At 38.1% G+C, this 72,089-nt stretch overlaps 1 pseudogene; it reads left to right on the top strand.

Moving 5' to 3' along the window:
- Positions 1 to 3,961: 3,961 nt before the first annotated feature.
- LOC132797994 (galactosylgalactosylxylosylprotein 3-beta-glucuronosyltransferase S-like) lies at positions 3,962 to 19,787 on the top strand (annotated as a pseudogene).
- Positions 19,788 to 72,089: the final 52,302 nt, after the last annotated feature.

Below are 72,089 nucleotides of genomic sequence, written 5' to 3' on the forward strand. Positions count from 1 at the left end.
TTAATATATTGGGTCTTCGTGTTTTGTTTGAATTGAGTGCTTATTCGTACTAGTGAAAGTCAAATTTTCACCTTCCCGGTACTGAATATCGCGAAATTTGTATAAAACCTTTTTAATTCTTCTACCTCTTCAGTGTTAAGATGTTCTAATCTGAACTCATTACACTTCTTTAATTCATCTTCAATTGTGAAATTAAAGGGCCTATCTTTGGTCAAAGGTGGATTTGCATAGTTTTCTGGGTTAGTTTCTTCGAATTTTCTTCTTCTTCATTTTGAAATTTAAATTTATATTCTCCTAATGTAACTGTGTCATTTGCATAATCAATTTGGGATTTACTAACTTTTAAGTATTCTCTTCTTAATAGCATATCATAATTTTCAGAGAAATTATGAATGTAAAATTTTGTTTTATAGGGCAAAGTCTACTGGGACCAAAGAGTATACTTTCTGATAATTCGGTAGGGCCATTAATTGTTTGAACATTGATTGAATTTTTATAAGTCGGAAAACTGAAAATATTTTGTTTTAAAAGGTTTATTAAAGAACCTGTATCAATGATACATTTTAGGTTTACTTCATTCATTTTAATTTTATGTATGGTGTGTTTGCTCTGCATTTTGTTCCGAGGCACTGTAACAACTGTCCCACCGTTGTTGGGCCAAATTCCAATTTCTTGTAATATCAGCCCCTTGTTGGGTGCCAGAATTACTTGTAGCATGCCGCGCCGCCACACTGCTTTTTTCCTACTTGCGTGTGCGGCTCCTTGATTATCATCACCAGCCGAGCGGGACCCTTTGAACCCTTAGCTCTTCCGGGATGTGGGGGTTGTTGCTGTCACTGATGATCGCTAGGCTTGCGGTGAATTATTATAGAGTCCCTCATCAAATATGCATGGAACGATCCTCATGCGAATACAATAAAAGGCATACATGCCTAAAGCAAAACCAAGGAAACTATGGCCAATTAAACAAACTAATTTGAAACTGAAAAGAAAACTCACAAGAAAAGTAGTGTACCTAAATGGAGAGGACGAAGGTGTTGATGTCCCTCTCCTTGTTCGCTACCCACCCAGCCATAGTCTTCTAATGTATTTTTAAGCGAAGACCCCAAACGCAGCTTTTATTTACCCCTTCTTATGCTCCCATGTCATCAGAAAAGAAAACTTAGTATTTCATCATCATTATAAAATTTAATTATTCAAGCAGAAATAAACGGAAATGTAGTATATTCATAATAATGAATAGTTATTTTAACAAAATGTATCCATTTGCCAAATAAACTAGGTTATAACTTAATATTATGCGAGAATGTGTACAAGTATATCGTATAAGTATGAGTGGCCGTAAATATGGATAAGAAAATCATTCAAGAATTTTTAATTTTTAATGTGTTTGGGCTACTGCATGCGAAATAGTATCTAAAATTTTATACATTTTATACTATTTTATTTTAGTTGTAATTAATTGTTCATTTCATTTTCATATTTCATGTTTCATGTTTTAGGTTTTTGCTCTCAGCAACGAGGTTTTAGCACAATTGAATTTGGTGAGAGCAGTAGGTTTTAGAACAACTTCATTTGGTAGCGCAAGTAAGTATGTATGAGAGCAAGTAGGTTTTAGAACAACTTCATTTGGTAGCGCAAGTAAGTCTGTATGAGAGCAAGTAGGTTTTAGAACAACTTCATTCGTACAGTTTTGTATTATTTTATTTCACTGAGCAGTTTAATATTATTGTGTGGTTTTATTTTTTAATGTTCACTGACTGTTATATATTTTGTATTTGTTTTGTTGTCATTTAAATACTATTGCAAAATACACTTGACAAAAACATTTATTCTTATTTCTTTTCTCCGCGCCTGAAAAAGAAATCGCAATAGCGATACATGGCAATAAAATACGAATATTAATGAAAAGGCAATCAGTTAACTCATTTCTGCTTTTTCTTTATTTTCGTCTTTATTATTCTGGACTAGGCAGATGAGTTACCTGATGCACTTGTCATTGCAAATCAAGGCAAATACATAACAAGAGATAGAATAATAAATGAAAAGAAAAGTGCGCAAGCCGCCGGCAATCACAGCGTGGCTACACTGGCCAACACAAAAGTGTTACCGATGTGGTAGCTAACGCCTTGCGACTTTCCTTCTCACTCACCCAATTTTCCTCGATGAAGGCCTTCTCGACGATGTTGGTGTTGTTGGTTTTGTTTAAATTTTTTTTATTTTAAATTATTTTACCAATTCACGATTTGCACTTGATTGTTTTACGACACTTTGGTTTTTTTTACATTATTAGGCACAGAAAAAAAAACAACAAAAAATGTTCTGTCGAGTGTAGTTTTTTTTTAATTTTTTCTTTTAATATTTTTACACACACACAATGTCTATTTCACTGCTTCAGTGCTTTTTATTCTCATCTTTTGCTCACGTTGCTCACTAACTTATTTATGCTTTTAATTACTCTTTTTTTCACTATGCTCATATGATTTTGGGCTTTCAGTATTTAAATGATTTTAACTGATATTCAGCCGCAATGTTGTTCGATTTTTTGTAAGCGATTTGCACTCGCTATGCACACACTTGCACTTCTTGTTTTTTTTTTTTAATTTGTTATTTAATGATTTATTTATTTAATTTGATATTTAATTTTTCCCCCGTGTCGTTGTGCTCTCTGCTGCTGCTGTCGGTCGTCGCCTTAGCCAGTTGGCTGGTAGCAAAGATTATTATTTTCTTTTGTATATATAAGTGGACACCTTGCCTAAACGGCACTTTGAAGTATTCTGCTAATGCCAGCTTTTGGGGCAAAAGCGGCAAGGATGGACAAAATTATTTAAGATTAAATAATTTTTTTCCTTCTTGGCCACGAGGCCTTTTTTCTTTTGATGTTCTGGGTGGATATACAGAATTTCTAGTGCGTCTGCTTCCTTTGCGATCTTGATTGAAAAAGATCTAACCTTGATAGTGCAGATCTTAACCAGCCCAAGTGAGAGCGAAATTCACCAAATGGTGAATTTACATCTGTCACTTACAACGCTGTAACTCTCCACTGTCACCCACATATCTACGTACGCCTATGCGCGCCTAACTATTTAAATTCAAATCCTAACGTATTATTTATTTTTGGGGTTATTTTAAGTTTTAAATTTTATTGTTGTTTTTTATGTATGTATGTACTGTATGGGTCCATTACAAAACCAGATAATCTAACGAGTCTACGAGGCACGATTAGATGGAATTAGCTGCGTAAATCCTTGGCGTGATATGTGCCGATTTCTTTGCCTTGCAATGTTTCCAAGATATAGTATGCAGTACCTACTTTCTTCTTTATTCGACACTTGGTAAACTGCGAACCTAACTTTTGTTGAAATTGTTCGAGAAATTGCTCAAATAAAAGTTTCTTTTAAACACCTCTTGGCCTTCTTTAAAAGCAACTGGCTTTGCTCGCAAATTGTATTGCGTAGCGTTACTTTCATAAGCAGCACGACTATTTTGTTTAATATCCTCTCGCAACAATTGTATCTGATCCCTTGGATTCAGCAGGGGTGACTCTTCTAATACAGATAATTTTTTCAGTAACTTGTAATCACCAGCATGGTTGATCATATTAAATCCGAATAAAGCTTTATACGGCGAACAGCCAATCGCTTGATGTAAAGAGGATCGTAGAGCTGAAGAAATATGGGTCAAGTTTGTATCCCACTCTGTCTGATCAGTTCGAAGATACGAACGAACAGCTGCTAGCAAAGAGCGATTAACCCTCTCGGCAGCATTGCTTTGAGGCGAATATAAAGCAGTGCAAGTATGAATTATTCCAAACTTTGTTAAAAATGATTTAAATTCATTCGATTTGAATTGAGATCCATTGTCACTTACAATGATCTCAGGAACACCAAACTCTGCAAAGATTCGTTTTCCAAGAAATTCGTTAACAGCTGCTGTTGTGAATTTTTAGCGGACATAGCCAATGATATCGGCTGAAATGATCAAGGACGATGAGCAGCCCAATATGACCCTTCTTGCTTCGTGGATAAGGACCAAGTATGTCAATATATAACTTTTGAAAAGGCCTACACGATATACTTTGCTGACCCATTGGAGGTCGTAACGTCATATTTGGCGCTTTCGTTTCTTTGCAAACATTACATTCACGCACATATTCCCGTACTTGTTTAGATAGCCCTGGCCAATACAAGTGTCTTCGCAATCGTTCAATAGTTTTCTGCATTCCACCGCAATCATGTGCTTGCCGAATAGCTGCAACTCGTAGTGACTCCGGCACCCATAACTTCCAAACATCCATATCTTGAACTGCGTTTCCCGATGGGTGTTCGGTGCGAATGTAGACATATTTATCTACAGCCTTCAAATCAGGGAATTTCTCAGTATTCGCGTCCACTAAGTCTTTGAGTTCTACGTACTCAGCCTCAAGAAATGCTGGAGAATCTAAATCAATTTCTGGACCTATCCATTCGACGCTATCAATCTCTGCTTCACTAATTCTTGACAATGCATCTGGAACAACGTGATCCTTGCCTTTCGATGCGAAATGGTAAACTTAAACGCTTGTAAACGAAGTATCCATCTAGCCAATCTGCCAGATACATTCTGCTGTCGCATTAGCCATAAGAGACTCGAATGATCCGTCACTACTTCGAATGGTTGTAGTTCGAGATAGCATCTAAATTTTTCAACGGTTAAAATTACTGCAAGACACTCTCTTTCTGTAACGCTGTAATTTCTTTGAGCTTTCGACAATTTTTGACATAAATGCCAGTGGCCGTTCCTCTCCTGTATCTGACAGTTGCACTAATACAGCACCAATACCATGATCGCTGGCATCGCAGTGTAGGAAAAATTTTCGAGAAAAATCTGCATTTTGCAGCACTGGAGCGGTAGTTAACAATGTCTTTAACTTATTCATTGCTTCCTGGGCTTCTAACGACCATTTAAAGCATTTTTGTTTTCAACACTTCGGTAATGGGACACGAAATTTCAGCAAAATCTTTAATGAATCTTCGGTACCAACCACAAACTCGAGGAAACCTCGAACTTGCTTCAAGTTCTTGGGAGTAGGCCAGTTTAGTACACAAGAACAGTGAAAGCAGTCAACGGTTTCGCTTCTTCGGTAAGCTCTATCTGCCAATATGCATCTTTGAGATCTAGCTTAGAAATCAAATTAGCCTTTGGAAGTCGAGCGAAGATACCTTCAATGCTTTGCAACGGATAAGCATCCTTTCGGGTGGCCTCATTTAGCTTTCGAGCATCCAAGCATAATCGAACCTTGTTCCGCTTTACAACCATGCGCATTGAGAGCTCCAAGCACTTTGCGATGGTTCAATTACCCCAAGCTGAAGCATGCGATCAATTTCTACGAACATCAACTTTTCAACTGCAGGACTCACTGGATAGTGACGCTGCTTCACTGGCTTACTATCACCAATTTCAATGTTATGTTTAATCAACGCCGTTCGACCCAATCCCTGTCTTTCAAAATTTGGAAATAACTCCTTTACTGCCTCCAATTGCTGTCGTTCTTGCATGGATAATGGATATGTATCATCAGCTTGATCCTGTTCTATCTCTTCCGACAAAATTGAGCTAATTACTCCTGGTGCGAGCTCAAATTCTCGCCAGAAATCTATTCCTAGTATTAATTTCTGAGCTATCGATGGAATAATGTAAAGATCTATCTGTCTTTCCTTGTCTTTTATATTTCATTTGTACTTTCAAATTCCATACACCTGGTGCACTTTAGCATCAGCTGTTCGAACTTGCGACTTTATTGGCTTAAAATTGGGATGATTTGAAAAATCCAACGCAGCCAAAGAATCACCAAGACAACTGATGTTTGCTCCAGTATCAAGCAAGCCAAGTTCGGAAAACTCTAAGAAAGAAACACTTGCATAACTACGACGGTCAATATTATTCTGAAAAATGGTTGACACCATCATAGCTTTCTTGCTTTTAAGAACCTTAAAATATTTTCGTTGACGAATAGTGTTTCGACGACTCTTCCTCCCCTGTCCAGCAAAAATTCTCTCTAGCTATATAATAATCTCTTAATCTCTCATTATAAGGCTTAAAACTATTTTGTATTTCAGAACGAGTTAATGGATCTGTTTTTCGCTCTAAAATTCTAACCGTATTACTTTCTATATTCAACTTATCTCCTATTTCTGGGACATCCTTCCTGCATTGGATGCCCCCCTTTGCCGGTTTTCCTGCTTTTGTTTGCAGTTCTGGCAATTTGGCTTATATACTTGCGGAGCCCCGCATCCATAACAAAAAACTCTTCTTTCAGCCAAACAATTCTCCCAAATGTGGCCAGCAATATCGCAATTCCAGCATACTACTGGTATTTTATGTTGTATGGCTGCTATCTGAACCTGTTTGTCACTCTCAGGATCTTCTTCGGGTTGCTCGTCATCCAGGGCGTATACTCGATATGCACTAGCTTTGACTTGCGGCTGACGTGCTCTACCTATATCCTGCAGAAAATGTTCACGTTTATGTACCAAACGACGAAGCTCGGAAATCGAAGAGATATCTTCAAACAGAAGTCTTTCTTCATGTCAATCTGTAAGTTTCCCTGAATCATCTCTACCAGTTCGTCTTCTGCAAAACTAACAGATAATCTGTCCATCAGTTTGCAAACACTTTCATAAAACGCGTCGAAGGATTCACCTGGCTTTTGTTTACGTGATCGAATCTGTTCCCGTAATTCAGTTACTGATCTGCTCTCGCGATATTGATTTCTGAACGCTATGCAAAATTCTCGCCAGTTGAAAGTTTGGACACTCTTATGGTATCTCCAAAACCAACTATTTGCCTTTCCTATCAACAGCTGATGGATATTTCGACTTATTATTTCCAAGTCACCCTCAAAATGCTCGCGCGTTAGGATTTGTACTCTGTATAACAATTCCTCAACAGATAATCCTTCTGCGGTACCATCAAATCGGACACCCCATTTCTGTAGAATGTCTGAGATTCTATGTGGCCCTAAATTCTGGATAAGATTAGTGGATCGGCTACTTCGTGGAGTAATCGGCGTTTCACGATGAGCTACGTGGCCATTTGGAGCACCTAGACTTCCCGAACCTGACATAGAGGACAAAACGCGAGTAACCGTTTCTCGGACAATGGACTCTACATCTATCTGAAAATTGGGTGGCGCTTGAGAATGAGTTGATCTTCGTTGTCTTGTTGGACGACCTCTTCTAGCGGGTGCATTCGGATTCCGATTTGCCTGTAATCTCACATTCGCTGGAGTACTACCAGGCGGAGGACAAATATCGTGAGATGGAGCGTCAATAGGGATCAGCGCTTCGGCTCCTTTTGGTGCCTGTGAATTCAAAGATTCCAACTGATGTGCTAACGATCGAGTAACCGGGCGATATCCAGTTGCAACAACTCGTTGCGTTGGATTTGCATCGTCACTTTTGGAGTTTGGAGTTTGCCAACAACTACTCTCCATTCTTTTGGTTGAACTGCTACTAAGCAGCTGGGACACTCTCTATGGACTTGCACTCGCGTTTCCAAATAACTTTTATGGAATACGTGGTGACAATTTGTAACAACACAAGTTGTGTATTCAACATGATTTCCCGCAAATAATACAGATATTTGCAGCCGTACTATCATGTTGCTGATTCCGGTTGGCATGTTTTTATTTTAAATAGTTATTTCTGATGACTTTCTTTTGGGAGACATAAGTAAGGGTAAATATATTGGCTTTCACTACTTATTCTTGTAACATATCTATCTTGTTAATGGGCTATTTCAACTACCAAAGGCTTCCTTTTCAAATGAACAACAACATCAAACTCGGCCAAAAGGACTTTTACGGACAATGAGACACACTTGCATCTAAAAACATTGTATTCCAGTAAAATACCTTTACAGCGAATCTTACGTAATTGTTCACAGAGAAAACCCTTGCTCATGAAAAGGCTATATAATTCGTATTGCTACACAAACTGAATAAATAAATTCAACCATTCTCTTGGTCGATGTATTCAAATGCTCAAATACTGAGTTCCAAAGAGTAAGCAAAATTTAAATTCACCTTGAATGCAATTATAAAGCACAAATTCAATCGAAGACAAAGAGCTTATTAATTAATTTCAATTGTACGTGACCAATAAAATTCGATAAGTTAATGAAGAATTGAAACAAAAACTGAAACAATTTTTTTCCAATTCTCCACAACCTATGAAATCTTATTATAGTTCTTTGGTCAAGCTATCATCTGTATCACAAAAAAAAATTTTATGAAACGGAAAGAGGAAAAAGAATTTGCTACGGTCGAGTTCAATCAGCATGTGCTAATACAGAATCGAATTCCAGTAGATTTCCAAATCCTTCAAGCTTCGTACAACTGCTATTAATCTGGGACCAGTGCTAATACTAGCAAATTAATGCCATAATAGCACCTGCCCCACGTGTTGGGCGACAAAATTCCTGTAACAACTGTCCCACCGTTGTTGGGCCAAATTCCAATTTCTTGTAATATCAGCCCCTTGTTGGGTGCCAGAATTACTTGCAGTACGCCGCGCCGCCACACTGCTTTTTCCTACTTGCGTGTGCGGCTCCTTGATCATCATCACCAGCCGAGCGGGACCCTTTGAACCCTTAGCTCTTCCGGGATGTGGGGGGGTTGTTGCTGTCACTGATGATCGCTATGCTTGCGGTGAATTATTATAGAGTCCCTCATCAAATATGCATGGAACGATCCTCATGCGAATACAATAAAAGGCATACATGCCTAAAACAAAACCAAGGAAACTATGGCCAATTAAACAAACTAATTTGAAACTGAAAAGAAAACTCACAAGAAAAGTAGTGTACCTAAATGGAGAGGACGAAGGTGTTGATGTCCCTCTCCTTGTTCGCTACCCACCCAGCCATAGTCTTCTAATGTATTTTTAAGTGAAGACCCCAAACGCAGCTTTTATTTACCCCTTCTTATGCTCCCATGTCATCAGAAAAGAAAACTTAGTATTTCATCATCATTATAAAATTTAATTATTCAAGCAGAAATAAACGGAAATGTAGTATATTCATAATAATGAATAGTTATTTTAACAAAATGTATCCATTTGCCAAATAAACTAGGTTATAACTTAATATTATGCGAGAATGTGTACAAGTATATCGTATAAGTATGAGTGGCCGTAAATATGGATAAGAAAATCATTCAAGAATTTTTAATTTTTGATGTGTTTGGGCTACTGCATGCGAAATAGTATCTAAAATTTTATACATTTTATACTATTTTATTTTAGTTGTAATTAATTGTTCATTTCATTTTCATATTTCATGTTTCATGTTTTAGGTTTTTGCTCTCAGCAACGAGGTTTTAGCACAATTGAATTTGGTGAGAGCAGTAGGTTTTAGAACAACTTCATTTGGTAGCGCAAGTAAGTATGTATGAGAGCAAGTAGGTTTTAGAACAACTTCATTTGGTAGCGCAAGTAAGTCTGTATGAGAGCAAGTAGGTTTTAGAACAACTTCATTCGTACAGTTTTGTATTATTTTATTTCACTGAGCAGTTTAATATTATTGTGTGGTTTTATTTTTTAATGTTCACTGACTGTTATATATTTTGTATTTGTTTTTTGTCATTTAAATACTATTGCAGAATACACTTGACAAAACATTTATTCTTATTTCCTTTCTCCGCGCCTGAAAAAAGAAATCGCAATAGCGATACATGGCAATAAAATACGAATGTTAATGAAAAGGCAATCAGTTAACTCATTTCTGCTTTTTCTTTATTTTCGTCTTTATTATTCTGGACTATGCAGATGAGTTACCTGATGCACTTGTCATTGCAAATCAAGGCAAATACATAACAAGAGATAGAATAATAAATGAAAAGAAAAGTGCGCAAGCCGCCGGCAATCACAGCGTGGCTACACTGGCCAACACAAAAGTGTTACCGATGTGGTAGCTAACGCCTTGCGACTTTCCTTTCTCACTCACCCAATTTTCCTCGATGAAGGCCTTCTCGACGATGTTGGTGTTGTTGGTATTGTTTAAATTTTTGCACTTGATTGTTTTACGACACTTTGGTTTTTTACATTATTAGGCACAGAAAAAAAAAAAAAACAACAAAAATGTTCTGTCGAGTGTAGTTTTTTTAATTTTTCTTTTAATATTTTTACACACACACAATGTCTATTTCACTGCTTCAGTGCTTTTTATTCTCATCTTTTGCTCACGTTGCTCACTAACTTATTTATGCTTTTAATTACTCTTTTTTTTCACTATGCTCATATGATTTTGGGCTTTCAGTATTTAAATGATTTTAACTGATATTCAGCCGCAATGTTGTTCGATTTTTGTAAGCGATTTGCACTCGCTATGCACACACTTGCACTTCTTGTTTTTTTTTTTAATTTGTTATTTAATGATTTATTTATTTAATTTGATATTTAATTTTTCCCCGTGTCGTTGTGCTCCCTGCTGCTGCTGTCTGTCGTCGCCTTAGCCAGTTGGCTGGTAGCAAAGATTATTATTTTCTTTTGTATATATAAGTGGACACCTTGCCTAAACGGCACTTTGAAGTATTCTGCTAATACCAGCTTTTGGGGCAAAACCGGCGAGGATGGACAAAATTATTTAAGATTAAATAATTTTTTCCTTCTTGGCCACGAGGCCTTATTTCTTTTGATGTTCTGGGTGGATATACAGAATTTCTAGTGCGTCTGCTTCCTTTGCGATCTTGATTGAAAAAGATCTAACCTTGATAGTGCAGATCTTAACCAGCCCAAGTGAGAGCGAAATTCACCAAATGGTGAATTTACATCTGTCACTTACAACGCTGTAACTCTCCACTGTCACCCACATATATACGTACGCCTATGCGCGCCTAACTGTTTAAATTCAAATCCTAACGTATTATTTATTTTTTGGGGTTATTTTAAGTTTTTAAATTTTATTGTTGTTTTTATGTATGTATGTACTGTATGGGTCCATTACAGCACTTTGATGAAAATTTTCACCTTGCTCAATCTTGAACTGGGCACTTTGGGTTTCCTTTTGTCTTTTCACCGGTGGGTTAGGCCCACGGCTTGTTGAGGTGTCCCTCGAATAATTATAAGGGTTTTGGTTTTGAGCTTCTTTTAATTTTTATTAAATTCCTGATGAAGGTTTTGATCATTCTGGTTTGAATTTGATTGGTTGTTTTGTGGTTTCGAATTGGACGAATCATCTGAATGAAAATTATTTGAATAGTTTGCATAAGATCTGTTTTGATTTCTGCGACTATTATTTTCACTTTTAGGTTGATTCTGAGTCTCATAAGACTCATAAATGCCTTCTGCTTGAGCAATGGCTTTTAGCTTGCTTATTGAAGTTATATCATCCCTTGCTAAGGTCATGTATATCCTGTCTGGTAATTTCCCAGTTATTACATTTTTGGTAGTTATCTTTAATGCATTTTTATATATTATTGCTGTACTAGCATCATTATCTACTGCTAACTTATTGCTAACTATATAGGATTTTCTTTCAAGTTCTTCTACAAACTTACGTAGACTTACGTTCCAGTTGGTGTTGTATAGTCTTCGTAGTAATTCTTCGTAGGGCGTCTGCGTTTTGAATTCTTCGACGAGTGATGATCTCAATGATATCCAATTGTTGGATTGCGTTATTTGGGTTGTACGCAATGCTCCTCCATCTAGTTGTCGTTCAATAGCTCCAAAGATTACGCTACTTTGACGTACATCGGTTGTTGGGTATAAAGACAGAATAAAGTCTATTCTCTTTATGAATGCCGACAAATTTTCTGCGCCGTTGTCAAACGCTGGCACATGTTTGATTTGATTTAGGCACTGGTTTAGATGTGCTTCTGTTAGTTCGTTTGCCATTTTTGATGTTGTTATTAATTTACACACACGTGGTTCGGGTTATTAGAGTTTTATTATAACGGTTGTACTACCGTTTCGATAATTCACTCACACACGTAGATGTTCTTTTGCGGATACGTTTTGTATAGTTCACAACTAGGACGCGTTTACCCAGGACAATGTTAGAGTCCTTCTAGCGGTTCACGACTGTTCGATGATTCAGTAACTAGTACGACATATCCTACCGGCTGCGCCAATTAAATGTTCGCGGTTCACGAACAGTAAAAAATAAAAACACAAGGATTTATTTTTGTTTACTTAGTAGACTACTTTATTGTTACTTATAAGCTCGCGGGCTACGCGTCTTAGGCGAGGAAAGTGTCTTTAAAACTCACAATATGCTGAGCTTTTACTTAGTAGACTACTTTATTGTTACTTATAAGCTCTTGTATTTCAGAACGAGTTAATGGATCTGTTTTTCGCTCTAAAATTCTAACCGTATTACTTTCTATATTCAACTTATCTCCTATTTCTGGGACATCCTTCCTGCATTGATGCCCCTTTGCCGGTTTTCCTGCTTTTGTTTGCAGTTCTGGCAATTTGGCTTATATACTTGCGGAGCCCCGCATCCATAACAAAAACTCTTCTTTCAGCCAAACAATTCTCCCAAATGTGGCCAGCAATATCGCAATTCCAGCATACTACTGGTGTTTTATGTTGTATGGCTGCTATCTTAACCTGTTTGTCACTCTCAGGATCTTCTTCGGGTTGCTCGTCATCCAGGGCGTATACTGATATGCACTAGCTTTGACTTGCGGCTGACGTGCTCTACCTATATCCTGCAGAAAATGTTCACGTTTATGTACCAAACGACGGAGCTCGGAAGAGATATCTTCAAACAGAAGTCTTTCTTTCATGTCAATCTGTAAGTTTCCTGAATCATCTCTACCAGTTCGTCTTCTGCAAAACTAACAGATAATCTGTCCATCAGTTTGCAAACACTTTCATAAAACGCGTCGAAGGATTCACCTGGCTTTTGTTTACGTGATCGAATCTGTTCCCGTAATTCAGTTACTGATCTGCTCTCGCGATATTGATTTCTGAACGCTATGCAAAATTCTCGCCAGTTGAAAGTTTGGACACTCTTATGGTATCTCCAAAACCAACTATTTGCCTTTCCTATCAACAGCTGATGGATATTTCGACTTATTATTTCCAAGTCACCCTCAAAATGCTCGCGCGTTAGGATTTGTACTCTGTATAAGAATTCCTCAACAGATAATCCTTCTGCGGTACCATCAAATCGGACACCCCATTTCTGTAGAATGTCTGAGATTCTATGTGGCCCTAAATTCTGGATAAGATTAGTGGATCGGCTACTTCGTGGAGTAATCGGCGTTTCACGATGAGCTACGTGGCCATTTGGAGCACCTAGACTTCCCGAACCTGACATAGAGGACAAAACGCGAGTAACCGTTTCTCGGACAATGGACTCTACATCTATCTGAAAATTGGGTGGCGCTTGAGAATGAGTTGATCTTCGTTGTCTTGTTGGACGACCTCTTCTAGCGGGTGCATTCGGATTCCGATTTGCCTGTAATCTCACATTCGCTGGAGTACTACCAGGCGGAGGACAAATATCGTGAGATGGAGCGTCAATAGGGATCAGCGCTTCGGCTCCTTTTGGTGCCTGTGAATTCAAAGATTCCAACTGATGTGCTAACGATCGAGTAACCGGGCGATATCCAGTTGCAACCACTCGTTGCGTTGGATTTGCATCGTCACTTTGGAGTTTGGAGAATGATTGCCAACAACTACTCTCCATTCTTTTGGTTGAACTGCTACTAAGCAGCTGGGACACTCTCTATGGACTTGCACTCGCGTTTCCAAACAACTTTTATGGAATACGTGGTGACAATTTGTAACAACACAAGGCTGTGTATTCAACATGATTTCCCGCAAATAATACAGATATTTGCAGCCGTACTATCATGTTGCTGATTCCGGTTGGCATGTTTTTATTTTAAATAGTTATTTCTGATGACTTTCTTTTGGGAGACATAAGTAAGGGTAAATATATTGGCTTTCACTACTTATTCTTGTAACATATCTATCTTGTTAATGGGCTATTTCAACTACCAAAGGCTTCCTTTTCAAATGAACAACAACATCAAACTCGGCCAAAAGGACTTTTACGGACAATGAGACACACTTGCATCTAAAAACATTGTATTCTAGTAAAATACCTTTACAGCGAATCTTACGTAATTGTTCACAGAGAAAACCCTTGCTCATGAAAAGGCTATATAATTCGTATTGCTACACAAACTGAATAAATAAATTCAACCATTCTCTTGGTCGATGTATTCAAATGCTCAAATACTCGAGCTCCAAAGAGTAAGCAAAATTTAAATTCACCTTGAATGCAATTATAAAGCACAAATTCAATCGAAGACAAAGAGCTTATTAATTAATTTCAATTGTACGTGACCAATAAAATTCGATAAGTTAATGAAGAATTGAAACAAAAACTGAAACAATTTTTTTCGAATTCTCCACAACCTATGAAATCTTATTATAGTTCTTTGGTCAAGCTATCATCTGTATCACAAAAAAAAAATTTATGAAACGGAAAGAGGAAAAGAATTTGCTACGGTCGAGTTCAATCAGCATGTGCTAATACAGAATCGAATTCCAGTAGATTTCCAAATCCTTCAAGCTTCGTACAACTGCTATTAATCTGGGACCAGTGCTAATACTAGCAAATTAATGCCATAATAGCACCTGTCCCACGTGTTGGGCGACAAAATTCCTGTAACAACTGTCCCACCGTTGTTGGGCCAAATTCCAATTTCTTGTAATATCAGCCCCTTGTTGGGTGCCAGAATTACTTGCAGTATGCCGCGCCGCCACACTGCTTTTTCCTACTTGCGTGTGCGGCTCCTTGATCATCATCACCAGCCGAGCGGGACCCTTTGAACCCTTAGCTCTTCCGGGATGTGGGGTTGTTGCTGTCACTGATGATCGCTATGCTTGCGGTGAATTATTATAGAGTCCCTCATCAAATATGCATGGAACGATCCTCATGCGAATACAATAAAAGGCATACATGCCTAAAACAAAACCAAGGAAACTATGGCAATTAAACAAACTAATTTGAAACTGAAAAGAAAACTCACAAGAAAAGTAGTGTACCTAAATGGAGAGGACGAAGGTGTTGATGTCCCTCTCCTTGTTCGCTACCCACCCAGCCATAGTCTTCTAATGTATTTTTAAGTGAAGACCCCAAACGCAGCTTTTATTTACCCCTTCTTATGCTCCCATGTCATCAGAAAAGAAAACTTAGTATTTCATCATCATTATAAAATTTAATTATTCAAGCAGAAATAAACGGAAATGTAGTATATTCATAATAATGAATAGTTATTTTAACAAAATGTATCCATTTGCCAAATAAACTAGGTTATAACTTAATATTATGCGAGAATGTGTACAAGTATATCGTATAAGTATGAGTGGCCGTAAATATGGATAAGAAAATCATTCAAGAATTTTTAATTTTTAATGTGTTTGGGCTACTGCATGCGAAATAGTATCTAAAATTTTATACATTTTATACTATTTTATTTTAGTTGTAATTAATTGTTCATTTCATTTTCATATTTCATGTTTCATGTTTTAGGTTTTTGCTCTCAGCAACGAGGTTTTAGCACAATTGAATTTGGTGAGAGCAGTAGGTTTTAGAACAACTTCATTTGGTAGCGCAAGTAAGTATGTATGAGAGCAAGTAGGTTTTAGAACAACTTCATTTGGTAGCGCAAGTAAGTCTGTATGAGAGCAAGTAGGTTTTAGAACAACTTCATTCGTACAGTTTTGTATTATTTTATTTCACTGAGCAGTTTAATATTATTGTGTGGTTTTATTTTTTAATGTTCACTGACTGTTATATATTTTGTATTTGTTTTGTTGTTATTTAAATACTATTGCAAAATACACTTGACAAAACATTTATTCTTATTTCTTTTCTCCGCGCCTGAAAAAGAAATCGCAATAGCGATACATGGCAATAAAATACGAATATTAATGAAAAGGCAATCAGTTAACTCATTTCTGCTTTTTCTTTATTTTCGTCTTTATTATTCTGGACTAGGCAGATGAGTTACCTGATGCACTTGTCATTGCAAATCAAGGCAAATACATAACAAGAGATAGAATAATAAATGAAAAGAAAAGTGCGCAAGCCGCCGGCAATCACAGCGTGGCTACACTGGCCAACACAAAAGTGTTACCGATGTGGTAGCTAACGCCTTGCGACTTTCCTTTCTCACTCACCCAATTTTCCTCGATGAAGGCCTTCTCGACGATGTTGGTGTTGTTGGTTTTGTTTAAATTTTTTTTATTTTAAATTATTTTACCAATTCACGATTTGCACTTGATTGTTTTACGACACTTTGGTTTTTTTACATTATTAGGCACAGAAAAAACAACAAAAATGTTCTGTCGAGTGTAGTTTTTTTTAATTTTTCTTTTAATATTTTTACACACACACAATGTCTATTTCACTGCTTCAGTGCTTTTTATTCTCATCTTTTGCTCACGTTGCTCACTAACTTATTTATGCTTTTAATTACTCTTTTTTTTTCACTATGCTCATATGATTTTGGGCTTTCAGTATTTAAATGATTTTAACTGATATTCAGCCGCAATGTTGTTCGATTTTTGTAAGCGATTGCACTCGCTATGCACACACTTGCACTTCTTGTTTTTTTTTTTAATTTGTTATTTAATGATTTATTTATTTAATTTGATATTTAATTTTTCCCCCGTGTCGTTGTGCTCTCTGCTGCTGCTGTCGGTCGTCGCCTTAGCCAGTTGGCTGGTAGCAAAGATTATTATTTTCTTTTGTATATATAAGTGGACACCTTGCCTAAACGGCACTTTGAAGTATTCTGCTAATGCCAGCTTTTTGGGGCAAAAGCGGCGAGGATGGACAAAATTATTTAAGATTAAATAATTTTTTTTCTTCTCTTGGCCACGAGGCCTTATTTCTTTTGATGTTCTGGGTGGATATACAGAATTTCTAGTGCGTCTGCTTCCTTTGCGATCTTGATTGAAAAGATCTAACCTTGATAGTGCAGATCTTAACCAGCCCAAGTGAGAGCGAAATTCACCAAATGGTGAATTTACATCTGTCACTTACAACGCTGTAACTCTCCACTGTCACCCACATATCTACGTACGCCTATGCGCGCCTAACTATTTAAATTCAAATCCTAACGTATTATTTATTTTTGGGGTTATTTTAAGTTTTTAAATTTTATTGTTGTTTTTTATGTATGTATGTACTGTATGGGTCCATTACAGCACTTTGATGAAAATTTTCACCTTGCTCAATCTTGAACTGGGCACTTTGGGTTTCCTTTTGTCTTTTCACCGGTGGGTTAGGCCCACGGCTTGTTGAGGTGTCCCTCGAATAATTATAAGGGTTTTGGTTTTGAGCTTCTTTTAATTTTTATTAAATTCCTGATGAAGGTTTTGATCATTCTGGTTTGAATTTGATTGGTTGTTTTGTGGTTTCGAATTGGACGAATCATGAAATGAAAATTATTTGAATAGTTTGCATAAGATCTGTTTTGATTTCTGCGACTATTATTTTCACTTTTAGGTTGATTCTGAGTCTCATAAGACTTATAAATGCCTTCTGCTTGAGCAATGGCTTTTAGCTTGCTTATTGAAGTTATATCATCCCTTGCTAAGGTCATGTATATCCTGTCTGGTAATTTCCTAGTTATTACATTTTTGGTAGTTATCTTTAATGCATTTTTATATATTATTGCTGTACTAGCATCATTATCTACTGCTAACTTATTGCTAACTATATAGGATTTTCTTTCAAGTTCTTCTACAAACTTACGTAGACTTACGTTCCAGTTGGTGTTGTATAGTCTTCGTAGTAATTCTTCGTAGGGCGTCTGCGTTTTGAATTCTTCGACGAGTGATGATCTCAATGATATCCAATTGTTGGATTGCGTTATTTGGGTTGTACGCAATGCTCCTCCATCTAGTTGTCGTTCAATAGCTCCAAAGATTACGCTACTTTGACGTACATCGGTTGTTGGGTATAAAGACAGAATAAAGTCTATTCTCTTTATGAATGCCGACAAATTTTCTGCGCCGTTGTCAAACGCTGGCACATGTTTGATTTGATTTAGGCACTGGTTTAGATGTGCTTCTGTTAGTTCGTTTGCCATTTTTTGATGTTGTTATTAATTTACACACACGTGGTTCGGGTTATTAGAGTTTTATTATAACGGTTGTACTACCGTTTCGATAATTCACTCACACACGTAGATGTTCTTTTGCGGATACGTTTTGTATAGTTCACAACTAGGACGCGTTTACCCAGGACAATGTTAGAGTCCTTCTAGCGGTTCACGACTGTTCGATGATTCAGTAACTAGTACGACATATCCTACCGGCTGCGCCAATTAAATGTTCGCGGTTCACGAACAGTAAAAAATAAAAACACAAGGATTTATTTTTTGTTTACTTAGTAGACTACTTTATTGTTACTTATAAGCTCGCGGGCTACGCGTCTTAGGCGAGGAAAGTGTCTTTTAAAACTCACAATATGCTGAGCTTTTACTTAGTAGACTACTTTATTGTTACTTATAAGCTCGCGGGCTACGCGTCTTAGGCGAGGAAATTGTCTTTAAAACTCACAATATGCTGAGCTTTAACATGAAAGTTCTTATTACGACTTAAAGCTAACATGTGATGTTTGGTGTTTGTGTTAGTGCATTAATGCTGAGTCCTCAAGTTGCAAATGAAAAATTTGCATGGACTTTGGATTTTTGGAAGTGGCACGATCGTTAATGTAATAGGATCTTTTTGTTTGTGACAGTTGGTGCCGTCGCGACAAGTGTTTATGTTTATGATATGACTTGTGGGAAAGAATTTGGAAGATAGGGGAATAATTATGAGTATTTGTCACGTACGAGAAATTATTTTGGAGATGGTTATATTACTATATATATCCTTATATTATATGTATATGTATGTGTAAGTATCTATACAGTTTAAAAGAGTTCGCTTATATTTTCCGATTTGGCCGCGGTTGTGTACTTTGCTATTTCTTTTTCTGACGTTTCGCGTTTTGTCTGTTTTTAACACACTCCTGTGTATGCAATCTCTCTTCATGTTGTTATATTCAAAATAACAAGAGAGTTGCTCTTCTAATAGCAAACGCGCGTAGATCCATATATATACATACATATATGGATATATTGCTTAATCGTTTTGGCATAGCGTTTACGCATTTATCCAGTCCCATGCCCCATAAGTTTCGGAGTACTAAGCCAGCGCCTAGGGAGTTGCAAATCGCCGTGCAGCACTGCAATGGATACGACAGCACAACCTCACGAATGGTGTGCTTTATTTTGGAGACGATGACAATACATACGATCTGAGACTGTTCTCGGAAATCCGGCGTACCGGTAGTACGCCGTCAGTGGACCTGTAGTGCGTGATGGTAAAGTTGTGGCCTTTTGGACTCTTTGGTAGCTGGTCGTCGATGGCCCGTTGATATGGCAGGTTTTCTGTTAACCTGGCTTATATGTCATTATATCCCAATGTAAATATGCCCTACAAGCCAGGGTACGAGTAGCATTTGTTCTTGCGCAGCATTGGACTGCACATTGATCAGATTGAGCCAAGGGGAATGAATTGCACCGAGGTACTTGTCTGGCATACTCAGACCAAAAGTAAAAAGGCGCCAATAGTTCGCCTGGACAAAAATTCCTGGATGGACGATCCAATTTAGGTGCACTCTTTCGGTCGCTTAAGGCGATGGGCGTGGCCAGCGTCTCAGATACTGAGGGTCCTCTTGCAACCATCAGGAAAAATGGAAAGGGAAGGCACATTCATATTTCCTAAGCTGAGTTATAATCTTTTAACTGAAAGTCTAAGAATACTCATTGACATGAATAACTTTTATTTTTGTCCAATGTAATATTGTTAGCAAATTAACTTTATATCCCAAGTTTTAAAGACATTGTGAAGTTTGCTTTCGTTTAACGTTATTATAAAATTATTTGTAGTTTAAACCTGCCTACCCAGGTTCTCATATTTTATATTCAAGCAGATAAACAAAATTTAGCAATATTGTTAATTAGTTTTAGTTACATGTATATCTTCAAATGTTTGTAATGTGATAAGCACGCATAATTTCTATCAATAAATTACCTAAAAACTATACATAAATATATACATACATATACATACGACATATATACATCCACATATAGCACACATGCACACGTACATTTCCATACACGACACTTACACACATATACACTCCCGTATATGTTCCGTATTTATTGATATTATATACTCAATCCAGTGTTACACACATGCAATATATATATAATATCATATCCATCTCCTTATCTATCTACGTATCTACGTATATAAAAGCAGCAATCATACCGAGTAATAAAGATTCACGCTGCTGTTTGTGTTTTACTTAAACAATTTTGTTTTTCCAACAGCAATTTTTTCCTCCTCGTCTGTTTTCTTGTGTCGGCTTTGCTCACTATCCTGTGTCAGCCGAAGTTCCTCTCCATTTTTGTGCTTGCTTTCGGCTGTACGCTTTATCGTGAGTCTTTGTTGAGAAAGACTCTAAAGTGACTGCCGAAGCATAGTATGTCCAAGAGCCAAAAGAGCGAAAAGGACTCAAAACACTCGTTAAAGCTTCCGACCACAGCTCGTCGCCTGTCGTCCGCTTCGCCCGCTCCTTCGGGGTCCAAATCCGCCACCCCTGCCGCTCAACTCCGAGTAAAGTCGATCGTCCGTTGCCGTCTGCTTCTGCAAAGACTCCGCCGTTGCGTACATCTTCGACTGCTCCACGTAGTCAGGCAACTACCCGTTCCGTCCAAGCTAAACTTAGCGAAACCCGTGCGATGGCTCTCAGCAACTTCGTCAGTGTCTCCGACAGACTGGTGCACATTGAGAGTCGGGTCAGAGGGCCTGCAGCCGAAGACGACAATGTACACACGTACGAGATCCGTCGTGACCGGCTGCAAGCCCTCTGGGACAATGTCGAAGCCGCCTATTCCACATGCGCTGATGCACTGCATCGAGACGGCGACAATGAAGGCACACAGGCCATGGAGGCGAAATACGATCACACTCCAGCAGGAGTGAAGCATCCGTTCCTCCTGTATACTCCAGTGGCTGCCGGCTCCCTCCAGTCGACACCGAAGTGTTCCGTGGGGATTACTTGCGGTGGCCGACCTTCCGTGACCTTTTCACGGCCATCTATGTCAACAATCCAAGGTTGACTCCGGTTGAGAAACTTTTCATTTAAATTCGAAGACCGCAGATGAGGCCAATCAAATCGTAGCCAATTTTTCGCTGACAAACGATGGTTTCGCGTCGGCTTGGGGTGCTCTCCGCGAACGATTTGAAAACAAGCGCTTGTTAATAAAAAGCCAGTTAAAAATCCTGTTCAACCTGTCCACGGTTACCCAAGAGTCGGGAGCAGCTATCAAGGAGCTGCAGAGCACGATTCAGCGTTGCTTGACCGCTCTTGAGCATTCAGACATTTCCGTCTGTAGCCCGTTCGCAGATTGCATCCTCGTTTTCCTCTGCTCGTCCAAACTCCCCAAGCTCACATTCTCGTTGTGGGTGCAATCTTTGGTGGACAAAGCGAAAATTCCCGCATGGCAGGATATGAGCACGTTCCTCAATGAGCGCTATCGTCCGCTCGAAGCGATTGAGGACGTGAAACAGACTGCCAACCCACAGCACTCGATAGCAGGACCATCCCGTCCGCAGAATTCCAAGCGGGCCAACTCCTTTGAGGCCCGAGTCACTCCGAAAGGCAAATCGTGTGACTTGTGCTCAAAGGAGAATCACCCTGTCCGGGTGTGTCCGCGTTTTTTCAAATGCCGGTCAATGAGAGAATGGCCTACATCAAACAGAAAAGTCTCTGTTTGAACTGTTTCGCAAGAGGTCACCAACTCCGAGAGTTTACGAGTGCGCACAATTGCTTTACATGCAAAGGGCGGCACAACACTCTTCTCCATCGGGGCGACAGTACCGTATACAGTACAGTATACAGTCCACTCCAAATCCAACGGCAACAAATGTGCAACATTTCTTTGCCAGTAATGCTCAGAATGTCCTTCTCGGCACGGCGGTCATCAATGTATGCCACTTGGGCACTACATACACCGCACGTGCGCTTATTGATTCCGGGTCCAAAGCGACCTTCATTTCTGAGCGTCAGTTCCAACGCATTAAGTTGCCTTTCCAGTCCGTGTGAGCCCAAGTATCCGAGCTAAATCACGCAGTTGCGGCCCAATCGCAGAAGTTATGTCACTTCAGCATTGGTTCTCCGATGAAGCCGAGGCTCCATATCGAGACTTCGGCATTCGTAATTCCACAGTTGGCAAGCAAACTACCCTCCTTCAATATGCCGCAAATTTTTCTAAGGGATCTACCAGCGATCGAACTGGCAGATCCATATTTCTACAAGAGCGCTCAGATTGATATTCTTATTGGCGCGGATATCCTTCCGTCAGTCATCTTGAGCGGCTCCCGGCCAAACATTTGTGGCTCACTCCTTGGGCAAGAAACTGTGTTTGGCTGGATTCTCACCGGCCCCGTCTCCTAGAATGTGTCGACAACTGTTTCTGCGTTTTCGACAAGAGTCGCTCTCAAGCAGATGAACAGCTCGATAGCATACTTTCCAAATTTTTGGAAGTGGAGAATATTCCAGCGAAGCTGATAAAGGAGTCAGACTTCGTTTGCGAAGAAAACTTCGTTAAGACTACTTCTCGTAGCAAATGTGGCAGATATCGGGTGACTCTTCCATTCCGGAAGCCCGATGGCATTGAACTGGGTCATTCCAGATCTATAGCGCTGGCTCAATTCCTCAAGAACGAGAATCGTTTGTCAAGAAACGATTCTCTGAAGGAACAGTACAATGCCGTTCTCCAGGAGTACGTGGACTTGGGTCATATGACACCCATATCGCCTCAGGCGATTGTCACGACTCTAATTTCTACCTGCCTCACCACGCCGTGTTCAAACCAGATAGCACCACAACGAAGGTGCGGGTCGTTTTCAACGCATCTTGTCCATCCTCAAATGGCAAGAGTCTGAATGATATCCTTCATTCAGAGCCCATTCTCCAATCGGATCTCACGTTGCAGATCCTCAGATGACGATACTATCGATATGTGTTCAACGCGGACATAACGAAGATGTATCGCCAAATTCTCATGGACTCGAAGCACATACCGTTCCAACGAATTCTGTTCCGTACGTCGGACGGTGAGATCCGTGACTTCGAGTTGAACACAGTGACATTCGGTGTCAACTGTGCGCCTTTCCTGGCTCTACGAGTCCTCCAGCAACTTGCTGATGACATACGCTTGGAGTATCCTCTCGCAAGCCGAGTCATTTCCAACAACATGTACGTGGACGACGTCCTAGCGGAGACACATACGAAAGAAGAGGCCATCCGGACCATTGCGGTGTGAGTGCAGCCATGGACAGCGCTGGCTTCCCGCTGAGGAACTGGACGTCGAACCATAAGAGCTTGCTGAAGGACATTCCAAAGGACCATCTACTTCGAGAAGATTTCCTCGAACTCGAAGACTCCAGAACGGCGAAAACTCTGGGCATCAGGTGGCAAGCTCACGATGACGAGTTCTTCTTCATGCCACCAGAAGTTGCCCATCAGGACTCCTACACGAAGAGGGAAGTGCTTTCGCAAATCGCTAAGCTTTTCGACCCAGCCGGATGGCTGGCCCCTTTCGTTATCCGAGCCAAGATCTTCATGCAGGAGATCTGGCTGAGAACGCTCGAATGGGACGAGCACTTACCCACGGATCTTTTACTCCAATAGAAGGAGTACCTCCATAGCTATCCTGCTCTGGGAAGGATCCGGATTCCAAGATGAGTAGGTGCAGAATAAGATTTCAGCGTGATCCAAAGCGATTTTACGACTTCGTTAACTCGAAGCGTATATCAACGTCATCACCAGCATTTATGTCTTTGGAAAATATGACAGTATCTAATGGTCATGATGTTGCCGATTTATTTGCTGACTTTTTCCAAACGACATATTCTGTCCCAAGTTCTCAAAATTCCTCTTCTTATCCTTATCAGTTAATTTCATCTAATTGTATTTTTGGTCCTTTAATTACTGAAAGCTCTATTTTAACGGAACTATAATATTTGCTATAAAACCTGTTTTTCAGCAGGTCCGGATGGAGTACCTAGTTGTGTGCTAAGGTATTGTGCTGGTAGTATCTGTAAACCGCTTTTAAATTGTTTGAATTATCCGTTAACTCATGTTCTTTTCCTAAAATCTGGAAAAAATCATACATTAAAAAAGGGAGCAAATCTAATGTTCAAAATTATTGCGCTATATCTAAATTGTCTGCGATTCCGAAATCATTTGAAAAAATTATAACTTCTCAACTGCAACATCTGTGTAAATCTATAATTTAATTTATAAGTCTAGATCCACTTCTACTAACATAGTGGAGTTCTCTTCTATTGTAATTAAAGGATTCGAAAATAAAATGCAAACGGATGTTGTCATTTACACCGATTTTAGTAAGGCTTTTGACTCTGTTAATCATCACCTCTTACTGTATAAGCCAAATGTTTTAGGGTTTCCTCATAGCCTAATTGAGTAGATATCCTCATACCTTTCTGTTAACGTAGGGGCGCTGAAAAGTTACAAGTTCTTCCTTTTCCGAAATGAAAACACTCGCGGTTTTTCTTATAATAAATAGGTATTTATTAGGAAACTTTGCGGGGTGTTGTACACGCACAGTGGGGGTTAGTTAGACCGTAGAGATAGAGGCGAAAATTAGAACTAACAATAGAGAAAATGCCGACGGCATTTCGTCGATCTATTGCGCTGAGCCGCGCTCAGCGGTGGTGAGTTGTGGGAGAGAGAAGCTGAGAGCACTGGAGCTTGAGTGCATTCTTACGCATTGAGCGCATTGCTGGTGAGCGAAAAAGCTTTGAGTGCTTTTCGGTCGGCGGAACGGAGGTGTGCCCTCACCTACAATGCGCTCGCATCAATTCTCCCCTTGCAATATTGGGATTGCAAAAATATCAAACTTGGGAGGATACCCGGCAGGACAATATCAGGATAGATAGAGTGGGTGTGTCTTGAAGCGCAACGACGCCGTGCAGACTCCTTCAGCGCCCATGCGAGTGATGGAGAGGCCCAAGGCCCTTGGCATCGACTCGCTGATGCGGCTTACTGGACAACACGGATCCAACTCGCGCTTCGAATGCCACTGTCCCCATGTGTAGCCTGACCGCCGCAGTGGGGAGTAAGCTCACTCCTTTGCACTGGAAAGTGCCGTCTGCGGGAGCTAGGCACGGGCCGGGTGCGTGGGTGAGAGGGCCTGTGGATGCCAGCCTGGGAAACGTTGACACGGGACGTCCTTGGTGGTTCTTCTCTGGAGGATGCCGGGTGGTCGCGTCGGCTCCTGGGCTGGCGGAGTGACCGCTGCCATCGGTGCAGAGGAAGGCTTCGTCTCCGTCCGGGATCGTTGAGCTGAAAGAGGTTTCGAGTGGGGACCTGTCACAGGACCAATGGCGAAGTTTCGTTCGGCGGAAAGTCGAGCCGAAGGTGTCGAAAAAGTTTTTGAATTGGGGCCTAACAAAGGCTTGCGTTTAGAGGATCGTTCGACGGACAGTCGATCCGAAGAAGGATCAGAGTGGGGTCCCGTCACAGGACCATTCGAAGCTGAAATAGATGTAGAGGAGGGTCCTATCGCAGGACCATTCTTAAGGATTCGTTCGACGGACAGTCGAGCCGAAAAACTGAAATAGATTTGGAGGGTCCTGTCACAGGACCGATCGTAGTATTTCGATCGACGGACAGTTGAGCTGAAAAGGACGAGATAGAGTTAGAAGTGGATCCCGACACTGGGCCGGTCAGGATCCAACCGAAAATGGTCTCTTGGCCAATGAGGGTCCCACAAACGTTCGGACGAGAGCCGCCGAGAAGAATGGATGGGAGGATATCTGCGCCTAAAAGCACGTCTATCTGCAAACTCTCATAGAACTTGATGTTTGGCAGATTGTCGAGGATGGTTTGTGGGACAGAGCATGGGGGCAGTTTTCCTGCTAATTGCGGAAGGACGAATGCCGATGCCTCAATCTGCAGATCTGGTCGCAACGGGGCCAATTAGGAATTGGCAATGCTTTCGGGGCTGGGCTGCTACAACTTGAGTCAGCCCAGAGACGTGGGCTTGAACGGATGTGTATGGCATCTTCGAGCGCTTGAACAATCGTTCAGAAATGAAGGTGGCCTCTGATCCAGAATCGATCAGAGCCCGAGCTGTATGCCGAACGCAGTGATGGCAGATGTGTACAACAGCTGTACTCAGCAGAACACCTTGTGTGTTAACTGCCAGGAAAGATTGCACATTAGCTGACTGGGAAGGAGTGGACTGTATACTAGGAGAGTTATTAGTGACTGTCGGCGTCGGGTTGACTCGATGCAAGAGTGTATGATGACGACCCTTGCACGTAAAACAGTTGTGCGCACTTGTGCACTTGGCCTGGACATGGCCTCGTGCGAAACAATTTAAGCACAGCTTCTGCTGCTTAATATGGATGACCCTTTCATTCACACCCATCTGAAGAAAACGAGGGCACAATCGAATCGGATGGTTCTCCCGGGAACAGAAATTGCAGGTCTGGGTCTGGGTCACCCTACTCTCAAAAGATTTGACCTGCCTGGAGACGAGGGCCTCCTTGTGTGAGGCTTGTGGAACCGTCGGAGCGTTCGTGCTGGATGACACCTCCGCTATCGCTTCTAGGGTACGATACCGCTCTAGAAGAAAAGCGTTCATATCAACCCACGTTGGAATATCGCTCTTGTTTTGGATTGACTGTTCCCAAAGAGAAAGGGTCAACTTGGGGAGCCTCGAAGAACACAAAAACCAGGATGCAATCCCAATTCTCTACGTTGATCTTCGAGTGCTCTAAGGCTGTCAGACACCCTTGAATGGTGCTCTGCAACTCCTGAATAGAGGAACCCGACTCTTCCCAATGGCGGGCAAATTGAACAAAATTCTCAGCTGACTGTTTACGAGCAACCGTTTGTTCTCGAAACGCTCAGTCAAGCTGAACCACGCCGACTGGAACCCTTTATTTGTCAAAGGAGATTTTGACACAATGGCATGGGCTTCACCGCTGGTCTTGGAGTTGAGATAGAAAACTTCTCAACTTCCGACAGTCTCGGGTTCTGTATATAGAGGGCTGTGAATAAATCCCGGAAGGTGGGCCAGCGAGTGTAATCGCCTCCGAAAACTTCGGTGTCACACGGAGGTAATCGACACCCTGTGGGCATGGATTGCACAGCTTGTGGTCGTACGGGTGTACGGGGGCGAGCGCCTGGGATGCGTTGGCTATTTGCTCACCTAACAGAGCTGCACACTGCTCGTAGGCAGCATAGCAGTACTCGTATTTGGCCTGAACAGTAGGGAGCTCTTCTGTGGTCATCTCCTCAGACATGACGCAAGAGCAAGCCTCATACTCATTCTCGACCTTTTCCCATAAGGAACGCATCTGGTCCCTTCGGACTTGGCACGTATATAGGGATGGGCTATCAGCCGAAGGATTGTTGACTCGCCGCAAAGTGACTGATACGATCAGTCGCGGCTATGAATTTCGTCAACGCTGTGTCTACTTTGTTTTGTGCCATCGGTTTTGTTTTGTGGATCGGGACGGAAAGAACGTAGCAACTAGTAAAAAATATACCAAAAATACTGAAAAATACCAAAGACAGTGCTGTGGTATTTTACACCCAAATGGGTACGGAAATAGCGGGCACAGACGAAGAACGCAACCCCGTCCTTACGGGGCGGGGAAATTTCCCGCAACAACAAAATATGTTTGTCGAAAAAGGAAACAAAAAAACAATCGTACAACAAAATACCAGAGAGCAAGAAGCTGTAAAAACAAAAAGTATATATATGGTATATTGGTATTCTGAGGAAAAGAAAAAACGATAATTGTTTCTTAATTGCTGTTGGATTGGAAAAACAAAAAATAAAAAATAAATTATATTATTTGTGTAGTGAAATAGGATAACGTATGTGTGTATATGTGTGTGTGTATGTCTGTGTATATTCGAACACTGGCTGGAGTAAAGCCCATACACAGACAATTGAGCTGAGAGTTGCTCTTATAGTACTCACACAGAATAGATCACTTGGAAAAATGAAAAGGGTAGAGTATGTTGAGGGCGACTACCGCTGCCCTGCCAATCTATTACTTCACTCACAGAAGTACTTGCAGTATGTACGTATGTATGTATGTATGTCTGCACTGCGCTGTCAAGCGTTTGAGCAGGCGAAGTGCACGTATGTTTGTATTCGGAGAGAGAGAGCAAGTGCTGCTGCAAAATGGTGCGCTTGCGATCAAGAGCGAGTGCACAAAAGTATGTGTGTATGTAACGAGAGAGCAAGAGCAAGCGCGGCTGCAAGCCGGTGCGCTTGCGGACAAGAGAAAGTGCACAAAGTATGTGTGTAAGTTATCACCCAGTTCACAGAACAAATCTTATTAGATCTATAAACACTTTCAATTTCTCACTTAAGCATATTTCCAATTAACACAATTAACGTAAAGCCCAGATCATAATGCGCAAACCTAAATGTAAACTCAAAAGCGACTGCTGACATGTCAAAACGCAATTGTAAACACAATTGCATTTCACACTTCGATCTTTGATTTCATCATCCGTTACATAAAGAAGCTTTGTCCCATCTTAGCTGACTTGCAGCATAAGTCCACTTTTGTACTTTAGTTCTAATTTGATATCCGAATAAAGCGGAAACTTGCAGCTTCCAACAAAAAATATATTTTTCTATTCAGTACAACTGGATTGATTAATTGGCGCCGGAACGTGGGACTCGTGTTAAATCATACAAAAAGGATCCGCAACTAAATCCTTTGTATCGCGAGAAATAAGAATCCGCTGTCGGTATCAAAAGTAACCAATAATATAAAGCGTTACTCGAACTCAAAAACTCAAAACTATCGTGAGCATAAAAATTTTCCTATAGCTGGAAAAACCGTGTGACGAACAAAACAAGTGACGAAGTTACTTGAACTCAAATCATAGTGAGCATCAATGTTCCGAAAACAAAACAAGTGACGAAGTTACTTAAGTCCAAATTATAGTGAGCATCAATGTTTCGAAAAGAAAACAAGTGACGAAGTTACTTAAAGCACAAATCATAGTGAGCATCAAAAAATTCCTATAGCTGGAAAAACTGTGTGTTCCGAAAACGAAACAAGTGCTGAACAACACAAGTTAACAAGAGCATTAAAATTCCCTTTAAATTGGAAAAGACGTGTGTTCGAAAACTCAAATAAGTGAGAGTGATCCAAAAAAGAAAACATCAAATAAGTTATGTGAACATAACGCAGTGTATTTGAAAAAAAATACACAAAATAAAAAGGTTTTCAAAGTTGTCAACCTATTTTTTTAACTGAAAATAAAAAAAACCAACTATATCAAAATCATCCAAAAGAAGGAGGTCCAAAATCATCCAAAAGAAGGAAGACTACAACCAACAAGAAGGAAGTCCAACCTGACGGGAGCCAAGTGAGCTTCAGTTATTTTTAATTGTTTATAAGTAAAATAAATCAATAAACCCTGGACGAATTGATAAGTGATTTTGAAAAATTAAACATGGCTGTAAACAACAATTTGACGGCAGATCTTGTTACTAAATTAATAGCCAATCAAACCAAGGCTCTTCAAGAACAAATTGCGGAGTTAAAATTGCAACTTTCGAAAGGAAAGGAAAATAAGTAGAAGATACGTAGGCGCGCTTACTATCCTAAGAAACAAAGTGACAGGAAAGCGAACGACACATTAACGAATCATGGTAAAGTCTTAAATTTAGAAGCCATTTTATCTAGATTGGATTTCGCTTATAGCGATAAACGTCCAATTTATATAATTGAACAAGAATTGAGTGTTCTAAGGCAAGGCAGAATGACCGTACTAGAATACTACAATTTGGACAATAAAAACTCACCTTACTGGTGAATAAAACAATCATGACATATGGCAACAATGCCAATGTCATAACTGAAATGAACAAAAGAATAGAGATAACGCTTTGCGGATCTTTATCACTGGTTTAAACGGTTCTTTGTCAGAAATTCTGTTTTCTCTCAAGCCCGAAAATTTACCTAATGCCTTGGCAAAAGCCCAAGAGCTAGAGGCAAACCATCAAAGAGCAAACTTTGCTTACAATTATTATGCAAATACAGTGCAAAATAATAAAATCTCGGATTCAAAGGTTCAGGAAAAGAAATCTCAAACTGTGAATCAAAATAACAAAAGTTTAACAATCATAACGGAAGAAACAATAATAATCTCCGTTTTAATCGAGCAGTGAATAACCAAAATCAAAATCCGATACAAGGTAATAACCAGTTACCAGAACCAATGGAAATAGATCCATCGATTCAAATTCAAAACAAACTTTATAATCAAAATCACTCACATCCTATGAAACGCGATCATGCTTCTGTTTCTGTATATCAAGCAAATAAAGTAATGCGTATCAATAACCTTGATGAGGACCATTTTTAGAAGAACAGGGGACAACTCCCATTCATCTTCAGAATAGATAAGAAAGAAAATAAAAACCTAAAAATACTAATTGATACTGGAGCAACTGCTTGCTGTATCAAAAGAGGTATATATAATAACGGTGAAGAATTAGCAATTAAGAAAAGAGTTAGAACAGTAAATGGCTTTTAGCCTGATTACGCATTTCCATAATATAAATATTTTCGACAAACGCAACAGATTTTACGAAATAGAAAACCTGTGTGGTGACCTACTGGTCGGCTATAATCTATTAAAAGTATTAATGCTATAATAGATCTTTCTAAGGAAATCTATATTATAACAAGATATAAAGATATATTATTATTATTAAAGATATATTATAACAAAATAAAGCAAGGAAAACTTTTTCCTTATTTCAAGTGTCTGATCATGAATTATCGTCATCAAGTGACGCTGATAATCAACTCAAAACAAAACGCATTAAAAAGAAAGTCAAAAGAGCAGACGTTCGAATACTTCGGTATCCTCAAAGACAAACGCAGAAAACAAACCAAGCCATTCATCTTATGAAATAAATGAAATGGAAACCTTGACAATCTGGAACAACAAATTGTTCAAGATATAATAAGATATATAATTCAAACGTGTTTTCCGTTTAGAACAGATATTAAAGGAGAAATAAGAACGTTGAATGATGATGCGATATACTGTAAACAATATCCTTATCCGCATTCAGTTAACAATTTTGTTAAAAAGGAAATTAATAGGATGTTAGCAGAAAACATAATAAGACCTAGTAAAAGTCCCTACAATTCTCCAGTATGGATAGTAGGAAAGAAAGGCTTTAACGAAGACGATACTCCAAAAATCGGTTAGTAATCGATTTCAAAAACTGAACGATAATACCATTCCGGACAGGTATCCAATGCTTGATCCTACAGTAATATTATCTAACCTTGGAAAAGCACGATTCTTTTCAACAATAGATTCTAAACCAATTATCTTCATTTCCAAAACTTTGAATAAAACAGAAAGAAATTATGCAACCAACGAAAGGGAATTATATGCCATTGTGTGGGCATTAAAAAATCTCTGAAATTACTTGTACGGAGTAACCAATCTAGAAATCCATACAGATCATCAACCTCTTTCTTTCGCAGTATCTGTACGTAATCCTAATTCAAAATGAAAATATGGCATGCATTTATTGAAGAATTCTCTCCTAAAATATTTTATAAACCAGGAGCAACAAACGTCGTTTATCAAGAGTTATTATAAACCAAATAACTAACGAAAACATTGAGGAGTTGTTCGATATTGAAACAATACATTCCGCTGACAGCAGTAATCAAATTATAATTGAGGAAACCAATAAACCTTTAAACCAATTCAAACAACAATTGCTTATTGCAAAAATAGATTCACAATCCATGAGAAATACGAAGTATTTAATAAAACAAGGCACATTATAGAGTACGATACGGTCGATAATTTGATTGCCATTTTGAAAGAATTCCTCCAACCAAATCTTACAACAGGTATTCATTGTACTCCCGAAGATTTGTATGAAATTCAAAATATTATTAAAAACACTTTTACAAATAAATTCCTTTATACAAGAAAATTCGTTCAGGATATAGAAAACAAAGATGATCAAGAAATAATTATAGAAGAGACACATGCTCGAGCACATAGAGGATTCGATGAAAATCTTAAACAAATCCTTAAATATTACTATTGGCCAACTTTGTATAAAAACTCCAACAATATATTCGTTATTGTAAAATTTGTAACAAAAATAAATATAACAGGAACACCAGATCATGATGACATGATAAATATTCAAACTAAAATCAATGAACTCGTACAGAACAATAGTCAACAAAATAAAATTAATTCTGCAATTTTTAAAGAAGTAGCCGAAGTATCAAAAATTTTAAAAATATTAAACTTGATCAAGAATTTTTATTAAAAAATACAGACTCAAATTATTATCAATTGACCTACAAGATTTGCTAAACACTATAACCTTTTCAAAAGCCGAAATATTAAATCAAAAATCTTAAGCAAAGAAGATATGATAAAAATTTTTAACCACGAAAAATTAAACATTACTTTAATTGACCTTTTAGATGTTTCGTCTTTTTCAATTATATCATATCAAGGTTTAATCATAATTTATATAAAATATCCAACTGTTAACCATAATTGTAAGTTATATCACGCAAAAGCAATAGCTCAAAAAGATGGAAAATTATTTGTAAACAACAAAGTAGCTAAATGCAATAACACTTTTTACGCCATCGAAAAATATAAAAAAGAAATATTTAATAGCTTTGCTAAAATTAATTTTGAATCAAATTGTTTTATAAACCTCCTTAATAAAAAATTTGCAAGTTGTATAAAACTAACTGAAAAAATAGACCAACAGAAATCATAACAGATGGTGCTTTTCAAGTATCAGGATCAAATTATATTAATGAAACATTGTTTATTGGCACTTATCTAGTAACATTTAAAAACATGGTTTTAATCAATAATACATCCTATTTTAACGAAAAAGAAAAATATTAAACTATATAAAAGACAAAAAATTTACAAACTATTTAGTAACTGAATACCATGTAATAGGCCGCTTGTCGTATTTGAAATTGACTAAGCCTAAAATATGCACCATTTTTTTCTTCTTTTTCTGCACACCTACATATTTCTATCTATTATTTATTATATTATTTATTAATATATGTGTATTGTCATATTTAATTTGTATTATTTAATTTGTTTAGTTGTATAAAATTATTTGTATCCTGAGAAAATGGTACTAAATGTCTTGTCATGTTTTGTTCTCATTTAGCAATGAGTCTGAAAGCTCCAAAATAGCGCCATCTATTGGTGGACCACGATACTTACAAGCGTGAGTAACAAGATCAGCTGATCGTGTTAAGTCCACACCAAAAGAGACAACGATTACCTTTTTGAGTAGGATTAGTTGTCAAATTCCGAAAAGAGGTTTTTGTTGTTTTTTTAACACAATTGTTAAAAGGTTAGAAAAACCTGAGAAAAATGTGTTAAAGTGCATGTGTCTGAAAAAAAATTATCTCAGTGAAGTGGTTGGCGAAGCCTGTTGCATACATCTTACTTGTAAGTATACAATGATACTGTAATGTATAATTGTTTTACTGATACATTAATGGTGTTTGTTCACGCAAAGTGCACCTTTGCCGTCCACCCAACAAATGCAATAGATGCAATTGTCCACTTCAGGAGTTTGTCGTCCCATATCAAGTGCCGTTTTCCAGATTAGGTAAATATTTGTTATACGTATATTTAGTTTTTTGTTGTTCTTAGTTTAGTTTTGTCTATTTATTTCTAGATTCGGCACCCGGTATTAAGCTGAATATAATTACCCAGTTATAATTTGTATGAAACCCGGTATTAAACTTAAACTAATGACTCAGTCATAAATTATAATAACCGTTACCGTTGGCTGCCTCGCCTCAATGTTCTGCTCCTTATTGCCTCATCGCGGCCGAAGGCGAATAGCTGATTGTCAGCCTATGTTTTTGATTGTTTTGTTGGATTATTGTTAGTTTAAATTGTTTAGTTAAAATGTGCATTTTAAGTGAATGTTTATAATTGTTGTAAGTGTATTATGATGTGGCGAGAAAATTGAAACAACAACTTTTCTTGGGCTCATAATGCAAGTACCACGGTATTGCTGTATAAAGTAACAACTGTAATCGTTTAAGAATGCATATAAGGCACCATATATAGGCAAAATATCTTTTTAAAAATTGTATTTAGTTGTAAAATTTCTTGTTCTTTATTGCCTGCAAAGAATTGCACTGCTAGATCATAGCAGCCAGCTTTTACGCTTGCGCAAAAGCTTTATTGTTATTGTTTATCCACAGCTTCACCACAGACAGTCACTAACACAAGGAAAGATCTTTCTGCGTGGGAGTCGCCGAATGTATGTAAGCCTGTCTCACTCTTACTAAATGATAATATATACATATGAGTAAGAGCTTTTGTGCATCTCACTATAGCGCGGCTGCAGCTGCTACTGCAGTCCCAGCGGTCAATGACCTTGTAAGGTGTTCATATACCAGCCTGCGCTGAGTGACAGCCATCAGCTGATTCTCATACAATTGCTTGCGCAGAGCTTTTCTGTTTAAAAGATAAATCATGTTTGCCTATATTTATTGCGTCTTTCATCATTCTCAATGATTCAAAATTTCAAATTTCAAAATTCTTAAAGTATTAGTAATTTTCAACCAAAAAATAATTAGTTATATTATATTTATGCTAGATCATATTTTATATTTATAAGTTCATTATTTTTAGTTTTTCTTTATTTATTCTTTTTCTTTTTGATTTATTTAATTAATTTCCGCCTCATAAACACTTACTATGTTTGTCCGTAAAATTATTTATTTATTTATTTTTCTTGTCATTTTTTGTCAATTAATAATGTTGTTAATATTCAAATTATTTTTGCTATCTGTTAATAAATTAAGTATGTCCGCTGAACCACTGTCTCTTAGGGATCCTGCCAACTTTTTAGTTTTTGGCAATGAATGCAGGATAACGGTAGGGTGGGCGTCTGAACACAATAACAGCTGTGTTGCATCAGAGAGTGGCTCCGTCTTCTTTGTTAACCTACCTTCCTCTCCTTCCCTTTCTCGTCTCTTTCACTATTGTTTCATGTAACCTTCCCATTGCACTCCTTCTTCTCTGTCTTCCCATATGTACGCGAATTTTAAATGTATTATTGTTATAAGTGGTGCGTCCTATTAGTTGGCCCTTTCCTTGAACCCCATGCTATCTGAGCAAAGCCCGGAGAAGCCAGCGCGTACGCCACACTAATAAACCTGACACCAGCACCAGACGAATACATCCTTGGTGATTCGTTACAGATATAATTATAATTTAATAATATATTTTGGCGCCAACGTGGGGCCTGGTTTTGTATAGAATCTAAACATGGCCTTTAAAAATATTATATATGCTCTAGAATCAATAACATCTAGTGATTCAAGTCTTTTTGTTGTCCTTATACATATTTGTGTACTAGGTTAGTCTCTTTGTGTCTATTTTTTAGCGAGAAAGTAATACCTCGTAAAATCAGGACAAAAGAACTTAACCAAGTCGGTATGGTTGACGTTTTAGAAAATAATAGCTTCAAAATGGCTTTATACTCAAACGGTCAAACTGTCTACTGTCATTTATATGCTGTCGTATTTCTTTAGGTGTAGAGCTTACTTTGAAAAAGTTCGTGGACCAGATCTGCCCCTTGCGGTAAGCAAAACACCTAATGAAAACAATGGAAATAAATTAGTACTACAAAATTAATTCAGCAATTGACAACAAAATTCATTGACTGGGGTTGCATAGTCCCGTGGTGGCGCAAGTCAGCTTAATGTGTTTAGTATTGTTTATTGTCCGTCTTCATCAAGCATAAAAGTTTACAATGTAATATTACTAATTAGGCGATCTATTATCGACCGAGTATGGTTTGCATGCGCTATTACGCTATACTTGGTTTTGAAATAATTGCTCTTAAAGTTGGTATTATTAACATGAAGGAGCTTTATGAATGCTTATATTTTCCCCAATTTCTTTTCTTTCCTTTTTAGTGGCTGTTAAGGCATTCACATTTCAATTAGTGTTTGAAACGGATCGTGGCTCAGAGCTGCTTTCTCGTCATACTAATTGAGGGTATGCTTATCTAGCAACTAGTCCTATCCATTCAGGTGGGTTAATAGGAAAATCTGGAGGCTAACTTACACTCTGTGAAGTTTTGCATGGTTTCCAAATATCTTATGAATCATTTTTGATTATCAGTTTTGTTAAAATTTGCATTTATATTATTATTTATTTATCTATTTATTTGTTCAGTTATTTTTTGTGTGTTATTGTTGGTATTTATCTATTTATTTACTTATTTATTTCATTTTTTCTTATTATTATTATTATTATTTATTTTCCCATTATTATTGTTTATTTATACTTTTGTTTGGCGTAGCTGTTGGCGCATTTGATGTACATTAGTTAAGATAATGAAGTTGTCAAATGAAGTTATTAGAATTAGGGCGAAGCGAGAGCGCAATAAAGCTTTCGTTTTGCTCTCTGAGCGAATTCGCCTCGCTTCGCCACTCTAGCTAAGTTAGGCTTAATGTAACTTAGCATAGAATCATAAACACAGTTGAAATCGAACACTTATCAGCGCGTCATTTACTCTATTTTCGTTGCTTTTCGTATTGTCACAACAACAATTAGGTCCAGTCTTTGTTCGTGAATAAAGCGGAATATTAATAATTGCAAAAACTCTTGTGATTTTTCATGGCGCCCCGGGTGGACTCTAATTGTTGTTGAACGCGAGTGAATGATCTAAAACAGAAAACAAAACAAATTCGCGCCGGTCGCTAAATAAAATAAAACATAAACAAACAATTGACTTTGTGCCAGTGCTGTGATCCACTTGTGTTTGTGTCATCGGTGGACTTTTCTGCATCATCGCTGGAAGATACCCTGCACCAAGCAGAACACACAGAGGAAAGTGGCTGGGATCATTACAGATCGCCAATTCCAGGTACTGTGCGAAAAATTGAAAGTAAACACCTGAATTGGTTGCCAAGTTGCAAAATTCTAGTGACGCTTTCAATTCTTGGCACATACGTAATAGTAGAGCATTTGTTTTAAATTTTATATTTTAATTTAAAAAGTGAACCGCTTAGGCAGAATATTGTTTTTGTTTTCTAAGTGAAAGTGACTAGGGAAATTCTTATTTCCATTGCATCGAACTTATTCTCTTAGTTCGTTGCAATTTTCGCTTTCGTCGCCCCTTTGTCACCAGATTCGTAGCCGCTGTTGCTTGCACTTTTCGTTGTCGCGCGAGTTATACATTTGTCACCACTTACCACTTCCCATCTCATTTGTCACCACTTACCACTTACCCAACACCAACACATTCAAAGCATTCCATTAGATCGGGATTGCGATCGTCAATTATGTAAACATAAACATTCAAGCTTCCACTATAAACTAATAACCCAAACTGGGACTGCTAGCTTCTTTAACGTAAACATAAACAACCAAGCTTGCACTCTAAAAGTCAGAATATGCTAACGTAATTATAAACAACTCAGACGGTTTGGCTGCCGCCAACATCCAAGTATAAAATAGCACTTCTTGCACAGCTTAACTTCAGTTTGTATCAATTCTCTGAATAAACCAGTTCAAATCTACGACACTGTGTACATTCTTATTTATTGAAATACAACTCATGTATATATATGTCAAACATATATAACTGGCGCAGCCGGTCTGAACGGACGGATAAATTAATAACACACTAAGAAGTAACATTTGAATTAGCTGAAAAGGCATAACAAGTGTTATCGAAAGTGAAAAAGTTAAAACAAAAACAAAACACACACTAAGAAGTGATATTTGAACTTAGCTGAAAAGGCATAACAATTATCGCCGAAAGTGAAAAAGTGTAAAACAATAGTGGCATAAAAAGGACAAAGTCATAATTGTGCAACTAAACTAAAAACTAAACAATCCAGTGGCAATTTAACAATCAAAGATAAAAAAAATATATAAACTTTAAAATGGAAAACGAAAATATAAACGAAATGCAGAATTGCATTCAGGCTCTCACTCAAATTGTTGTTCAACAAATGCAACTACCAAATGTGAACTCAAGAACAAGAGCTAGAAACCAGATTGAAAAGGAAACTCGATATCTTCCAACATTTACTGGACAAGATGGTACTCTCCATGGATTCATTGCTTCAGTGGACCAGATTATGCAGGAATATGCAGATGATGCGGATCAGGTTTTCAGCGTTATATTCAACACGAAGATTCAAGGACAGGCAAGAACAGTTCTCACCATCAATACACCGACAACGTGGGAGGAATGTAAGGAGAAATTGCGACATCATTACCGGCCAAGAATGGACCAAATGGGTTTGACTAGGAAGATCAACAATCTCAGAGTGACATCTATTAAAGATTTAGATATTAAGGTAAGGTACATAGTGGAAGAAATAACAGACTTTGCTGTATTTGAAAATAATGAAAGCTTAGTAAATATATTAAGTTCACTATTGATTCAACGAATAAAAGAATTAGCTGCAGGCTCCATGGCAGTCTCGCTAATGCCATTAATAACAGTGCAAATGGTTAGAAATGAAATTGCTAAATATATCGGTCTAAATTTTGGAAATTTAAATCAAAGATTGTTAATTCGTAAAAATACCGAGAATGACTCAGGTAACAATATTGATCAAAGAAATAATAATAATAACAACAATAATAATAATAATAACAACAATAATAATAAAAAACAACAATAATAGTGGCAATTTTCCAAAAAGTCAAAATACTAGGAGACAATATAACAATCAACAACAAAATAGGAATAACAATACTAATCCACAATACAATCATAACTATAACAATAATCAACAAAATCAGAATACTAACAATAATCCACATCAATATCCAAATAATAATTACAATAAAAATGAAAGTCAAAATGTTAGACAGAATCCCCAGAGGCAATGAGTGTTGATAATATAATTGATGACGATAATAAAAGTACAACAAGTGAAATCCCTAAAGATTTTTTTACCCAGTAGCCTCGGATGAAAGAAAAATTTTAATAGAAGGAACAATTGAAGATTGTAAATTTACTTTTTTGTTAGATACTGGATCCACAATTAGTATATTAAACACAAATAGAGTGCAGGAAAATTTTTACAAAATAATTGAAAAATATTCAAAACAATTCATACAATTAATGCAAAGTTTGAAACTAATAATTACTTAGTTATGACAGAAGCACCAAGAGAATTTCAATATTCTCCACAAGTTCGTTCAAGATGGGTGGCTTTACCCCTGGATAAATCATATGATTTTCTATTGGGTATGGACTTCATCCAAAGAAACGTTCAATTTATTGATTTCAAGAAGAAAACAATTAAACTGATAAATGATGCTGAAATTCCATTCCATTCCAAGCATCCTGAAGAGGCTTGTGTTTTGGAAGTAAGTGAAATTGAAAGCTTTCATTTAACAGATTTAAATTTAGAAGAAAAGGAAATTATTACCAATCTAAACAAAAGATTTAACAAGTTATACTATAAAGAAGGCGACCAATTGACAAATACAAATACAGTGGTACACAATATAAGAACAATAACGGACCAACCGATCAATTCGAAAATTTACAGGTGTTCTCCAAAATATGAAGAAGAAATTCGAAAACAAATTTTAGAAATGGAAAGAAACGGCATAATAAGAAAAAGCAGAAGTAAATACAGCTCACCTATATGCATGGTGCCAAAGAAAATAGATAATTCAGGAGTACAAAAATATAGATTATGTGTAGACTATCGTCGATTAAATCATGTAACAATACCAGACAAATATCCGTTACCTCTCATGGACTCAATATTAGACAAACTTGGTAGGGCTCAATATTTCAGTACATTGGACTTAGCAAAAGGTTATCATCAAATCTTGATGGCTGAAGAAGACATAGAGAAGACAGCATTTGTTTCACCATTAGGACTTTATGAATACGTTAGAATGCCATTCGGACTAAAAACGCACCAGCAACTTTTCAAAGATTAATGAATGATGTTTTAAGAGATTACATAAACAAAATATGTGTAGTCTACTTAGACGACATTTTAATATTCTCAACAACGCTCGAAGAACACAAACATGCTTTAGAAAAAATTTTTAAAACTCCAAGAACACAGATTAAAAATACAAGTAAATAAATGCTCATTTATGAAACAAGATACAGAATTTTAGGACATGTACTCAGTAAAGACGGAATTCGACCAAATCCAAAAAAGATACAAGATATTTTAGCTATTCCAATCCCAAAACAGAAAACAACTAAAAGGTTTTTAGGCATGACTGGTTTTATAGAAAGTTCATAAAAGATTACTCAAAAATTGCATACCCTATGATCAAATATTTACAAAAAGGAAATAATATTAATAAAAATGACCCAGAATTTATAGATTCTTTTGAAAATTTAAAAGAACTTATAAGCTCACATCCAATTTTGAAATTCCCAGAATTCGATAAACCTTTTACATTAACGACAGATGCGAGTGATTTTGCAATAGGAGCAGTGTTATCACAGCAAACTCAGCCAATAGCATTCGTATCTAGGACCCTAAACAAACACGAAAAGCAATACAGCGCGACAGATAAAGAATTTCTGGCAATTGTGTATGCCGTAGACTACTTTAGGCATTACCTATATGGCACTCAATTTACAATTATAACTGATCACCAACCAATTATGTATCTAAATAAAAAATACAAAGGGAAAGACCTCAAGGACAAACATCAAAGGTGGATATTGAAACTACAAGAATTTGATTGTGATATCAAATATTTAAAAGGAAAAAATAACAAAGTGGCGGATTTCCTCAGTAGGCAGGAAACAGCCCCGCTTATAGACAAAGAAAATATTAATGAATCAAATTTAGCATTGACAGACACAATTCACTCAGCAAACGAGAACGAACCAATAGATTTTTATATAACAGATGATATAGTTAATAAATTCAAAACTCAAATCATTATCACATATTTAGCAACAGACAGTATAATTAAAAATAAAGGCAGAAAAATTATTGAAATTAATCCAGCAGACGACAATTTAGAAATAGAACAGAAACTCTTAAACAATATAAATAGGGAACTATTGGCATATATTCAGAAGTACCAGATTCCATTTACTATAAAGTACAATGTATTATAATAGACAGTTTTAAAGACACGAAAAATATAAAATTCTTAAAATGTACAAAACGAGCAGTAGACATAAATGACGAACAGGAACTCCACAAACAAATAGCTTTATATCACACAAAAGAATCCCTACATAGTGGCATGAACGAGACATTTTATAGTTTGAAAGACAAAATTTATTATCCAAAACTTAGAGAGCACATTAACTTAGTTATATCCAACTGCACAAAATGTAGAGAAATTAAGTATGACAGGAAACCGATCAAAGCAAAATTCAATATCACAGAAACTCCTCAAGAGAAAAATGAAATAATTCATATAGACATTTTCCATATCAAACACCGATCATTTGTTACAATCATAGATAAACTTACAAAATTTGTAGCTGCATACAATATAAAAGATAGGAATTGAGGGCAAAATTGCAAATTATAATAGAGCAATTCACAAAATTTGGCAAACCCAACAAAATTATTATGGATAATGAATTTAGATCAGAACAGATTCAAAGTTTCTTAAATAAAGAAAAAGTCGAGTTACATTTAACAAAACCAAACTCGCACACAGGTAACGCAGACATTGAAAGACTTCACTCCACGTTAATAGAAATTGTCAATAGCATAGATGAAGACATCTCGATAGAATCAAAAATTCAAATTGCTGTCAACACTTACAATAATAGGTATCACACAACTATAAAATGCTCCCCAAACGAAGCTAAAAATACAAAAGAACTCACAAGACCTTAAAGAAATAATAAGCGCTAACAAAGAAAAAATCATAACAAAACTAAATGAAGAAAGAGAACAGTATGAAGAAAAAAGAGAGGAAGGACCAATTAAAAATTACAAAAGATTAAGACATAAAGATGAGCCGTATTTTAGATACGCCAAACTAGAAGATATTCATCCATGTAATATCAAAAGACCATTAAAAATGGAACAAAATTAAAATACATGCACATATACATTAACAGTTTTAGTAATAAATACATATATATATACATTTTTTTCTTTTACTCGCACTTTCAGAATATTTTATTAATCACTTTAATGATTTTATCAATGACACATGCTAGACTGCATGTGGTCCCAATTCAAGAGGAGGCAGGGTATGTCCCTATACATATGTATTCTACAGAAATTGTAAATGAAACTATTATAATTTTGCACATTATTGACATTAATCAAATCACAATAATAATCAATAAAATATACGACAATATAAAGAATATCGAAATAGCAAATAAGGAAACATTAATTGATGAAATAGAATTACTAAGGGCAAAAGTAAGTTCTATCACTCCATCAACACGAACAGAAAGAGGTATTTTTAATGGAATAGGCACCGTACATAAATGGCTATTTGGCATTATGAACAATGAGGACAGGGAAGAAATTATAGAACACTTAAATATAATAGATCAAAATAATCACAATGCAATCACTAACTTAAACCAACAAATTCACATTAACAACCATTTTAATAATACTATTAACACACTAGCAGGCATAATCCATCAAGACAGAAATATGATAGAACTTCTTTCAGCCAAAATGAATAACCAAACAAAAGAAACAATAAAAACATATTATTCAATGATCAAATGAGAACTTTTAAAAATATTGAAGAAAAATTAAATTATATTCAAGAAACCATTGCATCAGCAAAAACAATATATTTTACCAGAAATATTATCAAAAGACGAAATTAATAAATTTAAAATAGATTTTTATAAAATTAAATTAATCAGAATGGGCATATTAAAATACAAAAACAACGCAATTGTCATGGCAATCAAGCTACCCAAAAACTTTATAAAACAGACATCAAACTCATAACTGCAATACCTAACAGCAACAATATTCAAATTGATCAAGAAAATTTACTAATTACTCAAATTTGTAATAAAATATACGATTATAAAGAAAATGTAATTTTAAGGGAACTAACATTAAGTAAAAGCTGCACAATAAACAACAATTGTAAATTCAAATTCAACAATAAATCCAGTATAGAACAAATAGATGATGAAACAATAATTGTAAGAAACAGTAAAAACGAAAAATTAAAACAAAATTGCGATCAAAGAAATATTACATTAAATGGAAACTACTTAATACAATTTGTTAACTGTAAAATTCAAATATTATCTGATAACTTTGCAAATGAACAAATAGAATTTTATGATAGATTTTTTACCCAACAAACTTATTGAACCAATCTTATAAAAACACAATAAACTTTGAACACTTCTTAATACAGAACTTTGAAAACTTACAAGAAATCACAGAGTTAAAATTTCATAAAAAAATAAGTTATGGCATTTCAATTACATTTGCAATTATTATATTAATATTAATATTTTACTTGTGTATAAAATTAAGACCTAATAATATTCATGTTAATTTTAAAAGAATTCAGGAGAATTCAAATTCTGGCGATGGAGGAGTTATACATTTGTCACCACTTACCACTTCCCCATCTCATTTGTCACCACTTACCACTTACCCAACACTAACACATTCAAAGCATTCCATTAGATCAGGATTGCGATCGTCAATTATGTAAACATAAACATTCAAGCTTCCACTATAAACTAATAACCCAAACTGGGACTGCTAGCTTCTTTAACGTAAACATAAACAACCAAGCTTGCACTCTAAAGTCAGAATATGCTAACGTAATTATAAACAACTCAGACGGTTTGGCTGCCGCCAACATCCAAGTATAAAATAGCACTTCTTGCACAGCTTAACTTCAGTTTGTATCAATTCTCTGAATAAACCAGTTCAAATCTACGACACTGTGTACATTCTTATTTATTGAAATACAACTCATGTATATATATGTCAAACATATATAACTCGCGCTTTGCAGCGCTTAGAACTCGCTCCCCTACATTCGTTGGTTGAGCATATCAGTGCGATATGTCGTTTGCTCCCTCGAATTGTGTACTCCCCTATTATTGTCCGAGAAAGCTTAGTGGTTAGCTTAGGACAATTTAAAAATAATAATAATAATAAAAAAAAATTAAGTAAAAATAAAAAAAATAGTTCAAAATAATAATTCAAAAAAAAAAAATAATAAATTTTTTTTTAATTTTCTTTTCGTTGTTGTTGTTGGAAGCAACAAGATTTGTTTTGTATTTTATTTTTATATTTTTTGTCGTCTCCTCTAATAACCTAAATAAAAAATGAATTCGAAAGAAACTCTTGAAGGCTCTATAAAAACTTGCTATTTGCGTGAAGAGCATTAGCAGAATTAATGATCAAATTCTCGATGACACTATCGGTCGAGATTTGACAGAGCTAGAGTGCAGGCTTGAGATGTTGTCGTCGCATATTGAAAATGCTCTCAAATATCAAAGCAGAATTGAGACATTTGACGAATATGACGAATACCGGTGCGAGTTAGAAGAGATTTGCATTACTGCAAAGGCAAGGCTGAAGGCGATGGTGAAATCGTTGACCGATACTTCATCCGCCAATATATCGATTCAGCCGATTGCCGCTCCTCGTACCCGTCTGCCTAAACTCTCATTGCCAAAGTTCCGAATTTAAAAATTTCATAAGTTTATGTGAGACTCTTGTTGACAATGACCATTCAATTCCGCGCATTGAGAAATTCAATCATCTCATTTCTTTTCTCTCTGGTGAGGCTCTTGGAACGGTGAGAGCGTTTCAAGTCACCGAGGACAACTATGAGAAAGCAATGGCGAGTTTGAAAAGAGTATATGACAATGATTGTCTGATATTTAATGAAAATATCACTGCTCTTTTCAATTTGCCAAAGATTTCGCAGCCCTCCGCTTCAGCGTTGCGAAACTTGATTGACACTGTCTCTGCGATATACGGATCTTTGTTGTCGATAGGTGATGATAAGAAGATTGCAAATGCAATCCTGATTCACCTAGTCATGCACAAAGTTGATGCAATGACAAAGAAGAAGTGGGATGAGCAGCTAGATTACACGAAAATTCCATTGTGGAGTGAGTGTGAAACTGTGCTTAACCGTCGATATCAGCACTTGTCAGCTGAGAATTCGACAAAGTCCGATATACAAGCCGTTTCCGCTAAACAGCTTAATAAAAGCTCGTTTTCGTGTACGACGCTCAAAGATAAGATTGATCAAAAGACCCAAATATGCGTATATTGCAATTCCGAAGATCATTCCATCGTGAGTTGCTCTATGTTTGCTGCCTTGACAGTTAAACAGAGATTCGACTACGCGAAAACAACTGCATTATGCATAAATTGTCTTCGGAAGTGTCACACTGTCGCCAAATGTAAGGCAAAAAGTGTCGTGTGTGCAGCCGTTCACATCATACGTTGCTGCACATATATTCTGCGACTACAAATAGTAGAGCGTGTCTCTCCGCTGTTGAGCCTGATCGTCCATCCACTTCACATGCGATGCATGCGACCGTGTCGGATAAAGTGATCCTGGCCACGAGTTCAGGCGATTTCATCTTAGCCCGAGCTTTGCTGGACTCTGGGTCACAAATTAATTTTGTGACTGAGGAACTAGCTCAGCGGCTGCATTTGCGTAGAGAAGACTCGGGCATCAGCTTGCTTGGCATTGGTGAATCCAATTCTCAAGTTAAGAAAAAGATACACACTGTGGTGAAGTCGCGAGTTGGCTGCAATGAATACGCGATCGATTTATGGATCCTCAAATCGATCTCAGGTTATCAGCCAGATCACACTGTAAATGTCAGTGGCTGGAAGATACCTGACAATATTCAGCTATCGGATCCCTATTTCTACAAACCGCAGAAAATTGATCTTCTTATCGGCGCTGAAACATTCTTTGACCTATTGTCCGTTGGCCAAATCAAGCAAGGTCAGAGTGTCCAATCCTCCAAAAGTCAAGCCTTGGGTGGATTGTCTCGGGGCGGTACACTCCTGGTGAAAAATCTCACCAGAAGATGACTGTCAATCTGAGCTATCAGGAAGAAAGTTTGAGCTCGGTTGACAAGACCTTGCTGAAGTTTTGGACTGTCGAAGATGTGCGCTCTCCCTCCAAAGTCCTTTCCGCTGAACAACAAAGTTGTGAAGATCATTTCACAAATAATGTGAGAAGATTGCCTTCTGGTCGTTTCGAAGTAAGACTGCCGTTTAAATCAGATTCGCACCAGCTTGGGTGCTCATTTAAAGTTGCTATACGGCGGTTTTGTCGCTTGAAAAACGCTTAACTTGAGATCCCGAGTTAAAGCGAATGTACTTGGAATTTATGGAAGAATATGTAGAGATGGGCCACATGTCCGAAGTGAGTCACATCCTTCCAAGTACACCACACTATGTTATTCCGCACCAATGTGTACTACGGCCCCAAAGCACTTCGACAAAGCTGAGGGTCGTATTTGATGCTTCGTGTCGCACTTCGACACATAAGGCGTTGAATGACATTCTTATGGTCGGGCCGACCATTCAAGAAGAGCTGTTTTCGACTCTGCTTCGTTTTCGATTGCATAAATATGCATTAACGGCCGACATCCAGCTGAGCGAGATTGCGAAATCCTCGCACCCCATGGCAGCTGAGGTTATCAGGCAAGACTTCTACGTTGACGATATGTTGACTGGTGCCGCATGCGTCGAGGACCTGAAGACAATTAAGTCTGAAGTGTCGCAGATACTGCTAGGAGCAGGTTTTGAACTTGCGAAGTGGTTCTCGAATGCTCCTGGGTTCTCCGCATCAGACAGTACACCAAAGCCGATAACGATCTCCGAGACTGACGCAACCAAGACTCTAGGTGTGATTTGGTTGCCAAATGAAGACGTGTTCCAATTCCGGATCGACGATTCATTCATGGGTCTTAAATCGACAAAACGGAACATTCTCTCGGTGACATCGCGGTTATTCGATCCGCTTGGCCTATTGAGTCCCTTAATTATAAAAGCAAAGATACTGCTTCAAGAGCTCTGGCTTCAAAAGTTGGAGTGGGACGAATCCATACCATTGAGTTTGGATACATCGTGGCAGCAATTGAAGTCAAATTTGACACAATTGCAAAACATAAAAGTGCCACGATATTTGTTCACAGAGCCTACGTCACCGATAGAGATACATGGCTTCGCCGACGCCTCAATAAGAGCGTATGGGGCGTGTATTTACGTTCGTACGCATACTGCAGAAGGTTGTAAAGTATCATTACTAACTTCAAAGTCAAAAGTAGCTCCCCTCAAGACTAAGACTCTTCCTAGACTTGAGTTGTGTGCAGCTCACCTTCTTGCAGAACTCTGCCACCGCATCCGAAGGCTGATCCGATCACCAATTGAACGGACGGTTCTTTGGTCCGATTCGGAAGTCACTCTTCATTGGATCCGGTCACATCGCGACATTCGTGTCGAATCGAGTGGCCGAGATTCAAGAGTGGTCAGAGAGCGTGGAATGGCGTCATGTTCCAACTAAGCAGAACCCCGCAGACATTGTATCGAGAGGTTGCGATGTGACTGAACTGTGCGCGTCAATGTGGTTTAGTGGTCCGTCATTCTTGATAGAACCACACGACGTATGGCCAGTTAACCACCATTTCGTCTCTGAAGAGACGCGCAATTTAGAAGTGCGCAAAACAGCTGTTGGACTGACAGCTATAGTGGTAAAGTCAGATCTAGTGGACTCGATCGAAAGTTTTTGTCGCACACAAGTCTGTTGAGAGTGTTCGCTTATGTGTTCCGCTTCATTCGAAGATGCTAAGACAAAACAGTTCAATTTAAACTGGTTCCAACGGCATCAGAACTGAAAGAAGCATTCAGTAAATTCAGTAATGCAGGATTTCGAATTCGAGACGATATAGAAAGGGTTCGTAAGAGTACAGGTGTGAGCTCGAGTCTACAACGACTCAATCCTTGGTGTTCGTTTTCGTTGTTGCGAGTCGGGGGCGACTGGTAAATGCTCCTATTTCGTATGATGCTAAGTTTCCACTCCTCTTGTCGAAGCGCTCACAATTTGCTCGCAGCTATGTGAGGTACCTTCATATGACCAACTGTCACGCTGGCCCAAAAGCGCTCGTGAGCATTCTCAGAGAACGACTTTGGTTAGTCAATGCTCAAGAGCTTTGTCGTCAGACAGTACGATCATGCATCCGTTGCTTTAAATGCAAACCTCGGATGCTTACGCAAATAATAGGAAATTTGCCTGCTGATTGACTCCGAGCGCTCCGCCATTTTCAATTTGTGGCGTAGATTTTGTGGCCCAGTTGAGACTACCTATAGGATTCGCGGAAAGCCGCCGTACAAGTCGCACATATCTTTGTTCGTCTGTTTTGCGTCAAAAGCGGTTCACTTAGAAATTGTACCCGATCTGTCAACTAGTGCATTTCTAATGGCTTTCCAAAGGTTTGTTGGTCGTAGAGTATGCCCGAGCCGAGTCCATTGCGGCAACGCGACGAACTTCGTCGGAGCAAGTCGCCATCTGGAGGAGCTGAGGAGACGAGTCGAGGCCGAGGAGAACGCAGTTCGCGACTTCGCATCAAGAAGCGGATGCGAATTTGCGTTCATACCGCCGAGGGCTCCTCACTTCGGAGGACTATGGGAGGCAGGTGTGAAGTCTGCAAAGCACCTACTCCTACGGACGGTGGGCAACGCCCCTGCTCACGGCCGAGGAGCTGCAGACAGTGGTCGTGGCGGTCGAGGCGGTGCTCAGCTCCCGTCCGCTAGGAGTTGCCGTAAGCAACGACCCCAACGACGGCGAGGCACTAACCCCAGGGCATCTACTGGTGGGCGGTCCACTGGTGGCACCGGCAGCATCGCGGACCCCGGACCAGGAGGGTCTGAGTTGCTTAAGGCGATGGCGAGCTGTCTCGTCGCTCAAGCGAGCGTTCTGGCAGCGATGGTCCCGGGAGTATGTGCTGGGCCTGCAGGCACGGGCCAAGTGGGAGAGCTCGTCATCGTCGCAGAAGATAACCAGCCGCCGATGCAGTGGATGGTGGGTCGAGTCGTGGCGGTATACCCAAGAGCGGATGGGGCGGTGCGCGTCGCAGACGTGCGAACCAACACAGGAGGGCTGTTTAAACGGCCAGTACATAAACTAGCGCCTCTGCCAATAGCATTAAGGCACAGCCGTTCATCGGGGCCGGTGTTGGCGCATTTGATGTACATTAGTTAAGATAATGAAGTTGTCAAATGAAGTTATTAGAATTAGGGCGAAGCGAGAGCGCAATAAAGCTTTCGTTTTGCTCTCTGAGCGAATTCGCCTCGCTTCGCCACTCTAGTTAAGTTAGGCTTAATGTAACTTAGCATAGAATCGTAAACACAGTTGAAATCGAACACTTATCAGCGCGTCATTTACTCCGTTTTCGTTGCTTTTCGTATTGTCAGAAATTAGGTCCAGTCTTTGTTCACGAATAAAGCGGAATATTAATAATTGCAAAAACTCTTGTGATTTTTCAGTTGCAGAATTTCTCAGTAAATTCTGACGCGTAGGTCTTATATATCATGCCAGGTCAGATAATTCAGGGGAAACCATTTGTTGTGTTTGTACTCAGGAGGTTGAACATCCAGCTCAGTTACTAGCTACGAGGTGTAATCATTATTTTCACCACGCCTGCTTTGAGACTCGCACTGACAATAGGAATTTATGTCCAGTGTGCCGGACTGTGTTAATAAGATCTTCCATGAGTCTTGCTGAAGAATTGGAAGCGGCCAGTTCAAGTGCAACTATGATAACTAGAGGGCAAGCGAAAGCCGCGGCGGCGGTCGCATCCGCAAATGCCAATGCAGGAAATTCTACTGGTAATAGTAGTAGATCCAGCTCACAGCCAAGGCAGCCTCAATTCCACAAGCTCCGCAACCGGTTGTAGTTCAGAGTCCAATAGCTCAGCCAGCAGCAAGTGCTGTTGGCCAAGAAATACAACAGACAATTGCGGCTGCGATATCAGCAGCATTAGTGCAGCAGACGCAGATTCTATCGCAGGTGATGGAAAAGGGTTTTCAGAGATTAGTTCAGCAACAGTTAGCTGTCAATTCTGAACCAATTCAATCTATTCCTAGACCTTCTCCACCAAGTCCACAGCATCAAAGCTTTGAAGAGTTATTTGGATTACCAAATCGGCTAGATACGAATCCGTTGGTAAATCCGAGAGTGCCACAAGTTGGTGCCAACTCTTCGCCACCGGGTTCTCAACTGAGTAATATTCTACGACCCGACAGAATTAGCCAGATTATTGCTAATTGGAAGCTGAGGTACTCTGGACATTCGTCTATGTCGATAGAAGACTTTCTATATCGAGTAGAGTCATTGACTCGACAAACCCTTGACGGAGACTTTGAGTTTCTAGCAAGATATGCGAGTAACTTGTTTGAGGGTAGAGGAAGTGAATTTTTCTGGAGGTACCACAAAAGTGTGACCGAAGTTCGTTGGGCAGACTTATGCAAGGCATTGAAAACTCAGTTTACGGATGGCAGCACCGATTTGGAGATTCGAACAGCTTGAGATTCGATCAGTTCTACGAAGCCATTGTGGCATTAGTAGATCGTTTGATCAGCCTAATGAGTGAGCAGTCCATACTGGAGGTCTTGCGAGCCAATTTGCTCTCTGATATTCAGCACGAATTATTGTATGTGCCAATATTCAGCGTTGAGCAGTTGCGTCACACTGTTCGTACGCGAGAGGTTTTAAAACCATTTCAATGCCATCATCAATTCCAAGAGGTTTACCGAGACGGCATGTAAGTGAAGTCACGGTTCAAGCCACAATGGATGAAGAGGATGAGGTTTAAAAGCCAGAGAATCTGGAGGTGGATGCTCTAACAATTGCTTGTTGGAATTGTGGGAAGAGTGGTCATAGATACCAAGATTGTGTAGCCGTACGTAAAGTATTTTGTTACGGTTGTGGTAAGCGTGACACTTATCGACCCAGTTGCACGAAGTATGCAATTCCAACCAAACCTGTAGGTGCGTGCACTGTTAACAAGTGCACGCAAACAAGTCTCAAAGGGTACCAACCCCGAGTAAATGAAGATAACAGTTTATCCAACATAGTTTCGGAAATTCAAATAAACCCGGCCAGATCTATTAGTTCGAATGTAGAGAATGTTTGTAGTTCAGGTATTCCCAATAAGCAGCGGAAGGGAACTACATAAAAACTAGTAAAGAGGAAAAAGAGCTGTTTTAGCGTCAGTAGTAGACACCACTGGTGATCTTCGTCCTTATGCCCAAGTCAGATGCTAGGCAAAACGATAACTGGGTTAATGGACACTGGCGCTAGTATTAACTGCATTGGTGGGACGTTAGCTGAGGAAATACTAACAAACAACACCGAATATACGCAACTATTGTCATCTGTGAAAACTGCTGATGGAAATAGGCAGCGAATTTGTGGGAAGTTGAGTGTTCCTGTCCAATTTAAGGGCAAGATACAACCACAACGATTTTATATCGTACCGACTTTGTCGCAAGACGTATATTTGGGTATTGAGTTTTGGGAGATTTCAAGCTATTGCCAATATGTTTGATGCACCCGGCTGACAATGACAGCATTGCCTCAATTACCTTTGAAAATTAGCAGCAACGCGAGTTGACATCGGAGCAACAAACAGAACTGGCAAATTTCATGCGAAGGACCTTAATCGCTTATCTTATCTATTAAGCTACCTCCAAGCGGGTATCCCACTTTGTCGTTGCAACGACTAAGTGTGATTTTACCAGGGGATGTGTAATAGGCCGCTTGTCGTATTTGAAATTGACTAAGCCTAAAAGTATGCACCATTTTTTTCTTCTTTTTCTGCACACCTACATATTTCTATCTATTATTTATTATATTATTTATTAATATATATAATATTATATTATTTATTACGCTTGCGCAAAAGCTTTATTGTTATTGTTTATCCACAGCTTCACCACAGACAGTCACTAACACAAGGAAAGATCTTTCTGCGTGGGAGTCGCCGAATGTATGTAAGTCTGTCTCACTCTTACTAAATGATAATATATACATATGAGTAAGAGCTTTTGTGCATCTCACTATAGCGCGGCTGCAGCTGCTACTGCAGTCCCAGCGGTCAATGACCTTGTAAGGTGTTCATATACCAGCCTGCGTTGAGTGACAGCCATCAGCTGATTCTCATACAATTGCTTGCGCAGAGCTTTTCTGTTTAAAAGATAAATCATGTTTGCCTATATTTATTGCGTCTTTCATCATTCTCAATGATTCAAAATTTCAAATTTCAAAATTCTTAAAGTATTAGTAATTTTCAAACCAAAAAATAATTAGTTATATTATATTTATGCTAGATCATATTTTATATTTATAAGTTCATTATTTTTAGTTTTTCTTTATTTATTCTTTTTATTTTTGATTTATTTAATTAATTTCCGCCTCATAAACACTTACTATGTTTGTCCGTTAAATTATTTATTTATTTATTTTTCTTGTCATTTTTGTCAATTAATAATGTTGTTAATATTCAAATTATTTTTGCTATCTGTTAATAAATTAAGTATGTCCGCTTAATTGCCTATTTTTATTTGGAACCATGCCTAACCAAGCAGGAGTAGGTTAGCCGAACCACTGTCTCTTAGGGATCCTGCCAACTTTTTAGTTTTTGGCAATGAATGCAGGATCACTGTGTTGCATCAGAGAGTGGCTCCGTCTTCTTTGTTAACCTACCTTCCTCTCCTTCCCTTTCTCGTCTCTTTTCACTATTGTTTCATGTAACCTTCCCATTGCAATTATTATTATTCAATTATTGTAACCTTTTTAAAATCAAAAGAATTCTGAAAATCAAAATTATAATTTACCAAATCAAGAATTAGAGCTTGATACTTTTAAGTAAATTAAATCAAAAGTCGAAGATTTGTTAAAACCATTAAGTATCGGGGACGATACTATCTTAGGAAGGGGAATTATCACCCAGCTCACATAACATATCTTATTGGATATGTAAACACTTTCAATTTCTCACTTCAGCATATTTCCAATTAGTCCAATTCCAATTGCGCAGTCATTTTTGATGTAAAACAATCATAATGCGCAAACCTAAATGTAAACTCAATAGCGAATGCTGACATGTCAAAACGCAATTGTAAACACAATTGCATTTCACACTTCGATCTTTGATTTTATCATCCGTTTTGTAAACATAAAGAAGCTTTGTCCCATCTTAGCTGACTTGCAGCATAAGTCCACTTTTGTACTTTAGTTCTATTTTGATATCCGAATAAAGCGGAAACTTGCAGCTCCCAACAAAAATATATTTTTTCTATTCAGTACAACTGAATTGATTAATTTGTATGTATGTATGTATGTCGGCGATTATCGCGACATACAAAACATAAATCGGACAAGAATTAAAGGCAATACGAAATGCTGGTACACACAGCTTGAAATTAAGTTATTTAATTTAAATGTTTATGTCGGATCTTAAATTATGGTAGTCAGTGTAAAAGACTTAAATCAAATACGCGTACCAAGTGACATTTCTTGTCTCTACACTATAACGGTTGTTTGTTAGTATTCTATTCGCCAGATGGTCAGGATAGTTCGATACGAACATGAGAGAGATGTTGCGTGAGGTTAGACGCTTGAGAGAGAGATGTTGCGTGAGGATAGAGGTTCGAAAGAGATACACACTACGATTGTTGTGCGTGTATGCTTGAGCCACTGCGAGAGACAGAGATAGAAGTATGTTCGTTGCAGCTTTTCTGAAGAGCATTTTCGGTATGCAAAAGGTTGGCGAACACTTCTAAGTTGGCAGTGGCGTGATCAAGTTTATTCGCCGTATACAATCCGCGTAATTTCATATGGAAGAAAATAATAATAACCCGACATTTATATATGTATGGAGTATACAATATATAATATTCGCACTTAAGTATATGTATCTCTCTGAATACTTTTCACTTATCACTGCTATGCACTTGCACTTGTACTTACAAAAAAAGAAAAACACACATGCATACATACGTACGCGATTGGCGGAAAAATCAGATATAATAATTTATTATGAATGTATAATATATAGGATAAAACCATAGAAAAGGTCGTCCGAAGCGAAAAGGAAAGCAACTTGGCAAAAGATATTGGAATCTTTTGCACAATATGGCTGAAATCAAGGGGCGGACGACCGTGGGAGGAATAATAGGAAAGATGGAAAAAACTTGTGGTACTTATCTGCGGAGTATGCTGGAATACCGATGATAAGTTATCCGGCTCGAAGGACCAAATGTTAACGTAGGGGCGCTGAAAATTTCCAAGTTCTTCCTTTTCCGAAATGAAAACACTCGCGGTTTTTCTTATAATAAATAGGTATTTATTAGGAAACTTTGCGGGGTGTTGTACACGCACAGTGGGGGTTAGTTAGACCGTAGAGATAGAGGCGAAAATTAGAACTAACATTACGGCATTTCGTCGATCTATTGGGAGAGAGAAGCTGAGAGCACTGGAGCTTGAGTGCATTCTTACGCATTGAGCGCATTGCTGGTGAGCGAAAAACTTTGAGTGCTTTTCGGTCGGCGGAACGGAGGTGTGCCCCTTACCTACAATGCGCTCGCATCAACAGAATGTTTATTATAATGGTTTTGTATCTAAATGTGTCCAAGTCACTTCTGGTGTGCCCCAGGGCAGTCATTTGGGTCCTCTATTGTTCACTTTGTTCATAAATGATCTTCCTTCTGTTATTGAGCATTCCCGTGTACTTATGTACGCCGATGACGTTAAGCTTTGCCTGACATTTAATGATAGTCTTGCGAGCTCACTGTTACAATGTGACCTTAATCGTCTAGAATCTTGGTGAAGAGTAAATATGTTACATCTCAACTGCAATAAGTGTAAGTTTATGATCTTTTGTAGGGGTTCTTCCCAGTTAAATAACTATATGTTATATGATACTCCTCTTGAGCGAATTAAAAGAGTGAATGACTTAAGGGTTCTGCTTGATGCAAAACTAAAATTCGATAAACATATTCTGTCTGCTTTAAATAGGGCCATGGGTGTTTTGGGATTTATAAAACGGTGGTCGAAAGAGTTCAATGATCCCTACATCACTAAGACTTTGTACGTCTCACTGGTTCGTCCTATCCTTGAGTACGGATCTCTTGTCTGGAATCCCCAGTATAGGGTTTATCAAGATAGGATTGAATCGGTGCAGAAACAATTCTTATTATTAGCTCTTCGTAGTTTAAATTGGAATCCTAATATTAGATTACCACCGTATCGCAGTAGTGTAGCATGCGTACATATGTATATACATACATATAAATAAGGCTGCAACACTTTGTTGTTATGCCAACAATGTTTACATTAACAGCGACTTTGTCGCTAACGCTAAGTGCCCTCTGCACATAGTCAGTGCATTCGATATATGATCCGCACTTGATAGCAGCGACCGCCCAAATGGCTAAGTCAGCGTTCTCACGCTTGACTCTTCCTCTCGACATATTTACATATTGTTATGATATATATATATAATATATAAAACGGCTGCTCTGCCGCTGCGCCGGCAGCTAGCAAGCCTTAATGTAAGAAAATAAGAATTCATTGAATAAAGACAGGGAGTAGCGATAACAACAGTCGCTTTCCCAATTAAAACACAAAATATAAAAAGAATTCATTTACTATCTTTACATGACGACCGTGACAGGACACGAACCTGCAATCTTTGGCGACCGTGAAAAGGACCTAAGGCTCTTCGGATCGTTTGTTTTTTAAACAAAACAAACAAAAAAAAAAATAATGGCGATATAATCAAAAGACAAATAATGATATAAACGTTTATTAATTCAATAATTGTTTTGCTACAATGAAATGATGAAGACACACAATCCTAAATAAAAGCAACAACGCAACCAGCAATTCGCTGACAACAAACAAGCGCACTTAACAAAAACAACAACAACAACAACCACAAGTTGAAACAACTACATAAAATGTAAATGTAAATTGCACCTGAAGAAAAACTATCAACAGACGCTGTGCCATCAACAACAACAACTTAACACATAAAGAAACCAACCAAATTGCAACAAATTTCAAGTCACATGTTAATGGCTTCTGCTACTCTTCGGACTACGAAATATGCAAAATAATAAAATAAAGTGAAAACAGGAAAGTTAACCAAACTATGGTATGCACATCCGCACACTATAGCAACGTAGGAGTAGCTGACGAGCTACAGAAACAAAACTAATCAACAAGTGCGAGTTGCCACTCCCATCCGCCCCTTGTGCCATCGAGGGACAACTTGAAGAATATTTAAAAAGTGCGAGTGACAGCCCGTCATTTGCGCCATCGATGGACACCCTGAAGAAACAAAACTAATCAACAAGTGCGAGTGGCAATCCGGCCCTTGTGCCATCGATGGACATCGAGACATCAACAGCGTTGCCAGGATCGAGAATTTTTAATGCACTGCGTTGCATATTATTTTTGAACGCATTGCGATGCATATTTTTTCATATGGATATTAAAAATAATTGTAAAATTGAGCGGAAGAAAATCTGCCCAATTAGAGTGTAGCCTGTAAAGCTACACAAACATTAGTTAGGAAAACACATGTATGTTATATCGAACAAAAAAAAATATTTTTTTTAAATTAATTGAATGAAAACTTATGTTTATGAATAATAGTATAAGTAAATATGATGATTATGAAAACTTTGAAAATAAAAATCAAAATTTAAGAGAAACTGTAAAAATTTGTATACCCAAAATGGGACTAGTAGACGTTAAGACAGTGGATTCCACTGCTAACTTAATTAATAAAAGTCGAACCAAATAATATCGATTTGGAATTCATGAACATAATGTTATTAATAATTGTTGTCATAATGTGTGCTAATTGCTTTTATAAATTGTATAAGCTTCACAATAAATGTTTAAAAAAGATACATGGACAAAATTTAAAAAAACAAAGCACAAACAACAACTATTAATGAAACTAAACATTTTAAAATGTCATTAAATAAGTAACGATAAGAAAAATAAAAGAAAAATATATATATATATATATATATATATATATATATATATATATAAACTTAAAACAGGTCTGAACTAGAGACCCAGAATTCATAGAAAGAGTTAATTTCCTTGTATCATATTGTCCCATGTAATGTGTAATTTCGAAAGCATATATATAAGAACATATGATCTAGATTTCTCCCTTTTATTGGCCTATCTAATAAAAGAAAAGGCGCAATTATTGATGTTAATACCTGGCATAGAAATTATGACAGTATTTAACGAGAAATCAGAAGAAATTAACTACGAGGTATTCAAGTATTCCATGTTATGGAATGGTCAGAACTTTCTGAGAGCATAACATTAAATCGAAATTTGACAGAGCTTATAAATGCTTAACACAGAATAGACAAACACATAGGGACACAGTAGATAGACATGTTTTAACATTAGTCGATTGCTTTCATGAAGCCAGACTAATGATATATAAGCATAAAGACGTATTAACCGATGAACATTGGTCAGATAGACATGTTTTAACATTAGTCGATTGCTTTAATGAAGCCAGACTAATGATATATAAGCATAAAGACGTATTAACCGATGAACATTGGTCAGATTAAGAAATAATCTTAGCATAATCTTAGCTTAACTGTTCCTTCTATTCTGAACACGCCAGTAACATTTGAACGCGGCGAAGAACAAATTCGAGCTCAAGACGAAGACTTGGCAAATTTAACTATTCCAGCCATTCTAATGTCTCTGGTAGACTCGGATTCCGATACACATTCAAGTGTAGTGGAACGCAAAATAATCACAATGGCCGAATCGAATATTGAGTTCATTAACACGACATCAAAGCTTATACCAGTTTTCGATGGTAAAGCCGAAAACTTAACAAGTTTTCTTGACGCATTAAACATTGTGGACTCAATAAAAGGCGAACACGCACAATTAGCTGTGTCGATGATAAAGACAAAGCTAAAGGGTGTTGCCAGAAATTTAGTCGGGAATGAGACTACAATAGCTGAAGTCATCTCAAAACTACAAGACAATGTCAATGGCGAAACTGTAGCAGTACTATCAGCAAAACTGATGAACCTACAGCAGCGCAATAAAACTGCCAATCAATATGTAACAGAGATTGAGCAAATGACGAAAACATTGAAAATGCATATATAACTGACGGGTTAACTTTAGAGTTAGCCAGAAGTTATTCCACCCAGCACGCAGTAAAAGCAATGACTAAGAACTGCACAAATGAGAAGGTAAAACTTATCATGGAAGCTGGTAGTTTCTCTACAATGAATGAGGCCGTATCCAAATTTGTAAACAGTTGCACAGAAGCAACTGGACAGCAAAACACAGTCCTTTATTTTAAAATTATTCACAGCGTGGTGGAAACCGCGGACGTGGAAATTTCAGAGGAAGCTCGCGTAGTCGTAATAATAATTACAACAACTACAACTACAACAACATCTTGAAATGTAAACTGTCGTCGCATGCAGACGTGTATTTATTGTGCTCCGGGAAAAATATTCAATAAAATCACATAAGGTCAGTGACTGGTTTAAAAATCTACAATAACGCGAAAAGACGCTCTTTGCGATGAAATCGCTAATGTTTATATTGATTGATTAATTAATTAATATAAATCATAACAATTAAAACTCTAACTAATCAATCTCGATTACAATGAGTCAAAACGACACTCGTGCACAACGTCACCGTGAGCAAGACGAGAGACGGCTCTCACAACAAAGAAACAACGCATACTTCTTTTAAAGCGACCGAAAATAATGCAAGCTCTGATCAAGTGCGGTCAATTACCCCCAACTCGACTGACCTCTTAAACGTAGAGAGCAATAGAGCGCGCTCATGCTCTCCCTCGCTTCCATCGATGTCTCTGCAGCCTAAGAGCGCAATAACCAGCACCGCAATTTCGCTGACAACGTCAACCGTAACAACAACAACAATCGCAACTGTATCGACAACGCGTTTAACGACATCAACAGCTAGCAGCGCAAATATTACTACGTCTGTCGCTGCGCTGCCCGAAAACAAAGTCGAGAAAAGGAAGCCAAAGCCTCCGCCTATTTATATACGAGAAAAAGTTCCAATGTTCTTGTCAACAAAATTATTGAGCTTATTGGCAAGGATAACTTCCACATAATACCCCTTGTAAAGGGCAACATTCACGAAACAAAAGTTCAAATGAAGTCTGAAGACAATTACAGAGTATTATCGAAATATCTTACCGATAATAGAAAGAACTTTTACACGTATCAGCTTAAAAGCAGCAAGGGCTTGCAAGTCGTACTTTAGGGTATAGAATCCGAAGTAACGCCTGCAGAGATAACAAAGGCACTACAAGAGAAGGGATTTAGCGCAAAGACAATCTTCAATATCCTTAACAGGGATAGAAAGCCGCAGCCACTCTTTAAGGTTGAGCTCGAGCCAGAAAATAGGCCCCTGAAGAAATACGAAGTGCACCCTATATATAATCTTCAGTTCCTGCTGCACCGCCGAATTACAGTCGAGGACCCGCACAAACGCAATGGTCCGGTACAATGTGCGAACTGCCAAGAATATGGTCATACAAGGTCATACTGCAAACTGCGACCGGTGTGTGTAGTTTGTGGAGAGCTTCATGACTCCGCACACTGCCCAGCGAGCAAAGAAGACAACAACTCGAAAAGTGCGGCAACTGATGGCAATCACACTGCTAACTATAGAGGTTGCCCAGTTTATAAGGATCTGAAAAGCCGCATCCACCAGAAAGGAATTACCGCCCGCACCCAAAATAAAACATTGCAAGTCTCCAGATCAAACCCTGAAGTCTTCTTCTCGACTGCAGCCAGATCCTCATTAGGACCTATTAACTCTGAAAAGTGTGACATACGCAAGCGCTTTAAAATCAGGACCGGCTACCCCTGCCCCAAAAGTTCATTTCTGCAATCAGCATACCAAGAACCGAACATGGCTCAGCAGCATCAATCGCCGGAGCAGTCAAATAGCAACTTCGAAGATATGATATTCAGCTTACAACAAAGCCTAACAGAATTTATTTCATTTATGCGCACAACTATGCAAGATTTAATGCGAAACCAAAATCTACTGATTCAAATGCTGGTTACACAACAATCCAAATAATGACTCCCCTACGGATCTCTACGTGGAACGCTAACGGCGTTTCACAGCATAAACTTGAGTTAGCTCAATTCCTACTCGACAATCAAATCGACGTAATGCTGCTTTCAGAAACACACCTTACAAACAAATACAATTTTCAACTACGAGGATATACTTTCTACGGAACAAATCATCCAGACGGTAAAGCACATGGTGGGACTGGAATTCTAATCAGAAGCCGTATTAAGCAATACTATCATAACAAATTTGCTAAAACTACCTACAGGCCACATCTATAAATATAAAATTAAATACTGGCAACCAACTTACACTAGCCGCCGTATACTGCCCTCCTCGCTTCACTATAGCTGAAGATGAGTTTATGCAGTTTTTCAACTCACTAGGAGACCATTTCATAGCAGCAGGAGACTACAATGCCAAGCACACACACTGGGGATCTCGTCTCGTGACTCCAAAAGGAAAGCAGCTCTACAATGCCATTATCAATGCCAAGAACAAGCTCGACTATGTTTCTCCTGGCACACCTACATACTGGCCGGCAGACCCAAAGAAACTGCCCGATTTAATAGACTTTGCGATTACAAAAACATTCCAAAAATCTGATAAGCGCTGAATGCCTTTCGGATCTTTCATCTGATCACTCGCCTATACTGTTTATTCTACTCCGGCATCCAGGAACATTGGAACAATCATTAAAATTGACCTCACAGAAAACCAATTGGATTAAGTACAGAAAGTATATTAGCTCACACATTGAGCTAAGTCCCCATCTCAACAATGAAACCGACGTAGACAGCTTTGTTAATTCACTGGAGTCTGTACTTGTCTCTGCAGCCCAAGCTTCAACACCTCAAACCATAAGTGCACAAAGCAATCGAAAGAAGACAAATCTACAAATCGAGCAGCTTGTCCTCGAAAAGCGACGCTTACGTCGAGAGTGGCAATTCCACAGATCACCATCTGCTAAGCAAAGTTTAAGACATGCCTCACGTGAACTTACTAAAGCTCTACAACAAGAAGAAGCATATGTCCAACGCCACTACATAGAGCAACTGTGTACTTCTAGTACACTTTGCCGACTATCCCATATGAGCCTCAGCTTCAACATGAGCCAATCGAATTTCGCCCAAATGAAATCGTTAGCATCATCAAAAATCAACTGAATCCGAAAAATCTCCGGGCTGCGATCACATAACTCCCAAAATGATCATTGAACTCCCATATTGCGCCGTTTGCACTATCACCCAGCTTTTCAATGCCATTGCAAAACTTGGCTACTATCCAGTGAGATGGAAAAAGTCAATTATAGTAATGATAGCAAAGCCGGGAAAAGACCACACACTCCCCACGTCGTATAGACCTATAAGCCTACTTTCATGCTTATCTAAACTCTTTGAAAAATGCGTTTTGACTCGGATAAACATATACCTAAGACTCAGGGAGGAATCCCGTCACACCAATTTGGGTTTCGCGAGAAGCACGGAACAATTGAGCAGGTCAACCGGATAACATCAGAAATTCGGAACGCGTTCGAAAAACGAGAGTACTGTACTGCCATATTTTTAGATGTCTCTCAAGATAGAGTCTGGCTAGAAGGTCTAATGTACAAGATCAAGACAATGCTCCCCAGCAACACCCATAAGCTTTTAGAGTCTTACCTTTACGACAGAAAATTTGTTGTGAGATGCAACACTGCTATATCTGATGATTTCACTGTTGGAGCTGGAGTTCCTCAAGGTAGTGTGCTAGGGCCAACACTATACGTCCTCTACACAGCAGACCTCCCGACAAGCACACGAATAACAACATCTACGTTTGCTGATGATACAGCTATTCTTAGCCGCTCAAAATGCCCGAGGCAAGCAACTGCGCAGCTAGCCCTTCACATGGTCGATGTTGAAAAATGGCTATCAGATTGGCGAATTAGAGTGAACGAACAAAAATGCAAGCACGTTACATTCACCTAAACAGGCAGAACTGCCCGCCGCTAACGTTAAACAACACTCTACTCCCGCAAGCAAACGAAGTGGCATATCTAGGAGTACACCTCGACAGAAGACTCACATGGGGCCGGCACATTGAAGCCAAAAGAACACACCTAAAGCTAAAAGCCAGCAGCCTCCATTGGCTTATCAACGCTCAATCTCCCCTTAGCCTTGAATATAAAAGTCCTGCTGTATAACTCGGCACTAAAACCTATATGGATGTACGGCTCCCAGTTATGGGGAATGCCAGCAACAGTAATATTGACATAGTCCAGCGAGCTCAGTCGAAGATCTTGAGAACCATCACCGGGGCACCGTGGTACGTTCGCAACGAAAACATACAACGCGACTTAAACATTCTACCAGTCAAAGAAGTGATCGCAGAACAGAAGAAAAAGTACTTTACCAAGCTACTGTTGCACCCTAACCACCTGGCAAGAGGTCTAACAAGGTTGAGCAACCAATCACGTCTTCGTCGCAATGACTTACCTACCCAGCGACCGACTTGAGGGACGCGCTACCAGAATGCAATTTTAACACACTGTTAGATAAATTTTAATGTTAAGATTCGTAAACTTATTGTTAGTCTCAAAATTAAGAAGAAGATTCAATAAATAAAAGCAAAGTTAAAAAAAAAAACTACAACGGTTCCAATTATAACAATAATGGACGAGGCCAATATAGAGGAAACTCAAGAGGCCGTAGTAATCAAAACAGAAACAATAATAGTAACACCAATAATGTCAGAAGTAGTTGAAATAACACGTTTCTATACATACCACATTTCTGTACAAGGAAGTACTAATTAGGGTCACATGTCATTAATGTCAATTTAGGGGTAATAAAGATGCAATTTAATTAGGGTAACCTCTTGAAATGTAAAGTGTGAGGTAATAAAGATGCAATTTAATTAGGGTTAGCTGTGGAAATGACAAGTGTGGGATTTGTGTGACGAATCGTACGCGACCCGAGACGGGGCGATGAAAGGATCGGGATCGGGGTCGGGGCGTTTCGTCAGACAAATCCTTCGGAGTCGGGTCGGGGTCGAGATCGCTTGTCCCGAGACGCCCTCGGGGTCGGGGTCGCAATCGGTCTCGCACTCGGGATCGCAATCGAAAACGATTCGTAGATCGAGGACGAAAACGTGCAACGAACATGTGCTACGATACGCTCTCGAGGTCGAGACGAGACGGTGAGGATCGGGGTCGGTGTCGCAATCGAAAACGATTCGTAGATCGAAGGCGAAAACGTATGACGAACACGTGCTACGACACGCTCTCGAGATCGAGACGAGACGGTGAGGATCGGGGTCGGTGTCGCAATCGAAAACGATTCGTAGATCGAAGGCGAAAACGTATGACGAACACGTGCTACGACACGCTCTCGAGATCGAGACGAGACGGTGAGGATCGCGGTCGGGGTCGCAATCGAAAACGATTCGTAGATCGAGGGCGAAAACGTGCAACGAACACGTGCTACGATACGCTCTCGAGATCATGTGTCCCGAGACGAGACGGTGAGGGGTCGGGGTCGCAGTCGAAAACGATTTGTAGATCGAAGGCGCCTTGCACGCTAGCTAGCATCGCTAGCTGTAAAACGATCGTAGGCGCCACGCTATCTGTAAAACGAACGAAGGTGTGGCGCCCACTTGTCTCGTCATTTCGAATGTATTCGAAATCGGAGCGGAGGAAGGACGATGTGATGACGTGACGCAGCGCCACATCCAAGACGATCGAATACGTGAACGTCTAACACGAATCAACGTTACGAAACGTGATGAAATATATTCGGAAACCCAACGCTACCTGAAAAACGATCGAAGGCGTCTTGCACGTGACGCATGTGATGTAATTCAGACGAGAGTACAACACCATTTCCAAGACACTTGAAGATAAAATAGAAAATCTGAAAGAAAACCGAATAGAGCTGTAAAAATTCCATTTCCCGTAAAGATATAGTATTCTTCTTTGCATGTTCTGTATGTAACATAATTTTATTTCCAAATACATTGTTTAAAATCGATTCTCTAAACTAACATACATTTTTATAATTTTTCTTGATTTTTGTGAGCGAACAGTATAGAAATGACAGTCACATGTATCGACTCCATCCTCCACATCGTTATGAGCCCAACAGCAGGATGCGAAATGTTCACCATGAACATTAGAAACCAATGGTCCATCACATATTCTATTATTAAAATATTTCAATGATTCTGATAAATATTCCATGTGTTCAGGAAAAATTTTATCGTTAAACATTTTCATAAAATTATTTATTCCAGTTATTCCATACATGATGAGTACCATGATGAGTACCCTGTACCAACGAGGGATTTATATAACAATCCCAGCTGCGGAATGAAAGTGGAAGTGTAGCTCCACTTTTGACTACATTGAACATTTTAATTTTAGTAGTATCGCTTGGAACAATGTGGGGTACTTTCCAACTAATGTTCTGTATAGCAATTTTATTTTCAACACCTCCGACTGGTTTTTCAAACATATCATTCATATTTTTAGCTAGCAAGAGAATGAGTTCATGTTTACAATTTAATATAACTTTTTTATGATCTTCAGCGAATCCCATTAGCATTGAAAAGCTGAAATGACCTCCGCAAGATATACTCTCTCCTGCACTCCACCCGGCATTACGATAACATAGAGACTCCTGTCGACCAATGGAAAGAAAGTTTTTCAGAGTAGATGTGATTCCAGTAAACCGTGTTCTATCCAGTTCGCATCCGTTCAATTCATATCTTATTTTATCCAAAAAATAGGCCATGCAATTATTTTTAAGCAAGCCGGCAACATCATTTGTTGTACTTGTGCCCGAATTTTGGTTAGTAATTTTACTAAGTGTCCCTTCAAAGTGGAGGAAACTTTCAGACGGCAACACATACCAATCTTGGTTTTGTATTGTAATACGAACTTCATCATTTGTTTTGAAGTTCTGCTGATATGGGTAATAAGTGTGATATTCTTTTTTCGTGATACTCTCATCATTGTGAGGTTTATCTTGGACAAAAAAAATTTCATTCATTTGAAATGAAAGTAGTAATTTTACTGAATATTAAATCCAAGTGATTTTAAAATCAGTTTATTTTTATACCCGCTACCCATAGGGTAGAAGGGTATTATAACTTTGTGCCGGCAGGAAATGTATGTAACAGGTAGAAGGAGGCATCTCCGACCCTATAAAGTATATATATTCTTGATCAGCGTCAACAGCCGAGACGATATAGCCATGTCCGTCTGTCCGTCTGTGTGTCTGTCCGTCTGTCCGTCCGTCCGTATGAAACACTGAATCTCAGAGACTATAAGAGATAGAGCTATAATTTTTTTCGACAGCATTTGTTATGTTTGCACGCAGATCAAGTTTGTTTCAAATTTTTGCCACGCCCACTTCCGCCTCCGCAAATCAAAAAAATCGAATAACAAGCGTAATTTTAAAGCTAGAGTTCCGAATTTTGGTATATACAATAATAACTATAGTATTTATGATTTATGATCAGATAAAATTGTCGAAGTTATTAAGGAAATACTTTTGTATGGGCAAAAACGCCTACTTACTAGGGGTCTTAGTTGCTTTGGCCGACAATCTGGTATATTGTGTCGTCTATGGTATATTTTGAATACGGTACTATGTCGATATACCAAATATACCATTTAGTATATTTTTTAGTATTTTTGCAGTATATTTGGTATATTTTGAGAAAATACCGCAAAATATATTTCTTTTATTCAAAATGGGTAGCGGGTATCTCACAGTCGAGAGTACTCGACTTTCTTTCTTACTTGTTTGATGATACCGCAGGTCGTGTATATGATGGTCCTCGAGATGATAATGATGATGGTGTTTTCACTTCACCTTTACATTTAGTAATGGGAGTTGTGAGGTGATGTGACGACCTTTTATTATAAATAATCATTCTGTTGCTTGTAAATGAAGACGAATTGATATAGTTTCCCCTCGAAAATTGATTAATTCCCCCTCCTGATCAGTTATCCGTACTTCGAGCGTGCTTATTTCTCTAGTGTTGATAGGTAAATAAATCAAGTTTCGTGGTGTAATACTCATTTTATATCGCGGAGGAACATTGATGCCAAATTCATGAAGCACATGATTTGGTCTATTACCCACATATGAGCCACTGATAATGTTACATTCCAATCTAATTGTATTTACTTTTAAAATATTCACAGGGTTATCTGATACATAAATTTCAGTATTGTGCGGTTTTAGAATACGTGCACCAAATCCAAATAGCTTTCCAATACTTCGTTCACGATTAAAATATACTGTTTCTTTTTTAGTGGTAACTTGAACTTTCAGCGTATTGTTGTTGGTTTCTATTTTTAACACATCATAAGAACCATACCCCTTTAGGACATCAATAATATATGTTGCAATCTCTTCGAGTTCATACGATCCAACAGGTATTTCTATACATTTATTTCCAATATGAAATAGATCCCTCTATCTACGTTTGGTATAGAATTGTATGTGTGAAAGTCAATGAGAGCACACTCATAATTTCTATTTAATTCAATTTGTGGGAAAAAATTTTCGGTTTTAACTGATGTGTTTCCATTTAATGCAAATGTTAGTTATGTAGACATTTTGAAGTCTGAGTTTGGACTGTTGTTTAATCATCATATCATTAGTTTTATATTCATATTTTTAAAGTATAATGAATTCATCAAAGCCTTTTTGTATCGCCCATTTTCATATCATCATCTTTAGAGATTAGTAGAAATCCAAATTTCTCCTCCTAGCATTTTCGTGAAATTTCCATAAATGATTCATAGTCCATGTCACTGTTTACGTGATCTCGATATATGTATATGACGCATGTTCAAATCATCTTGATTAAACATTATAATAAAATTAGCATTGTCACGTATTAAATGCTTCGGTATATGTGTGTATGTTTGACATAAATATTCTTATGTCTTCCCATACAAAAATAGTTTCGGATATTATCCTGCTTTTCACATGCCACATCATCGAATATCATAATGGAATTATTTTTAGCTTCGTGCGGTGATAACACTGCATCGTTTCCGGAGAATGTAAAATATCCCATTCCTTGAATTGGTTTGATAAGTTTTTCCAAATATTCATATTTGGGTTGGTATAAACTCTTTGAAAATACATAAATATTTTCAAATTTGAGACCATTGGGACTCTCTATAAGACTAAGCATCACATTGGTTTTTCCACAATTTGATGGTCCAACAATTAATGCTCTAATTGTATTGGGTAGCAAAACACTATGTCGAGGTTGTTGATTATTCTCTCCATGTCCACCACCCTCAATGTTTCGTACTAGTATGCTTTTCTTATGTCTTAAAAAACGCATGTTAGTGAGAGAAGTACTTCATTCAATGGGAAACGTTTGTTGATTGAGGTTGATATAAAATGGCCAAACGTTTTTATAATTTAATTAGTTCAAAATCAAAATTCAAACAGGGTAGTGGTCTTTTAAACAATATAATAGACTCTCTACCTTTTGAGGCTCATATACCTGGATACAATTACTGTGGACCTGGAACAAAGTTAGAGAAACGATTAGCACGTGGCGATCGTGGAATTAATGGCTTGGATGAAGCGTGTGGAGAGCATGATATTGCATATTCAAACAGTAAGGAGTTGAGTGAACGTCAAGCTGACTCAGTTTTAATTGAAAAGGCTTGGAATCGTGTAAAAGCGTTAGACAGTAGTATTGGAGAGAGAGCAGCAGCATACTTTGTAACAAACATGATGAAGACGAAGAAAAAATTTGGAATGGGATCAAATCAGGAGAGAAAGAAAAGAGTGAAAACATCATTGACTACAATAATCAAAAAGGCTACAAAGGAATTGAAAAAGAATAAACCGCTTGATATCTTGAGTGCAATAAAAGTTGCACGTAAAGCAGTATCGAACTCGATGGGATGTAGGAAAAATGTTGTTATTCCACGTGTTATAAATGTACCCAAGATAGGTGGGTTCTTACCACTTGTCCCAATTTTAACAGCTCTGAGTGCTGTGGGTAGTTTGGCGTCAGGTAGTGCAGCAATAGTAAAATCTATTAACAAGGCATAATAAAAAAATGGAAACGGTTGCATTGGGAGCTGGCTTGTACCATACAAAAATGGATATGGTATATCATTTGCTAGAAATAATCAAAGACAAAAACGCGTTCAAAAAAACTAATAGGTAAGCTACCCAAGAGAGCATTATCAAACTTTGATATAATGTCGTTTGCCTTTAGAAAGATTCCTCATTTTCGAGGTGTTTATATGAAGGATCAATTACCCAAATTTCCACATCATTTCGAGTGTGGAATAATAAATTTAGCAGACTCAATATCGAATGGAACGCATTGGGTAGCATATTACAAGAGAGGATCAGATTCTTATTATTTTGATAGTTTTGGGAATTTACAGCCACCATTAGAAGTAGTCAGATATTTAGGAAAAAACATTAAGTATAATTATGAACGTTTTCAAAATTTTGGGACTGTAAACTGTGGACATTTGTGTTTAGAATTTTTAATGTGGTGTATGTCGGTTGAAGGGTAGGGAGACACTTATCAGTGGGATGGTTGTCCTTCTCTAGCACTTGAGAAGTCCTACAGGTAGCAACAGGTAGAAAGTCAACCAATCAAAGGAAAACGTCCTTAGGTAATAAAAACCTTTGAAAACAACAGTGGAAGGGGAAAGTGTCAAGTATAAAATCAGCTAGCCACTCGAAAGAAAATATCATTCGGTCATCAGCACTCATCACTCAACAACACCAGCAGCAGTATCATCACCGCCAGGAGCACACATGAATCCATCGTTTGAGACTAGCAACGGAGAGGAGATTGACTTCACCGAAGTTAATCTTCCTCTTATTACTCCTCTTGCTGAGGACATTCAATTCCCCGCCAAAGACATGGAGTTTGAATCAACAGTGAACTATTTGAATGCAATCAAGAAGAACAAGTAAGAAAGCTACAGTCGAGTGTGCTCGACTGTGAGATACCCGCTACCCATTTTGAATAAAAGCAATATATTTTGCGGTATTATTCTCAAAATATACCAAATATACCGCAAAATACTAAAAATATACCAAATGGTATATATGGTATATCGATATAGTACCGCATTCAAAATATACCATAGACGGCACAATATACCAGATTGTCAGCCAAAGCAATTCAGACCCTAGTAAGTAGGCGTTTTTGCCCATACAAAAGTATTTCTTAAATAGCTTCCACAATTTTTTTCTGATCGCAACCAAAATTTCAGGGATCATAACTATTATAGTTATTACTGTATATACGAAAATTCGTAACTCTAGCTTTAAAATTACGCTTGTTATTCGATTTTTTTGATTTGCAGGGGCGGAAGTGGGCGTGGCAAAAATTTGAAACAAACTTGATCTGCGTGCAAACATAACAAATGCTGTCGAAAAAAAATTATAGCTCTATCTTTTATAGTCTCTGAGATCTAGGTGTTCATACGGACAGACGGACAGACGGACGGACGGACAGACGGACAGACGGACATGGCTATATCGTCTCGGCTGTTGACGCTGATCAAGAATATATATACTTTATAGGGTCGGAGATGCCTCCTTCTACCTGTTACATACATTTCCTGCCGGCACAAAGTTATAATACCCTTCTACCCTATGGGTAGCGGGTATAAAAAGAAGCTCCCTTTCCACGCTCTGCCAAGGAATACGGAATTCAGAATCTATGGAGCGTCTAAGGTTCCTAGTAAATTTAATAGCAATTAACATTGGAAAAGTATTTAATTTACCTCCCGAAATGGTATGATGAAGTTAAATCTGTATACATTAAAGAATTAAATACTGGTAATTATACCATAACAAAACAGGATGATGGAGAAATTGTATTCAAATTGTTCAATTCATATCTCAAAGTGGAAAATGTAATAAAATATATGCAAAACAATAAATTATATTAACAAAATAAAATTAAAAAAATTTTTAAATGGGGACTGGTAAATTTGGCGAATTTCAGCTTTCTTTTTCAGCTTTCTTTTCCAGCTTTATTCTGATACTTATTACAAATAAATGTTATTGAAATATAAATTCGAAATTTTTATTAGGGAATGGGAAATTGCTTAAATAGCTTAACGTTCCATACATGATGAGTACCCTGTACCAACGAGGGATTTATATAACAATCCCAGCTGCGGAATGAAAGTGGAAGTGTAGCTCCACTTTTGACTACATTGAACATTTTAATTTTAGTAGTATCGCTTGGAACAATGTGGGGTACTTTCCAACTAATGTTCTGTATAGCAATTTTATTTTCAACACCTCCGACTGGTTTTTCAAACATATCATTCATATTTTTAGCTAGCAAGAGAATGAGTTCATGTTTACAATTTAATATAACTTTTTTATGATCTTCAGCGAATCCCATTAGCATTGAAAAGCTGAAATGACCTCCGCAAGATATACTCTCTCCTGCACTCCACCCGGCATTACGATAACATAGAGACTCCTGTCGACCAATGGAAAGAAAGTTTTTCAGAGTAGATGTGATTCCAGTAAACCGTGTTCTATCCAGTTCGCATCCGTTCAATTCATATCTTATTTTATCCAAAAAATAGGCCATGCAATTATTTTTAAGCAAGCCGGCAACATCATTTGTTGTACTTGTGCCCGAATTTTGGTTAGTAATTTTACTAAGTGTCCCTTCAAAGTGGAGGAAACTTTCAGACGGCAACACATACCAATCTTGGTTTTGTATTGTAATACGAACTTCATCATTTGTTTTGAAGTTCTGCTGATATGGGTAATAAGTGTGATATTCTTTTTTCGTGATACTCTCATCATTGTGAGGTTTATCTTGGACAAAAAAAATTTCATTCATTTGAAATGAAAGTAGTAATTTTACTGAATATTAAATCCAAGTGATTTTAAAATCAGTTTATTTTTATACCCGCTACCCATAGGGTAGAAGGGTATTATAACTTTGTGCCGGCAGGAAATGTATGTAACAGGTAGAAGGAGGCATCTCCGACCCTATAAAGTATATATATTCTTGATCAGCGTCAACAGCCGAGACGATATAGCCATGTCCGTCTGTCCGTCTGTGTGTCTGTCCGTCTGTCCGTCCGTCCGTATGAAACACTGGATCTCAGAGACTATAAGAGATAGAGCTATAATTTTTTTCGACAGCATTTGTTATGTTTGCACGCAGATCAAGTTTGTTTCAAATTTTTGCCACGCCCACTTCCGCCTCCGCAAATCAAAAAAATCGAATAACAAGCGTAATTTTAAAGCTAGAGTTCCGAATTTTGGTATATACAATAATAACTATAGTATTTATGATTTATGATCAGATAAAAATTGTCGAAGTTATTAAGGAAATACTTTTGTATGGGCAAAAACGCCTACTTACTAGGGGTCTTAGTTGCTTTGGCCGACAATCTGGTATATTGTGTCGTCTATGGTATATTTTGAATATGGTACTATGTCGATATACCAAATATACCATTTAGTATATTTTTAGTATTTTTGCAGTATATTTGGTATATTTTGAGAAAATACCGCAAAATATATTTCTTTTATTCAAAATGGGTAGCGGGTATCTCACAGTCGAGAGTACTCGACTTTCTTTCTTACTTGTTTGATGATACCGCAGGTCGTGGATATGATGGTCCTCGAGATGATAATGATGATGGTGTTTTCACTTCACCTTTACATTTAGTAATGGGAGTTGTGAGGTGATGTGACGACCTTTTATTA

Source organism: Drosophila nasuta, unplaced genomic scaffold (genome assembly GCF_023558535.2).
Source record: "Drosophila nasuta strain 15112-1781.00 unplaced genomic scaffold, ASM2355853v1 ctg51_pilon, whole genome shotgun sequence".
In the NCBI taxonomy this organism is placed as follows: Eukaryota; Metazoa; Arthropoda; class Insecta; order Diptera; family Drosophilidae; genus Drosophila; species Drosophila nasuta.